We start from the raw sequence: 71,679 nt of genomic DNA, 5'->3' as shown, positions 1-71,679 counted from the left end.
ATCTTTCATTTCTGAAATGCCCACAGATGATGTCCCTCCCAGATGCCATGTGCTGTTTGTGTTATTTTTCCACTGCAGTCTTGTTCGATATATTTCCTGCTTCTGTTTTTGTCCGCTTGATCTTCAGTAAGAAGCAGTGGTATTCAAGACTTACTGTAAAGATTCTGCTAAATGCCCAGTGTTACTGAAGTGAGAAAAGGTTGAGTTTCCAGGCATGTTCTGTCATTAAGCACTATGTCTCAATATTCTAGTAAAAGTCCTCATAATGCAGTGCGTCATGTGAATGGTATCTTGCTTTTCCATCCCATGACAATATTTCTTGTCCATCAAAAAGCAGCAGCAACAACAACAACAAAACACAAAAGGAAATCAAAACCAGCTCACAGAGAGTTTAATGCAAGTTAGCAGTAGTCAGACTTCCCAGTGCAACAATCTGTAATGTCTGTTGTAGGCTATGAATTCTGCTTTGCAAGGGGGCTTTTCTTAAATTGAGTTAGGCAATAAAAAGAAAGTTGATAAATCCCTCATCCTGTTACAGTGAGTAGGTATCTGCAGGCTGGTACACTAAGTTTGCCTGCCAGGTTTCTAAAGGTTTGTTACAACTTCAAGACTTCAGAGTTTCGTTCCAAAATACCTCTGATGTGTGTCAGGACATAACTTACATGTATTGACAGGCTCCTCTGGGGTGAGCTGAGTAGGATTTGGAAGTGGCTTGCAAAAACAGGAGCAGTTTCTCCCAGCCACTCCCAGCCAGAGGAAGCACCAGCACCTGAGTAGCGCTGCCTGGTCCCGAACCAGCACACAGCTCTCCTCAGTCATTGCCATCCCTTCTTCCTAGATCAGCCTGGACTTTAAAGGAAAAATAATTTCATAAAAATTTAGAGGAACATCCAATTAATCAAAACGCAGCACGCTGCCAGCACAGCCTCACCAGAGCCCTGCTATCATACACGGTGGCACTTTCAATTCTGCTGCTTCATTCTCCTGACAGAGATATTAACAAAAAGAGGAAATGGGCTATTACTGTGACAAAGGCTTTGACAGCACAGGGAAAATGGCATATGAACTCATCAGCAGGGCAGGCAGGAGTTAGCTGGAAGTAACTATACACCCCACCTGAACAGCTCACAGCACTCAGCATCATCCTCCTTCTCCTGTGGTTTTGCCTGCTGAGGGACAGGGCACATCTTTTTGTGCGACAGATACCTCACCCGAGTACTTAGGCACACCAACAAATGGCCGCTCTTGCACAGGCTATTAAACACTCATCCTCAGTCTGCTTTGTTTCATTCACTGATATGCATAAGCTGGTGCTCTAAGAAATTCCTGTGAGAACAGTTGACAGGACAAGGGGAAATGGCCTCAAGTTGCGCCAGGGGAGGTTTAGGTTGGATATCAGGAAAACTTCTTTACAGAAAGCATTGTTAGGCACTGGAACAGGCTCCCCAGGGAGGTGGTTGAGTCACCATCTCTGAATGTGTTTAAAAACTGTTTGGATGTGGTGCTCAGGGACGTGATTTAGTGGTGGGTTGTTAGGGTAGTATGGTTAGGTTGTGGTTGGACTTGATGATCTTTCCAACCTGAGCAATTCTATGAACAGTTATTTCTCCATTCATTTCTCCCTGCTTGAGACCTGCTAATGGTTCGTATGTCAGAAGCTGCTATGGTTGCTCTCTGCCACTGCCTTCCCTTGGCTCATGTGCTGTGCTCAGCCCGAGGCAATAGTGAGTCCCAGCACAGTGCTTTAGCTAGTACTGCACTGGGTAGCATTTCCCTGCTCGTGATCAGCCTGTCAAACCTCTGTTGTTATAGCTAGCCAAAATGTGGGAAACGACCGCTTTGGACAAAACATTTGTTGGCCATCTTTCAGTTATGACTTCAATTGCTGTTGCTGTTCTCTGTGATCCAATATCCAAAATAATTTTCCTGATTTCATCTCTCACACTCTGTCTAGGCCCTGAATCCTTTAAGCCAGCAACTGCCTTTAAGCCAGCAACTGCCATACAGCCATAACTGGTCTTCTGTGTTCATCAGCGTGAATAATAACATTTAGCACTTTTGTAAGAATCATAGCATCATGTAATGGCTTAGGTTGGAGGGTACCTTAAATGTCATCTAGTGCCAACCCCATGCCATGGGCAAGGCTGACACCCACCAGATCAGGCTGCCCAAGATCCCATCCAGCCCGGCCTTAAACACCTCCGGGGATGGGATATCCACAGCTTCTCTGGGCAGCCTGTGCCAGTGCCTCACCACCCTCTGAGTAAAGAATTTCTGCCTAACATCTACCCCAAATCTCCTCTCTTTGATTTTAAAGCCATTCCCTCTTGTTCTGTCACTATCAGACCGTGTAAAAAAGCTGTCCTCCTCCTGCTTGTAAGCTCCCTTCAAGTAGTGGAAGGCTGCAATGAGGTTTCCCTGGAGCCTTCTCTTCTCCAAGCTCAACAAGCTCAACTCCCTCAACTTTTCTTCAAAGGTGAAGTGCTCCAGCCCTTAGATGTAGCCTCTTCTGTTACAGTGGGTGATGTAAATGGAAACGGTAGACAAGCCTTAGGGTCTTTATCAGGGCTGATAAAGCAATAGCAAATTACAATTAAGAATTTCATGTTCCTTGGAGAGTGTCCAGCTACCCAAACTTTTTATGTGATTTTTCTGGAAACTGGAGTAAATAAAAGCAAGTGGAAGGTCCCTTTTTTTGTAACTGAAGTTGGTCAATCCAAGCCCAGGCTGCTGGCCAGGCCCTCTTCCCCTTCCTGCCCTGCTCTAGAATCATTAAGGTTGGAAAAGACCACTAAGATCATCTAGTTCAACCATTAACTCATCACCACTATACCACTAACCACATCCCTCAATGCCACACACACACACAGCTCTGTCTCTGCTGCATAGATGGACATCTTGAGACCTGGTTCAAGGAGCTAGTATGTCTGCAGCACCTGCTCCCAGCTGCTTGTCCCTACCTTGGAGTAGCCCCTTGCTAAAGCTAGTGTATTTCTGTGGCCATCCAGTGAACCAAGCTGGGAAACGGATCCAGCTGAAAAGTAACCAGGAAAATGTAACATGTTTTTCTCCCAGCTAAACCAGTTTCCTAATCTGATGTGTGGAGCTGCTACAAAAATGCCGATACTGGCAGAGCACAGCGCAGGCGCAAGAGTGAGGTCATGAGAGAAAAGGACAAAGTGAACCTGAAGAAATGCAGGTCAAGCTGTGTCCTTGGAGCTAGAGGCAGATCTAGGCTGCGGCAGAAAGTAGGACATTGCAACAGCTCTGCCTCATTCTGGGACGAGAGGGGACTCTCCAGCAGCAGCTCTGAGGGAAGCAGGCCTCTGTGGGAGACCCAGTAATAGCTACACGCTCGGAGCAAGGCCTTCACAGTGGCTGTGGTCGGAAAAAGATGTTATATACTTTAAAAAAGAAAAGGAGCAGCCTTTGATACAGGTGAGAGCTTTGTTCTGGAGGGGAAATATCACAGTGCTGGACATAGGATCTCCTCTTATTGTGGTTGCCCAAAAGTTGCTCCCACGGTTTCCATCAGCCCTTGTGGGAACTTGTGCTTGTAGCATTTTTACTAAAGGAGCAAACTGCAAACTCAGTCCCGCCTTCTTTTGGCAGCTGTGCTGACTGCCAGTGCCGTCATCCCATTATTACCCTGCTCCACCCGGCACAATTTGCAGTTGAGGCCACATCTGACCTAACAATCAGAAAAGTCCAGCTCTACATTTTATAAAGAAAAACAGAAACAACTGAGCTCAACTTGACCTTTAGAAATTTTTTTGAATGTCACTCCTCAAAAAAAGAGAAAGTTTAACTCGAGGGTAAACAATGCTAAGGATTACACAATTACATGGATAGACAAAGGATAAGCCTTTTAAGACACATTGTAATGTGAATGTCTATCTGCAGGGAATTGAAGGCATATCAGGATCTCACAGGAAATCTGTATGAGACAGTATTTTCCCAGACCTGTACAATTCAAGAGATAGTCAATAGCTGGTGGGTTGTTGTGGTGGTTTTTGTTGGTTTGGTTTTTTTCATTTCTATCTGGGGTTTGGTCATCCCATGAAAATAAAATATGGCACAGACAGTATTGACTGTAAATTTACCTCCTCCTTTCTGGAGTGTGTGCTTTGACTGACTGCAAAACACTTGATGATGTTGACACTCAGATGGTCACAGTGCAGCTTCAGAGCAAATATCTTATGGAAATGAATGAAGCTGCTTGTGATCCTTGAATATTCTTTCAGCATATGATAGGTGCTATTTTCAGACACCACATCAATTACACCTCTTCTCACTTTAAAGATTTTCTTCACAAGCATAAGCATAGACACTACACAAACCAATCAACCAAGCAAAAAGCCCTTACATTCTGAGAAAGAAATGACAGTGTCAGATAAATAAATGTTTAAGGTCAGTTTACGGAGGACTTTTATTTTACTCTCAATGACAGTCGTGAGTGTTTCTATACTCTGCTACCAAGTATAGTCTCTCTGCTTTCCTGCTCACCTTGTGTTTTAGTTCTGTGACCTACAACATAAAAAGTTGTGTGAGTAGTTTTGCCATACTCTATATCTACTCCAGGTTGTTACTGAAACTGCCTAGTTAGTGATCCTGCGTAGTCTTCAGTGTGGGAAAATAGTCAAACTTTCATCTAATTTTTTTTTTTTGCATTTCTAATTGTTTCTTTACAAAAACAATTTGCATGTTAGTCAACTTAACTTACCTAAAGTTGTTGAAAGAAATTGCCTTGACAGCAGCACTTACATATTGTTTCATCCTCCTGACTCAGGGTTATTCACTGATGTCCTCAGAACTGCAGAGTTCTCAGACAAAAAGGGAAGAGCCGCCTGCTGCCTCCACCCTAGCAGCATCTGACAGATGGTTTTAAGATTTCCATTCTAGGCGTGGAGAAGAAAGTTAGACTCCTACCTGCTATTAAACATTGCAAATACAATGTGAATATTGCCCTGTGTCAGTGGGAAGGTATTTCTTCCCAGAATAGTTTTCCGTCGAGGAAAGCAATGTACAGAATTGCCAGAGTTTGCATTCACAAGGAATGTTGCTTTGAGGAATGCCATGAAAAGCTTTGCTGAGCAGCCAGCCTGTTTGCATATCAGGGAATAAACAAGGTGCATTTTGTTTTTATTTGACTTTTTCTAGATATTCTGCATTTTTTTATACAATTGGTGCATCTACAAGGGATTGTATACTGAGAGCTGATAAAGCTAAATTTACACGATTACTGAAATTACTTATTCAACAGGAAGGCAGCCTAACCAATTTATCATAGTTTAAATTTTAATCCAGTGAAAATGTAACCTCTGGAAAACACTGTTCACATCTATAATTAATAGATCATTATGCGCTGTAGTTTGCAATTTGATATACTTTCCTCAAACTCTACAAAGAAGTGTTTCATGTTATCTCTTTCTGAGTTCATAACAAATGAAAATGGCCTGCTTGGTTTCATACAAGGAGGTTCATTTGCAAGGAGATGCAGAACCAAATGCCATTTGCTGCCTAATACAATTTAGACAGAGCAGTGCAGCCTTCCCTTTTTCTCATGACAGTGATTTTCCTTCCAAGACGAGGTTCTGGCAGTCTGCTTTCGTATAAAGTAGACTCAAATATAATTATGCTGCTATGACAGCTTAGTCTTACAGCACTCACAGTCCCTTTTCTTCTATTTTTTTGTAGTGCTGCTGTGGGTAGAAACTGATTCTGTTTTTTCTTCTTCCAGTATAAATAGAAATCCACATCAATAAAATCTAAGTTGCACTTGTGCAAGATCAGGGTTGGACTCAGGATATTAACCACTTCTCTCTTAAAAATGAGGGAGCAAAAAGAAGGGAAAAATGTAAGGTCTTCCAGTCCTGACTTAATGTAAGTCAAATGTTAACAGCTAAAATGAGACCACCCCTATTTACACATTTATGTGTGGAAGGAAACCTGTGCTTGAAGTTCCACTCTCGTACGGGAAGATTGCAGCTAGGGCCACATCCATCCTCTTCTTGTCTTCCCGAAAGAATAAGCCATACCTTTTTTTCCAGAGTCCCTTTGTGCAGTTTTTAAGCTTTGCAAAGGTATCCGTGCATGTTCTCACCCACGCTGATTCTTGGGTTGAGGTGCCTTATGATATCAGGGCCTTATGATTGCCATTTGGTGAGGCCTCCATTCAAAGAAAAAAGGTAACTCTTTGTCCACTACAAGTACGTTCTGAAGGGAGGTAGGGTAAGGGGACAACCTATCAGAATAGTTGGTGAGGGCAAGCTGGTTTGAAGGAGTGTGCTGGCCACTCAGGTCCCTAGAGGAATTAGCTGCTCTGGTGGAAGAATATCATGGGAAGTTTCATATAATTGAGGAGTGTTTTACAGAGAATGGGTCACTCACCGTCTGTTCCCTGCTTGATGTGATGATTCCTTGTATGGGGTCTGAGCCTGCTATCTTGTGTTATGAAAGTAGTTCTTCTGAACCTGTTGCAGCAAGTTTCAGCTTCCTCTTTGGTCTTCTTGTCCAGTCTTTGAGGTAGGCTGTAGAAAGGAGAAAGTGTCTTTGGAGGGTGACTTCAAAGTTCAGAGCCTGATTCAGGCACTCAAATGCTGATCGCCTAGGGCCAGCCCTGTGATGATGTGGTTTCATGATCAAGATGCCTCCACTAATTGCTGCCAAAGTCAGAGGTTTTCTGTGGGTTTACCTTTGAAGAGTTATGATCAGCAAAATCTGCAAGTGTGGCCAATGTAACTTAATTCACATTGATACCCAGGGAGACATGGAGAGGTGTGATAGTGAGCGCTTTAGTTTCATGTGGCTTCCTGAGTTCCCCAAAGCACACTGAAAAGGGTCCAGACATTTTTTTCTTTTTATTTAAGGCAAGAAACAGTCCCTTTCCAGCTGTGAAAGCAGCAGCACAGGCCAGAACAGAAGGTGTCTGTGGTAAAAATACAGAAAGGCTCAGCCAGAATATATTCATCTTTTTTCCTCCCTATATTCTCCAGGGAGCCAGGATCAGATTGCACAAGAGACTTGGGACTTTTGCTCTGATCTGTGCCCTGGAAGCAGCAGGCACTTCAGTCAGTCCGGCTTGCTCTTTGTCATTTGCTGAGGCCTGAATTTACAGAAGGACTTTTCCTGCTCAGTGTGCCTGAGAGAGCTGCAATGGCCCTGAGCCTCTTCTGGCCTGGTCCCAGCTCTCCTGCTCTGTTCTGGGTGCTCCTGGGCACTGCTGCTGCTCTTGCCCCTGCCAGGCCTCCTTGCCTGGTGCCACCCTTCAGCAGATCTGTCAGCTGCGGTATCGCCTACTGCTGCGGGTGGCTTGAGGCCCTGTGTGTCAGGAAGCACCAGGCACAGAAAAACTGCTTTCTGCAGAGCATCCCGCAGCCCTTTTTCTTCCCTCTGCCCCTGCCTCAGAAGCAGAGAACAGACAACGCAGCAGGTGTTATTTTCTGTGGCACTTCAACAGCTTTGAAACAGCAGGTTCAGGGAGCCATCTTTTCTGTGAAGAAGCACCCCCTTTTCCTCTTGCTCTTTGACATTTCCATGGATAAACCAAGAAGGTTCCGACTATTTTGATCAAGTGTGCAGGCAGGATTTCGTGTGCAGGCTGGTTGCTGGAGCTCATAACAGTCTTGTCATGTTGGTGTCTCATTTGCTTTAATGGCAAACTTTCATTGATTTCAATACCATCAAGGCCTGGTCCATAAAGAGAAAAAAAAATATTATGTAGTTTTCAAAATAAATTGGAATACATAAATGTGCTGTTATCAAGCTCATTTGATTGTGTAGCCTGTAGACCAATACATAGTTCACACTTACTTCATGTGCCATAATTCCTACAGTTCTCATGTTATTAGTGCGTGTTGTGCTTCATAAGTTTCAGAAAAATAATTTTGCAGTTTAGGGAAGAGCTAGGGCCAGGGCAGAGTTGGGTGCAGGTGGGATTCTTGGGGTCCAGTGCTGGAGCCTCAGTGGCACCATGCCAAGATACTCATGTATGTGTGTCCCTGCTGGATAAAACCAAAATGTGGGATGAGCGGGTGCAGGAGCTGCTGTGTATTATGAATGAGGACAGTTGTGGGTGGAGTATAGTGACAGAGATTGCTAAGAGCAAGAGGCTGAGGTAGCTGTGTGCTTTCATCTTGTGTAAACAAGTTTTCCTGTGCAACACAGATTGGATATTAGGAAATTCTTTCTCAGCAAGAATGGTAATGCGTTGGAACAGGCTGCCAGGGAGGTGGTGGAGTCACCATACCTGGAGGTGTTCAAGAAACGTGTGGATGTGGCACTGAGGGACATGGTTAGTGGGCATGGTGGGGATGGTCTGGTAATTGGACTAGGTGATCCTCTTGGTCTTTTCCAACCTTAATGATTCTATAATATATGAGAGCTTTGATATCGGAAATAGAGCATTGACTTTACATCCTGTACTGACTCTCCCCATGTTTGCTTGCTCAAACATGTGTTTGTGTTTCTGGTCAGCAATGAAACTGTTTCCTCAGCACCTCAGGGCTGAGACCACATTTTTTTTTGGTGGGTGGCTCTTCTCTGGTGTTGCTGTTTAGACTTCTTGTGTTGCAGATTAAGAACGTGTCTGAGATTCTCATGAAAGCTGAGGCAGATCCCTGACAAAGTAATGTTGGCTGTGAGACTCATCTGTAGCTGAGTAAGATCTGGAAGGGGAACTCTGCTTCCATTAACCCAGTGGTAAAACTGCTGCCAGCCTACAGCCTTCCTGTGGTACAGATCCCCGTGAGACCTTCCCTGGGGGAAAACCTTACTTCATCTCCATATGGATAGCAGCTGTTGTCCTCGAGGCAAGTGGAGTATTCCCTCTGATTTTATATCATGTACATATTCTGCCCAATTTCTTTTCCCTACTGCACGCTCTCCTGCCCACACAGCCCTATTCCCAAAGCATGTCCTGCCAAATACCAGTGCGACTGAGCCTCTTCATCTGCCTGTTCTTTTCCTCAGAGGTAAAACCCCTGCTTCTGCTTCTCTCTGAGATGGAAATACCCGAGCATTTACTGTAAGGTGTGTTCACAAATTAAGAAGGTACACGATATCTTTATGTTCTCAGCCTTGATTCTTTCACAGTACGCTGTTTTGTGCCATTGTCTGTGTCTCTGCAGGGAGCGCAGTGGTGTATCTGCATTTACTTTGCAGGGATACCACTGACTATGGGAGCAAAATGAACCGTGTCTTCCCTTGGGAGGGAACACCATTTTGTTCTGACGGGCAGGTTGTAGTAGCTAAGCTATGTATGCACTTGCTTTCTTGGGCGTGCTTTTCTTTTCTTTCTTCCTGTTTCCATACAGAAGCGGAGTTAGGAGTCACTGATACCAATTGGTTGTTGTCAATAGAACAAGTATTTTCTGCTTTGAGGTTTCATAAAAAAAGAAATGGGATTTACGCTCTCCTTTTCTAGCTCACATTGCATTCTCTCGAAAAGTGGTGGCTTTCTTCCAGGTGATGGTCAAATTTAATATTAACAATAGCAATTTGTTATTGATAATTTAGAAGGTGAGTGATTCACCATAATAAAAAGGGCTTGGGGCTTATTGGGATTCTTGTTTCATTGTCTTTGTTGGGTTATAAAGCAGTTGGGCAAACATTGTTTCATGGTTCTGATTCTATATTAGATTCTATGGCTCTGTATTTCACAGCTACGATAAAACCAGATACAGCAGTGATGGGACCCATATAAGTACCTAGATAGATGATAAAATTATTGCTGTGGAGTCCTTCGGGGTGTGCTTTGTGAGACAAGGCACTTAATCTGAAGAATAAGGGATTGTTAACTTTTACTATATAGCATATGCAATACTGGAGTTTATTACCCTATTGTTCAATACAGTAACTGATGTGCTGTTTAAGTTTTTTTTTTTCTAAATCCATGAGATGAAAAAAGTTCCCAGACTTCCTGCCTCAGTTCTCTTATTTGCAATGTGTGAATATTGGTGTTACCAAGTGAAAGTGCACTAAATTAGGCACCAAATGCAGCACACAGGTGGAACGTGATTCACATCTGTACTTGAAAAACATTTGTGTTTTGTTGTTGTTGTTTTTTTTCCCCCAGATCAATAGAAACTGGATACCTAGATTAGGAACCATAAGGCAGCTGCATCAGTGCATACTGCTTGCAACGCTGTGTGATTGCTGCCTTGGAGATCTGTAGCAAATGATTAATAAACTGCTGTTGTGCTGATGTCTAGAGTTGTCACCAAGAAAAGACACTGCACGAAGGATTACCACAACCCCTTGCTGCATTCCCCCAGGCTCTGGGGCAGGCTCCACATTGCCAGGTGGGGTCACAGCTGTGCAGAGCAGTGCAAGGAGCAAGCAGGAAGAGAGGAAACATGAAAGCAGAGAAGGTGCTGCCACGAAGGCCATGCAGCAGGGCAGTCTCATGGAGCTGTGCTTTCATTACTTGTTACAGTTAGTGGTAATTAGTGGAAAGTATTACTGACTTTTCTTTTTTTTTGTCATCCAATACATTTTGTACTTTTGCATTTATATTCAGCTTCTTTTTAAGCTGAGCATGAAGTGACAGGTGTAGCCTGTAGCTGCTTTCAGCACGCTGGCAGGGAGAGTGCCCTTCTTTACCTTCCCGCAGTTTGAGGGGAAAGCAGTCATCCTTTATACGATGTCTGCGTCAACGGCAGCTTCTAAAGACTTCCTTGCTTGATGTCTGAATCTAGTTTTAAAAAATGTTGATGTGAGAGCTTTTTCTGCATGAAAGCTGCTTATCCCTCGACTGCAGGAGCTTCAAACCGTTTGCTGACAGCATCTGGACAGCCCCAGCTGAAATCGCCGGAGATGGTTATAGCTTCTCCTAGCAAGTGGGGGAGATTTAGAGCAAAATCCAACTGTGGTGAAGATGGTTACACTGAATTCCCTTTCTGCAGTTGATCTCTACACATCTTTAGGCACGATCACCGCTTGCCATGTTTCTCCTACTTCGCAGTAAACATCCATTGCCAATGTGCAGAATCATCTGTGGGAGCCGTCTGTCCCTCTGTGCTCTCTTGATGCTGCCTTAGCCGAGAGGCAGTCAGCGCTCTCCAGCAGTGCTTACACGGGGCTGGTGGTTGTCTCCCAGTGCTCCATGCAAGTCTGCAAAGCTGAAGTGACTACTTCCCCTATTTCAGTGGCTGACAGAAGTCTATCCCTGCTCCGTGACTCCGGAGTACTGGAGGAGCGCAGTGCACTTACACTTTGTTCAGGCGGCACATGACAAGCAGTGAGATGCATTTTAATTATTTTCATCTGGGTTTGTGCAGCACAGAGGGGCAGCGTGTCAATTTTCCTGTTCATTTTTCCATCTCTGAATGAATGAATGTTTACTGCCCAGCAGCTGTAGGCTCATAAGCTCAGGCTCACAGGTATTTGCCTTTTCAGCTGGCTCTTCTCTCTTATCTGTTGCATTCCTGGGCAATCTACCTTTACTCTGCATGGGATTCAGAGGCATAAAATTAAGATGTGTTGGCACTACCCCCTGATTTGCTGTGAGCTGAAAGGAGAAAGCCACTAGTGGAGGACAGCCCCTGTGGCTGCAGAGTGAAATTAAATACCTTTGGGAATATGAACCCTGGTGAATGACAGTGTCTGTGTGAATGCTCTGGTGGGTGCAACACCAGTGTCAGGCTCTGTGGCGTCTCTGTTTATTAGTGCCCAGCTTCTGCTGGAATAAGCAGAGTCTACCAAGATCAGAGGATCTAAGATTTTGGAGGTAGCTTTTGGATACAAAGCTTCACATATTAGAAAAGAACAGGGCTTAAAGTGACATAACACAGCTTCAAATGTCTGCTGTTGGTAAATACTGTGATCCTTCTCTGTCTTCTCATCCCTTGTAGTGGCTCAGCCCCATGTGCACATACAGGCAGTGGCTATTGAACAAGCACTGCAGATTTGTGGCAAGCTTTTCATCTTTTTAACTAAGCCACATCTTAATACTGTGCATCTAAGGAAATGGAAACTCCTTTCTCATAACTGGGTCACTCTCCAAATACTGTCTGTATGGGTCCACATTTCAGGAACTGTGTTTTTCCTCTGGCTCCCAGCACTCTTGTCATTACCCCTTGCAGGTGGAACCTAGATGGGCAGCACCACAAATCTTATAAAGGTGTTAGCCCACACAGTGACTATCACTGAATGCTTTCAGGCTACTGTGCCAGCTCCAGCAGCCTTGCTGTGTCTGTTTCTTTAAAGCCAGAGGAAATGAGCACCTACAGCCTCTCTGGGCACCTTTATAAGGGCTGCTGGGGTGGGGAGGAGAGGGGTGGTTTGCTTTCTTACTTATTTGCAGGTACTTGAGCACTTTTTTCTTTCCCAGTGCTTCTCTTTGTGGAAGTGTGCTGGGAGATCTTTAGAAGCCCTTTAGCCTCCTTAAAAGGTAAATATTTGTGAAGTTCCAAATCCTGCCCTGGTTCTCTGCTTTATCTTCCTCTAGCCTACATGCACTGTGGTTCATTGGTGGGACCATGAAGAAGGGCTCCTTCCTTTTCTCCCTTCCTTGCTGGCAGCCCTGTGTGCAGGCATTCCTGCGTGCATCTGTGCCAGTGCTGCCACAGGGGAAATCTCTGTACTCGCATAAGATGGTGCAGCAGTGGTTTTTCCTGCCAAGTCCCAGAGCTTGCCAGTCATTGTTGGAAGCTAGGTTTTGATTTGCTTTTCCCCTCTTTCTGCCAACTCAACATACTGGCGTACTTTGTGATATTTTGGTAGTTAACAAACATTATGTGCATGCTGTGAGAAACATCCTACAGTGAGATGCTGCAGATGAGTGTGTAACGTATGTCTTCCTTTATATAGCACCTTTTAAATGTTTGTTTGTTTTTAAGAACAATGGAACAGGATGATGAAAGACGAAAAAGGACAAACTGAGAAGAAACAGCAGCAACTCTTCAAGTTGGTGGCTACTAGAGCAGAAGACACGAAGGTAGGATAGTGTCTTTGTGGTTGTGAACCCTTCACTCACTCAGACTGGCTGTAGAATTGCTGTTGGCTGAGGATGTGCTGTTGTTCAAATACTGTCCTATATCCCCTTCCATACATCCTTGGGAGTGAGCGTCACCAGAAAGCTCCAGATCATAGGGATGAAAGTTAGGGGAACCAGACTTGTCCTCCAAATGGCTTGGCTCCAGGCAACTTAGAGGATGTACAGAGTGCCACTGCCTTCTTGAGACCAGCCCAATTTCACCATCACCTCACATACAAATATGTGAAAGAGATGAACCCTGATTTTCTATGCTGAAACAGCTACCTGCTTAGTGTTTAAAACTGTGGTTTCATTTCCATAGCATTTTATGGCAGTATCGTAACCTTTAACAGTCTGTGAATCAAAGGTGTCAGCTTTTCCACTTTTGTCATGAGCCTTGTGATTCTTGCTGTGTGTTTTAGCTTCTTGTGGTTAGCTGAAGCTTACTTGCAAATTTTTCCAGTTTAGAAATGGCCATCGTTTCCTGTTCTTTTTAACAATAGAGGAATATGTGCCAAGGCAGGCAGCCTTGCCATGCAGCTCCTCACTTGTACAAACTGAGGGTGCTGTCAGTAACTGTGGTCGCTGGCTCTCTGTGTTTTGAAGTGGGCTGCAGTGAGACTCTGCTTCATGCCTCTTTCCTGGTGGCTCTGGGGAGGTGAGGGATTGGGAGAACAGAGGAGAAAGCTGGCATGGAAAGGCAAAAAACAAAACAACAACAAAAAAAAAACCACCCAAACCAAACAAACTCAAACAACCAAACAGAACCTGCAACCTTTTCTCTAGATGCTGAATAAAAAGCCTTATATACTTATGTGGAAATGTTCCTATTATTATTATTATTTCAGCTTTTAGTTGACCATTTCCAAGGAAACCAACACTCTGGGAAGCCTTTTGTTTTTCAGAAAGGCTGTTAGTGAAAGGCAATTAACATAAACACATTAAAATTGACCAACTTCATAGACAAAAGAATGGAGGAAGGGAATGTGAGTGTGTGTGTGAAGTGAGAATATGGCATGCCAAGGTAACGCAAGAGGCAGAAAGGAGATGTCATGAGGACTTGGGTCAGCATGCAGATGGGTGCAGAGGATGGCTGGGGCAGGGAGGGGATCTGTTCAGGTGATACAGGAGCAGGGAGGATGGCTGGAGCCTACTCTGTAGGGCTAAGACAAGCCAAGGAGACAGAGTCGAGAGGAGAGCTGTGGAACAGTGGGGCAGCAAGGAGTCCCAGGAGTGAGAGTGGAGATGGCCAAGTGTCTCACTGTTCTTCAGGTCAGGTATGAGTTTTGTTTTGTATGTTTGGCCAATTCTGAATGCCTGTTGTCATCAGCTGTGAAAACGTGCAGCTTTTACTGTGGTTTCAAGATCGAGCTTGTATTCTGTCAGCCTGAGAATACAAGACAATGCTCCTGAGTCATCTTGCTTCTCACCACAAGTGCTGGGTGAAGGCACTGGCAGCCGTGGTTTTGGTGTTTTTATTTTACATAAGGTGTGGTGCAACTTTTCTCTACCATTTCTCCAGTGGGTTTTGTACCAGCTTATTTCAGCCTCAGTTGAGGATGCAGAGGTACAGAACATCTCTTTAGCCCTTCAACCTTTCTATAGTTCTTTCCTCCTGCAATTTTATTTCTTACTGTATTCGTGTCCACACAAATCACTTTTAGCCAGTTGGAAATGTGAAACAGATCTCAGTTGTACTCAGGGAGGGTCTGGGTGTCTCAGGAGGGAGCCAGAGGTGATATTGCAGGCAGGAGTCCTGTGGAAAGGAGAAGTAACAGTAAATCCTGGGAAGGCTGGTGTTGCAGCACATGGGAGAGATTGTGGAATTTGGTTAGAAAATCACCAGCAAGCCAGGATTTGAGTTCAGCAATGCTCAGAATGTATCTGCATCTCAGAAACATGTTTGAAATAGAAATACACAAACACCATTGATTCAATAGATGTGAAATGGGAAAGCTTGTTCCAAGCTGGGCGATGGTCTTTCACTCTTAAACAAACAAAAAAAATCACATGAAAAGACAGAAGAAGTGGGAGTAGCAGGGCAAGTAGATTTGGAACTGTTTGAAAAAAGACAAAAACTTGGGAGCTTCATACAGATGAACAGTCCTTGCCAGCTTCTCCCATGCCAGCTGTCCTACTCCTGCTGTAGAAGGAGACTTTCCAGCTTTTCAGGCTAGTGAAAGTGCAGCCTACACTTCAATAGATTGTTGGTACCCTGTTCCATGGGGTCCCCCCCAATTTCATCCTTCTGCGTTGTTTCAAGATCAAATTTTAATTGAAGCAAGATGTGGCAGACAGGATGAGTTTCTATAAATAGGTTATAAAATATCATCTTAACAGGAATATATGTGATTGAGTTCAAATACCAGTATGAAGTGTTAAACACATTCCCCCATTAGACATAGTAATGTCTCCATGTAACTTGTTTTATTCTTTGGCAGATATTTATGTTATCGTTTGCTGAAATACGCCAAAATATTTTCTGTTTTGGTGCCAAGTAAATGTATTTTGCTGATAGTTTCTGCAGATGTTACACTTTGAATTATCATTGAATTTGCTGCACATTATATGGAATTTTTCTAGGTTTTTTCATAATTTTTAAAAGAGTTTCACTTATGTCATCTGTTGCCTGGTATGCAGAATAGATTTTGTTTGCTTGCTTAACTGAATCCTCATTTAAAATGTTATTTTTCAAGATGCAGTCTTTAATGATGACATATGATTTATCTGAGAAATCACGTTGACTACTGTAGAGGTTGTGTTGGAGTTGAGAGCCACGTTCAGCTTCTGCTTGCATTTGTGTAACACAGTATTTAAGTTGTCTCAGCCTCCTGAGATTACCTGTATAAGTATCAGAGGAGTCAGTATTCATTTTTTGTTATTCAGTCTTTTATACATGCGCAATGCTGTCAAACAGCTGGTTACATAAGCAGGGGTTTGGCAAGGCTCTAATTTTCATTACTCGACTCTCAGCACTTCATATTTCCTCATGTTTTTTTGCTGTGCTTTCTTAGAGGTTGTGTGTATCGCTCTTATTGATCTGCAGCAGCATGCACATTTTCAGAAAAAATACATGTTAAAGTGTAAATACACTTTCACTATTGAAAACCTAAAGTTAGTGTTGGCTAAAAGAGACCAATGTACATTTTCTAATCATGCTCATGTGAGCTTAAATAAATGAAATGTAGACTTCTAAACCTTATCCAGATTCCCTGAGCTTGACACATTCTTGCTGTGGATAGTAAGCAGTCAGAGCCAACTGCCATTGAAAGACCAGCAACAACAGTACCGCATTTCTATATTGTATTAGAATAAACTACTCCTTATTAACAAGGCCAAGTGCAAGGTCCTGCACCTGGGTTGGGGCAATCCCAAGCACAAATACAGTTTGGGAGGAGAATGGCATGAGAGCAGCCCTGAGGAGAAGGATTTGGGAATGTTGGTTGATGAAAGACTGAACGTGAGCCAACAAAGTGTGCTTGCAGCCCAGAAGGCCAACCATACCCTGGGTTGTATCAAGAGAAATGTGACCAGCAGGTCGAGGGAGGTGATTCTGCCCCTCTACTCTGCTCTTGTGGGACCCCACCTGGAGTACTGCGTCCAGTTCTGAGGCCTCCAACATACTGAAGTGCTGGAGCAGGTCCAGAGGAGAGCTATGAAGATGATCAGAGGGTGGGAGCACCTCCCCTACGAGGACAGGCTGAGAGAGCTGGGGCTCTTCAGCCTGAAGAAGAGAAGGCTCTGGGGGGACTTTATAGAGGCCTTCCAGTACCTGAAGGGGCCTACAGGAAATCTGGGGAGGGACTTTTTATAAGGGCATGTAGTGACAGGATGAGGGGAGATGGCTTTAAACTGGAAGAGGGTAGTTTTAGACTAGGTATCAGGAAGAAATTCTTTACTGCGAGGGTGGTGAGACACTGGAACAGGTTGCCCAGTGAGGCTGTGAATGCCCTCACCCTGGAAGCATTCAAGGCCAGGCTGGATGGGGCTGTGAGCAACCTGGTCTAGAGGGAGGTGTCCCTGCCTACAGCAGGGGGGTTGGAGCTACATGATCATAAAGGGTCCCTTCCAGCCCAAACCATTCTGTGGTTCTTACCTGTTTTGTGAAGTTACTGAAGTCTTTACAATGTACTGCAGTGCTAGCTGTCCATGTCCAGGATGCGTAACTGCTCAAATATTTTGGAACTGGTATTATATCTGTATGAAAGCCAAGTATTTATGTTACATCAAGGCTAAGAAACAATATATTCACCAGTCAAAAATGCAGAATGCAGACCTTAACTTGAAAAGTTGATTGGTGGACTTGAACATAACATAACCTAATAACCTAAAAAGTGGAGTTTAAATATCCTACACTGCCTCTAGCATGGAAAGTTGCAGAGCTTGGATTACCGAATAAAATACAGAGGTGTCTCAATCCACAGATAGAAGAGTTTTGCTAAGGTTTTTGGGATGGTCACATCTGGCAGTGCTGACACTCAGCTCATTATGACATTCCGATTGCAATTATCCCTGCTATCTGGTGCGTGCATCTTAAAATGCTTTTTAAAATGTGTAAGCTTGAGTTTTAGGGCATAGGAAAACAAGGGATCGTGGTTCTCAAAATGCAAAGGAGCGATCCTTTGGCTACAAGCACACATTGCTTCTGCCTTATCATCATTCTTCCTAGTGACTGAGTGGATGACAAAGGTGGACTGTTAGCTCAATGAGGTGCAAAATTACAGGAGCCAAGGAGACTCACAACCTTCTGGGCAGTCCTGTACCCTCTGCACACCTGGGGTGCTCCACTTAGCTGGCCTCAGCATGATGTAAAGCAGGGATGGCCCATTCATAGAGCTAGTAAATAGGTGAAATAATGAGAGACGTGCCATACAAAAGCAAGCATCTCTGGGAACCTTCAGGTTGGCATTTAGATTTGAAAGCAGTAAATTAAGCCAAATTGAGACCAGTCAACACCTTCTGCAACAAAAACTCAAAGCATGTGTGCACAGGGCAGGGCTCTGAGTAGATGTGCTGAGTGAAGCACCATCTAGATAGGTCTATCTGCAAGTGGAGAAAAAATAGGTGCACTGAAGGCCAAACTGCACGTGTACAGCCTTACATAAGGTACTTCCTTTTGCAAGAGGAGTGGTGGTTGCTGAATTTTTAAAATTTGTCTACCTCACTATATCCCTTTTCAATGCTTTTTTTTTTTTTTTTTTTTTTTTTTTACAGATAGCCTTGGCCTTTGTTGGAATCTGGTTGGGGAATAGAAACCATATTGTTTAACATGGGTGACCAATCACACAGTGTATTTGATTCCTGAACAAAAATTACTTTGAGGTATTGGTGTAGCGCTCAGCAACCCATAGGCAAAAATTGTTCTTATTGAACCTCTTCACTGCGTGGTTATAAGAAAAGCCTGTAACAAACGTTACCCACTTGTGGTCAGGAGAAGCATGAAGTACAATAAATTAGTTTTACCAAGCACTTCAGTTACTGTAGCTGGCAGTAAACTTGTTTTAACTCCAGAATAGAGTTGTGGATAAAATCTTTAGCAGAGATTTTTTTTTTTTTGTGCAATATTGGGCTTTCAGTTCCTCATGCTCTGGTCTTGCTGACAATCACAGACTTGCTATGCCTACCAAGAAATGTACTCTATTGGGGCAGCAGAAATTTTCAGCAGCTCCTAAATGCAGAAGCCAGCATAGCTGAGCTATTTGGGATGAGAGCACCATGACACAACTGCAGTTCCAGCAGGGTTTGGCACAAAGATCGTGTGGGAAGCATTTCCTTTGCCAGACCAGTGATGAAAAGGAGAGAGGGGCTGAGAGTGGTAGGAGCTCCAAGTCCTGACTCACTGCTCATGGTGGCCAAAGGAGGCCTCAGTTCCACAGACAGCAGCAGCAGGAGGGAAGTATCCACTGAAGCAGAGTTCTGTGAGCTTGTCTTCCTCTTCCTCATTAAGAAGAGTTGTACTTTTCTTCTGAGATACACCTTCTCATGCAGCATTCACCATCATCATCTGGAGAATCTCTTTCTGCATCCTAACCAAGTGGTCCTCTCATGGTGCAGTCTGTTAGAAGCAGCTTCAGCATACTGATCAAGGCAGCCTGTGGGCTGTTTGCCTTCACCTGGTGGAGATAGGCTTCCATCTGATTTTATTCAGAATAAAATGATTAATTGCAATGAAACATGTGCAGACCAGCAAGAAAATGAAGGAGCCTCTAATGTGAAGAGTGGGAATCTTTGTTTTTCTTTGTCTGTTATATAAATTCATTTGATATGTTGATGTTTTCTCCCAGTGGAGCAAAGTACCACTGGGTAAAAGGTAAAAGATGGCAGTGAACACACTGAAAAGATGGGGGGGGGGGGGAAGACATTAAAAAGAGAGGAAGAAAAAAAAACAAGCTGAAGAAGAGTTTTAAATCAAAACTGTATGGACCCTGAGGTTACTGTCGCTTCAGTGAATAAATCTTTCAGCTTTGGAGGCAGCTTCCATGGCAGAGGAGAGTTCCCTCCTGCAGCGGGGTCAGCTGGACGTGGGACCTTGGCTGAGAATACGGAGGAAATAATGTGTCCGCCGCCATGTGGCTTCCCAGTAGGGGTCATAATTTTCCCCAAATGTGCTGCAGAAGTGAGATCTCACCTCTTCCTGTTGTTGGAGCCTGTGCTGGTTTATCAAGAAAACCCAGCGAGTTGCACAGGTACTTAGGCCATGAACTCAAATAAGTTTACTCCTGAATTGCAGTGAGGGGGCTGTTCTCACCTGCTTCTTGGTGCCCGGGGTCACTGTTGGGGAGGGCAGGAGGACTGCTGGCAGTGGGCCCAACCGTGTGCCAAATGGACAGAGCCACCTGTGTCTGTGTCACTGTGCCTCCGTCCAAGCCAAACAGCCACTTCCTGGAGTCCCTGCTTGCGGAGGAATGTCACTGTGCGTCACTGCTTGGAGCGGAAATTGGATAACACTGCTGAGAGAGAGCACAGGCCATGGCCAGCCCAGCTGTAGGCATTGCTGCTGTGATCTCATGACAGCGCATGGCTCTTTCTTGCAGGTGACAGCAGGAGGGAGAAGGGAACCTTTCCAGGAAATCAGCCCGTCAGAGCCAAGCATCTGCATGTCCTAGGAAGCCTGGACAGATGCATTGCACTGCTGGTGTGGCCCCAGAGCTCCTCAGCTGCACGATTCAGAAAGTTTTCTTAGCTCTTCCCTGCCATCAAGCAACTACTGATTTCCCAAACTTCTCATTCCTTTCCCAAACACCAACTAAACTTTGCTCCACTGAAGCCTAAACACTAAGAAAATAGAGATGAAGATACAATGGTCAATATAGAATGGCTAATTTTTACAGAAATATGCTGCGGATTGGACAAAAGTCATATTTCTTTCCTCTTTTTGCAGTTCTCCTTTTGGCAGCACATGCGTTTCCTGTGTTGTGAAGTTCACATCCCTGCAGTTTTGAGCAGCCTCAGTCACTCAGCACAGGGCTGGGGCTGTACTCAGTGGTGAGGCTGCTCTCCTGGCTTCTGCCTAATGCAGCGTGTAGGTAGGGATAGGGTTAGTGAGGTGGTGAGGCTCACTGGAGAAGCTGACGAGTCTTTTCATTGAAGATCATCTCTGTGGCAAGTGTTAATGAGCTACACTGGCTCTGGGATGGCGGGAAAAGATTTTGAGATACTTCTGCTGACACCGTGTTCACTTGCATGTATGAATGGAGATGCCTCTGCCTTCCCCTTTCCTCTAAAGCTCAGTAGCTGGCTGATTTCTTTTTTAACTTGAGTGTTCAGAAAAACACTGTTGAACTGTGATGTCTCCAGAGGTTTGTAGTAAGAAAACAATGATGTTAATTTGTCCAGTCTAGAAGCAGAAAGTTGAAAAAAAAAAAAAAAGAAAAAAATAATCAAATACACTGTGTTCTTTGTTCTAAATACCTGGATTTGAGGGCCCTTGTTGAAAATAAGTGCCATAGATGGCTTTAATGTTTTTTTCCCCCCTCTTATTTATGGAGTAGTGTAGGATTGCTGCCATAGCACTCACCATTTCACTGCACAGCACAGTTCAACTATTTTCACTTTTTAATGAGCAATGGCTCTAATTACCGTTGATATCCCGTTGGGTGTGCACCCATGCTTTATTGCATTTTCCAAAGGTTGTTGTGTCATATCGGCTTCTAGAAAAGTTCAAGATAGCTGCCTGTGTCATGGAAAAATAAGGCTTGATTAACAGAGGATGTGAGAAGCCAAAGAAAACACTAGAAATGTGTAAGGCAGTTAAGGCGGTGCAGATTAGTACATATGAAAGGGTGTGTAAATCTGAACATTTGACATGATTCATTTTTTATCAAGAGGGAAGTCGTTGTTACTTGGAGATCCCTGCTTACAGAGGTAGTTGCTTCAATGTCTTACTCAACTCAATCTCAATATTATGAAGATTGAGGCCTGCTCTTGCCTCTTTACTGACTTTGAAATATGGAAGTAACAGGAATGAGAGAGAAAAGTGGAACTTTTAAAAGGTGTACCTATCAGCAAACCCTGCTGGTACATACACGGATGGCCAGGAGGTGCTGAGGCTGTTGGGTATCACATCCTAAGTTTCCTCCTTCTGGGTTTGTGCTCAGCAACTGCTCAGTGCTGCTTGAACTGCTTGTTTTGTGGTTGCAATTGGGCTGACATGAGCAGCTGCCATAGATGCATTGCAGACAAAGAAGCAGGTGGAAAGCTGCAGTTATTTAAATTCACCATTGAGGTGCATCTAGTAACTCGGTTATGAAGAAAGCATGAATTATCATGTTCTTACCCTGTCATTTGAAAACAAATGTCTAGCAGAGCAAACCCCATCATTACAAGTACATACAAGAGAAAGAGTTTTTTATGGCAATCATAAGACTTTTAGACTTGCGAAAAGGTGGGTCCAACTTGTGGTTAAGTCCTGCGGACGATAGTCTTGCTGACCTCAGGATTTTCCAAAGATTAAAATGCAGATGTCTGGATTTCTCAAAACCTCTTGAAACTTCAAAAACACCAGAGCCATTTTCCTCTTCCCCAGATACCCGAGATGGCCATAAACCACTTTAGCATCCTGGCAAAATTTCCTGTAATAGACAATCTATTGAATAGCTCTTAGTGGCTCATCAGCAACTTTATATTTTAGCAAATGAAAACAAAGTTTACCCCTTAATTTTTGCTTAACTACCATAAACTACTTAAAAGGTGCATCCCCTTGTGTGTGCTCATACAATCCTTTCCCCAGTTGTGCTATTTTTATAACAGACTGTGTGTATGTGTGGGAGGTGTCTTGTATATGTGTATGTAAAGTCTGGGCCAAGAAAAAGAAAAGAATGTCCAAGTAAAACCAAGTAGTCTTGTGGTGGTGACCATCCCCAGCACTGCTCATGGTCTTGGTTCTTCCAAGAGCCCAAGGACGATATTTGCCTTCTGTGTCGCCCTGTACATGGGCTCATCTAGATGAGAATTTGTGTCAGCCAAATTAAATGGAAGCCACTTAATAGGTGGCCAGAGAAAAGCCCATAGTATCATAGTATCATAGAATCATAGAATCATAGAATGGTGCTGGGTTGAAAAAGACCTCAAAGATCGAGTTTCATCCCCCCTGCTGAGTGCGGGGTCGCCAACCACTAGACCAGGCTGCCCAGAGCCACATCCAGCCTGGCCTTGAACACCTCCAGGGACGAGGCATCCACAACCTCTCTGGGCAACCTGTTCCAGTGCATCACCACCCTCTGTGTGAAAAACTTCCTCCTAATATCCAACCTACATCTCCCCTGTCTCAGTTTAAAACCATTCCCCCTTGTCCTATCGCTATCCACCCTCGTGAACAATCGTTCCCCCTCCTGTTTATACGCTTCCTTCAAGTATTGGAAGGCCACAGTGAGGTCTCCCCAGAGCCTTCTCTTCTCCAAACTAAACGAGCCCAGTTCCCTCTGATCATCTTAGTCACCCTCCTCTGAACCCTTTCCAAGAGCTCCACGTCTTTCTTGTGCTGGGGGCCCCAGGCCTGGACACATTACTCCAGCTGGGGCCTCACAAGAGCTGAGTAGAGGGGGACAATCACCTCCCTCTCCCTGCTGGTCACTCCTCTTTTAATGCAGCCCAGAACATAGTTGGCCCACTTCTCCAGCCTGTCCAGGTCCCTCTGGATGGCTTCCCTTCCTTCCAATGTATTGACTGCACCGCTCAGCTTGGTGTCATCTGCAAACAAACTCATAAATAGCAAAAAGCAAACAAACTCAAATAGTACTCATGAACCTCAAGCTCCTAACAAAACATTTGCAATGCACGTGTTTACATTAAGGGTTTGTACACGGAGTTACAGCACAGGGCAAATATCCCTATCTAGACAAGCTGGCTGAAAGAAGTGGTGGTAGGAACAGAGGAAGTGCCAGAGTGCTGGTCAGAGCAAAATCTGGAATGTCTGCCTGTATGTGGATGTGTCATTTCTTCATTTGCTTAAGTTCTTTGAAGTTTTTCAGGTGGCGACTGCACAGCCTTGGGTAGCCATACAGTTTGAGAAACTAAGTGTGCTCGCTGATGGAAAACACTTTGTATATTAGCCAAGTTATTTTTCATTTTCTGGTGAACTCATTCCCTTTTAGGCTTTGCTTCAATGGTCCTTTTGACAGAGGGATTGTTGTAGGAGATGCTTCTGGTTTGGCTTGCCTTGGGGTTTCAATTACCATTTGCAGGCTGTTTTCTTGGCAGTGCATGCCCTCAGCTTTCCTGTTGTGGTTTCAGTTTTTCCTTCTGGCTTGGAATTTTCTTCTTGCTTGAAATCCATTTGGATTTTTCTTCTTCTGGTGCTTCTTTTCTGTTTTCAGTAAGTACATTCTGTAGATCTCCAAGTGAAAGTTTCCTTTGAATAACTTGGTGTTCATTGATTTTTCGGTCCTCATTTTTAAGCTAAATACCCCAGGTCTGTGCTGGTCTGAGGTTTCCGTTGTTGTTGGCTGGTTGTTGTTTTTTTTTTTTTTGAGTGGGAGGCAGAGGGAATCACATCCCCTTCCAGGGAAGATGGTATTACTGATTATGCCATGAGGATTATCTCTTAGTGGCTCGTATTCTTGGTCAAACTTATGTGTGTTTCTTAAGACAAAATCAAGCCTCCCATTCTGTATTACCCCCAGAATGAGCTGTTATTTCAAATATTCATTTTTAAGAGGCTGGTAAACTACATCTGTTATTCTTATGCATCCTACAGTGCCAACTTCACCGTACACAGGCCACCCTTGCAGTCCTCCCCTCCCCAAACCTTGCCACCCACTGCCATTACAGGAATGAAAAGGAGGAATTTAAGGATACTTGTACTTCTGGATTTGGGTGTTTTTAGTGTTTTTTTTTTTTTTTTTTTTGAGAAATGCTTAGAAATGTATGGCATAGGACAGGATTTTTAACCTTGTCCAATCATAGAATCATCATAGAATCACTGAGTGGCTTAGGTTGGAGGAGACCTTAAAGATCATGTAGTTCCACCCCACCATGCCCACGAGTGGAGTTGCCACCCACTAGATCAGAGTACCCAGGATCCCATCCAAGCTGGCCTTGAACATCTCCACGGATGGGGCATCCACAACCTCAGCCAGTGCCTCACCACCCTCTGAGTAAAAAATTTCTTCCTAATGTCTAACGTGAATTTCCTCTCTTTGAGTTTAAAGCCATTCCCCTTTGTCCTATCACTATCAAACCGTGTAAAAAAGCTGTCCTCCTCCTGCTTGTAAGATCCCTTCAAGTAGTGGAAGGGTGCAGTGAGGTCTCCCTGGTGCCTTCTCCTGGCTGAACAAGCTCAACTCCCTCAACTGTTCTTCAAAGGAGAGGTGCTTCAGCACTCTGACGATCTTCATGACCCTCTTCTGGACACTTTCCAGCAGCTCCATGTCTTTCTTGTGCTGGGAACTCCAGACTTGCACAGTATTCCAGATAGGACCTCACGAGAGTGGAGTGGAGGGGAAAATGACCTCCCTCTCCCTGCTGGCTACTCCTCTTCTGATGCAGCCCAGGATACTGTTGTTCTTCTGTTGCAGGACTACTCTCAGTGAGTTCTTCCCCCAGTCTGTACTTGTGTCTGGGATTGCCTCCACCCAAGTGCAACACCTTGTGCTTGGCCTTGTTAAACCTCTTCAGATTCTCACGTGCCCACTTTTTGAGCATGTCCAAGTACCTCTGTGTAGCATCCCTCTTTTCTATTGTGTCAACTGCACCACTCAGCTTGGTGTCATCAGCAAATTTGCTGAGGGTACACTCAATTCCAGTGTCTATGTCATTGATAAAGATGTTGCAAAGCACCGGTCCAGAAACAGACCCGTGGGGAACACCACTCATGACCAGCCTCCACATGGACATAGAGCCATTGACAATAACCTTCTGGCTACAACCATCCAACCTAATAGTCTGCCTTCAAATCCGTATCTCTCCATTTGTGATGCAGGACCATGTCAAAGGCCTTGCACAAGTCCAAGTAGAAGACATCAATTGCTCTTCCTTTGTCCACAGATGCCATCACTCCATCATAGAAGTCCACCAGATTGGTCAGACACACTCTTCTTTACTCGTCTCTTCTGCCCAGTGTATCTAAAGAATTCCTTCTCGTTGTTCTTCACATCCCTTGCCAAGTTCAATTCCATCTGTGCCTTGACTTTCCTGCCTCCATTCCTCTCTCGTCAAATGTATTGGCTTGAGTTTGTGATGTAAATTTGGAAAAGCTGGGAGTGTATTGATAAATAGGTCATGGAGATAGTAGATTAATGGCCTGATGGCAGAAAGGATCTAAGATAAGGATCAGGGCCCTGCTTGCCCTTGATTTGTTTTTTTCCCCTCCTCTACTACTCATTCTTTCATCCTTTCTGATCCAGCACTCGTAGCAGTACTGGGAACCTTTCATTAACAAGAAGCATGTGCTGCTTGAGTTGGCCAGGGTGTTGAGTAAAAATCCACCAAGTTGGTAAAGCATGTTCCTAAGTCTTCAGGGAGGAGCAGTTCCTCAAAAGGGATGCGGGCTGAGCTTAGTCAGTTGTGTCCAAACCTGCAGTGCTCTGTAACCTCACACGGCTGATGGCTGAATCCTGGATGACTGCCCTGACATCTGAAGCCCTGCCTTTGAGTGTGCCCAGAGACGACAGCCTTGACAGAGCCAAGCAGCTCAGTGTCAGCCAGTTGCCCACAGTCTCTTTTCCAGCAGCAGATGCAGCACTTGTGTTTGCACTGTTGTTCCAGATCATTCTGCAAAAAGGCAGTTGTGGGCTATTGCTTTCGTTTGCAATACGGTCAGGACAGGGATGCTGCTGCTGCAGTTTCTGCTCTCCTTATCCAGTAGCCCAGAGGAGAGGATATTTCCCTGGACTCTCTGATATGGACTCATTCTCTTCTTCTACCTAACAGATTAAAGGACATTTCCATTCTCCAGTGAGCATCCAAACCACCAGAGTTGTGTGCAGTCCCCACTCATTCTGTTGTCATAATTCATAAGAGGATTAGCTGAGAAACTGCTAAGTGCAGTGAATAGAGTATGTACATGAAGAGTGAAAGAGCAGGGTTCCATTGCTTTTTCCAGAAATCATCCATGTGGCTTATTTTTTCTAGGAGCTATAAACAGTCCTTGTGGGGGTCACTGCCTCAGGGCTTCAGAGAGTTCTGCATGTCCCACTGGCGTTGCATCCAGGAAATAGACAGGAAAGATGGTTTTTGCATCCTCTGTCTCAACGTGGTACTTCAGAAGGACACATCAGGGCCCATGGAAAATTTGGCTTTCAATTCATCCTAATTTAAATTAGAAGAATGTGGAGACAGCTGCTGAAATAAACTGTTTGCAGATGAGATTTCCCCGAAACCAGCAGCGTTTGACGTGCCATTTCCCAAGGGTTATGAAAGCATGGGGCCAAACCAGCATACTTCCATGGAACATTTCTTATGTCACTGAAAGGGTAGTAATAAGTAACTCTCAGTTTACAAAGCACATGGGAAGGGGAGGAAATTGCTTGTATTTGTTTCTTAGCACTGGTGTTTTGTACAGCCTGGTACAAGAGATGGAGGATAACAAATATTTGGCTGCTTGTGCTTTGCCACTGGCTTCAATAACAGAAGGCTGTTTGACAGGAGAACAAGGCTCGTGCCTATGAGCCGCTCTCTGCTTCATTTGTGCACATGAGAATGATGGCAGCCACTGGCTCTACATCTCCCACTATGACATACCTTCCAGAAGGGCACAAGTGAAGTAGTGAGTTATGGTCTACTTATGTTCTCTATTCCAAATATAAAGCCACTGTAATGCCCTATTTGTGTTTCACAGAATTAACAATCACCCACAGAGTATTTTATAAATTTATTTTATAGTATTTTATAAACTTTATATATTTTATACATTTTTCTCTTTGACATAGCCTTATATTGCCAGAGCAGTTTGTTTTACAATCCCAATTCATGTCCACTTAACGTTACTCTAAGTCCAGCATTTCGTGAAATTGCTGACATTTCCTCTTTATTAATGCTATTATCAGACCCCACGCTGCCTCTGTTGTCCCCCAGGAAAGAAGTGCTGTTCAGAGATGCTCCTCGAGACTGACAGCTTTTTTTCAGCTGAGAGCATTTTTGCCTGAAGCTGGAAGGCAGACTCCCATCATGAGACTGCCTGCATGTATTGAGTCCCACTGGGTTAGGAAAAGGTTCTTCACCAGAGGGTGGTTGGACACTGGAACAGGCTCCTCTGGGCAGTGGTCATGGCACTGAGCTGCTGGAGTTCAAGAATCATCTGGATAGCGCTCTCAAACATACGGTTTGATTGTTTGATTTTTGGGTGGTCCTATGTGGAACCAGGAGTTGGACTTGATCCTTGTGGGTCCCTTCCAGCTTGGGGTACTCTGTGTTCTTTGTTGGCTTAGCCACCTGGTGAGGGATGCAGCTGTAGTCACAGGGCAGGGGAAGTGCACGCTGTACAGCTCTCCTTGACTCTCTGTAAGCAGCAGTGGCCTGAAGGCATCACACAATTAACCAGTCTAATTGTTTGAGTGGGTTTCAGACCAGAGACAAACTCTTCTTTGTGGATGGGGCCCCTCCTTCCCTCTCTTTTGTGAGCATGTGGGGGTTACCAGCAACTGGGTTAGCTAGGCTGGAAGATGCGAGAGGATTTGGGACAACAGAGCAGTATATTAAAAGATCCTTAATTCTGTCCCCTCTGCCTTCTCAATGCACATAGTGAGATGACATGGAGTACGCAGGCAGCGTGTGTGCGTGATGACCTCCTAGAGCCATCTCTGCCTCCTGGGAGAAGTGAATCAAGAGTGCAGGAAAGCTGATGTCCCTTAGAATATCGATGGGATCATAGGCAAAATTCAGACATTCCCTGTTTCTCATTGTTCCCATTAAAAGCCAGGAAACAGTCTTGAAGAGTTCCAAAATTTTGTTAAGAACTTTTGTGTGTGATCTATGTTGAAACATTAATTCAGAGTACTTTTCTGCTTTTACGCAAACTCTGCTTTGGAGCCAAAAGTTGCAGAGAAAAGGGACACCGTTCACACGTGCTACGCATGGGTAGCAGCTTGTAAACAATTTCTTCACTTGAGATAAGAGTAATTTTTGCATGTGAGATTCAGGACATTGGAGAAGACTTCAGATAGCCCATGAACGTGGTGCAGCTGGCTGTGGTGCTATGCTGAGTATACCGCAGCCAAGTGACAGGCAGAGCACTCACAAGCAGCTGGCAGGAGATAATGCCCAGAGAATGTGTTTGCAAACAGTAAACACATCCAGTGCCCAAAGCAACTTATTATCTAGTCTGCTGTTACTACAGGTTTTATGTACCGATTATTGATTTTAGGTTATAGTGTCAGAGAAAATGCTGTTCTGTACTTAACATGTGTGACCTCAGAGGTCTTAAACCATATGCAGCTATACAAGCCATACTTAGCAGTAGTTTAAACAGTTAGCTATTATTATTAGGTCTCCCGAGAGATTATTGTTATTGCTGTCTGTAGGCTGTGATTTACAATAGTGTAATCAACTGAAAAGACTGCATTCAGTACAGCTTCTCAGATAATAGAAAACCAAGGCAAGCAACACTTAGAGATACCAAACGGACTTCAGTGTTTTATTACATGAAGATGTATTACGCTGTTAAAGCCCACCCACCCAGCAGAGAAAAAAGTGGTTTGTAATTGCGACACGCACACTAAAATGAGGAAAATAATGGATTTCTGCGAATTCCAATAATAGCTGTATCATCATCCTAGGGCAACTGAACTGTTCAGTAGTAACGCAGAATACCGCTCGACTGTTCTTGGTTAACAGAGCACAAAGTCAGCTGTCAGTTGTTTTTTTTTTTCCTGGAACCTAACATCGTCTGTGAAAGTCTTCCCTGAAGTGCTTCAGAATGAAAAAGCTATGTGCTATTTTGTCTGGGTATGTAAGCCACGTACGTTAGAGGCAATTTTAAGTTTTCTAGTAATAAATTATTGCTGGATTAATTTATGAGCTTACATCTTCAGGAAAAAAAATTGTAATTATGGAGGGAGTTTGAGCCTTTTTCTTAATAGAAGGGATTTACTAAAGCTTTTTTAACCTTATGCTAGTTCATTCTTACTTTGGTATTCTTCACTACTAAGAAGTCATGGAATCATTAAAGTTGGAAAGGACCACTGAGATCACCTAGTCCAACCACCAACCCACCCCTAACATGCCCACTGACCATGCCCCTCAGTGCCACATCCACACGGTTCTTGAACACCTCCAGGGACAGTGACTCCACCACCTCCCTGGGCAGCTTGTTCCAATGCCTCACTGCTCTTTTGGAGAAGAAATTTTTCCTAATATCCAGCCTGAACCTCCCCTGGCACAACTGAAGGCCATTACCTCTCATCCTATCACTGCTACCTTGGAGAAGACGGTAAAACTGCCCCTCGGCACAACCTCCTTTCAGACAGTTGTAGAGAGCAATGTGGTCTCCCCAGAGCCTCCTCTTCTTCAGACTGAACAATCCCAGTTCCCTCAGCCCCTCTGCATATGACTTGTGCTCCAGACCCCTCACAGCTTCATTGCCCTTCTCTGGACACACTCCACGGCTTCAACGTCTTTCTTGTAGTGAGGGGCCCAAAACTGAACACAGCACTCGAGGTACAGCCTCACCAGTGCAGAGTCCTCTCCTTTGCACTTACTTTAGTCTGCTTGTGCTGTAAGGGCTTTGACACTTACTGCCCTCTGTCAAAGGAGATGAAGGCACATTTCCCTGCACATGCCTGCTACTCTTCTCCTCTGTGGAAGACCATATATAGCAATTCCTCCGGGATCCAAAATGCTGGCCAAGGAGAAAACAGGGGAATATAGGACAGTGAAACACAGGGCTCCAAAATGAGCAGGGCCTCTCTAAATTACACTTTGCTGATCTCTAGGATGTGGGGCCAAGGCAGAGGAAAAGGCAGAGGCAGGGAGCTTTCAAGGAGCACAGAACTGATGTACAAGCTAGTGGGGAAGCAGCAAGGAAGGAGCCAAGGCAATCCTGCTCTCCCATCTGGAAGGGGATGAGAAGGGTGGAGGCAGCAGCCACAGCTGCTGGGAGAGCTCTGTTGCTCTCAGCTGTCCACAGCACACGCCTTTCCTCTGGAAATGTTGCCACCAGCATCACTGCCCCAACCAGCTTGAGGCTGAGCCATCTATGTCTGTGGGATGTAGCATACCCAGGTGATACGTTGTAGGCAGTAACATCTGTACATCAACAGATTGGTCATTGCTGTGATTGCTGGCTTTTTCACTTCACATATGTGACAGCACTATTCATCAAAACATATTTTCCCAAAGTCTGAAATGGTATTTGTCACTGCTTGTCTTTTTAAATGCCTTTCTTTAATCTGCTCTGCAATTTAAATTCAGCTTCTTTTATTTATTTTCTGGAATTACTTTTAAATATAAATGCACTTCTCCATCTTCAGTTCTCCTGAGGCTGACAATAATACATACTTTAAAAATACTCTGCAGCACAGAGTAGCTTTTCACTTATCCATGTTTTCTGCTCTATACTGCGACGCTGCTGTTGCTCAGTTCTCTCACAGAAGCCACTAATGAGAGAGGCAGCCCAAAAATTGTTCCCAAAAAGAGCTTAGTTGGACTGATCAACACATTGGCTACTGGATCTTTTCTGTTTTCAGTTTCCTGCCAAAACAAATAACGTTTTAACTGTTGCACGTAGTAAACTGCTGTTGATCAGTGTAAAATTGCGTGATTTCAGTGGCTGACTTTCATTGAATACTGCACAGCCTAGTAAATGGAGTACTGCATACCAAGAAAAAAGGGCCTGTAGCAAACAAAGGAAAAAACAAGGTATGAGAAGGGAATCCAGTAGCCATGGCATGGCTAGAAAGCACTGAGAAGTCATTAATGTTTTTGCCAAACCTAAGCCATATGTACTTTTCTAGTGCTGATTCATGAAGGCACTTAGGTTTTGAAAACAGAATGTATAAAAACTGTTAAGTAGAAATTAGCTGAGAAAAGTAACACTTCTGCATACAGTGCAGGAGTGCCTGGAACACTTCTGATAGGGAGGGAGCCTGTGCTCCTAAACAGTCATTCCCAAAGAATGCTGAAGATACTTTCTGGGAGAGAGCAAGCTGGTGAAATCTCATTGTCTAAGGTAGTGTCTGTTTACTTAAAGTAAAAGTGATCTTAGAGCAGTTCTACATTTGCTTTTCATATCAATGTTAAGCTTATCTTACAAACTTATCTTCTGTTAAAATAGCCATTCCAAAACTCAGCAAAGAGAATGTGGCTTGGATGCCTACTGGCATGAAGAGAGATATCCTGTCCTATTATTTTTTGTTCTGTGATACAGTTGTAGCATTATCTGATATCCAGATCTTTGATGGATCTATTGTAAGCATGTCAAAGACTTTTCAAATTACTTTGTTTTTGTAAATATTAGATCACAAAAAAAAAGGAGTTGAGTCCCACACACATTCATTGAACAATGCATCCCATTGTTAAGCGATTTTTCCTGTTTTAGAGTTGAGATTAAACTCGTGTGATTTATTCTTTCAGTGAGAAAACGTCTGTTCCAATAATTACCATTGCTATAGAAATGTGCATTCAAGATGCAGTTTAGACATTAACTAGTCCCCACTGTGTGCTCCTTGTGCCCTCAAAGAGGGGACCTGCACAAGGTCATGATGGAGCTTGGATGAGGTGAGGACTGCTCTCACAGCCCACTTCCCCCCACTAAGCTTAGTTTCAGAAAATCACGATTGATTCTGATGTCAGCAAGTACTTGTCAACCCCCAGCAAGAGTCTGAGCTCTCCTTCGTTCTCCTTTCTCTAAAGGGAGACAACCTTCAGTTGCTCTCACATACTCTCCTGGTACTTCAGAGTGCAAAGGTCAGTGCCCTCATCTAGGAGGTCCTTCCTTGCTGAAGACCATCTGAGTGCCAAAATGCCACTGGTCAGAGGAATTCCTGCTCTTACAGCATCCTTTCCTAAAAAGTCTGGGAAATAAGTACTTTTTTTTATACTAATTAGTAATAATAATGAACCAACTAGCAGAGGCAGAAGAACAGTTGAGTTGTGGAAGGAAGCACTCAAAAAATGCAAAGTGTCACAATGAAGAGTTGCCTGGTGATGTGGCTTGAGTCCATTATACATACTCATTAAGATAATTTAAAATGAGTTTGAGTCCACCTTTACGTACGCTGACTGTTCTTCAGTGCAAATATTTGTGAGAAGCTGTTCACGGTACTCAGTACCGTAAGCATTCATCACAACAGCAGCATTTACCTGGTATTTTAACTTGATTTTTACAGGTGGGATAAGCTTCTTCATAGTCAAGTGGAAAGCACATCTGCAAGGCAGGTCTGGAAGCTGGGACGTCTTGGAACGTTTTCCTTTCTTTAACTGGCTGTTTATTCTTCTGAGCCAGAGCAGTACATAAAATATATAGAGTGGGAATGAAATCCTGTCTCTAAAGAAATTAATATAACTTGGACATTATGGTGCCGATCCATGTCCTTAAGGCCTTAAGTTATCTTGGCCACCAAAACCAAATTGCTTACAAATTGGCAAAATAACAAGTATAAGTATTTGTCAGAATTAAATCCACATGTTCATTCAAATCCATGTGTCATCAACAACTTCCAGATGTAAATATCAGTGGAGAGTTTGAAGGAACCTCAATCCTGCAAGCAGTCTCTCCCACAATTCTTAAACCTAGCACCATTCAGGAGTGACACACAACAGTACTTGGTCTTTTCAGGAAACAATGCTTGTTGCTTTCCTTAGAGCCAGGTATCCTGTAACCACATCTGAAGGGAGCATCCGAATATAGGCAAATTCTTCAATAGTACTAAATCTCAGCTTGCTCTGGGGATCTGTGTAATTTGCCTGAAAAAGAAACAATGGAGAAGATACCATTCAAATAAAATCTCAAAACAGAATACAAACAAAGCACGTAATTATGAGACCAGAAACCATTTTCATTTTTTACTAACAGCACTGCTATTCTAGCATGTGACCAAAAGTTTGTACGCTTTTTCCTACTCATGTCAAAACTTACGAGGAGTTAACAAACCCCTACGAAATCATGTTAGAAATGCATTAAACATCATAGAGGGCTAGAATAGTCTCATCCAAAACACTGCAAAAGAAATTCCCCAACTCTCTAAACTCACCCTAGCAACTCTGCGCCTTGTGCAGTCTCTCCCAAGGCAGCTCTCCAAACAGTCAGGCTGCTGCCAACAAATTACCCATCGAAGAGGCTGAATTATGGGTGCTTGGATAGCTTTGGACTGATTTTTCTCTTCCTCCATACAATTTAGCTTTTAATTTACTTTAAAGTGGTTGCTAAAGCAAGGGAGTCTCAGCTTATGGTGCTGTGACTGAACTGATAAGAAATTTGAACTCCACACTTAGCTTTGCTGCAGATGTCTGCTTTCAGGCTAGAGCCTGGCCAGATAGCCCTGTGCTAGGCTCACATCCTCTGCTGCATTTGGGTCTCGGGCGCCTGGGAGCGGTGCCAATCTCATTCCATCCTCTCCCCTCCCCTGTCGCTGCAGAAACCCTGAGCTCCTACGAGCTCAGAGCAGCACGGGAGGCCGGGCTGGAGGATGGCAGGCTTCAGGGTAGCCTCCTCTCCACCTTCAGCCTTCAAGACAGCGGCAACACATTACCATCGTGTTCCAGGGTGCCTGCCAAGGCCCTGAAAGTGTCCTGTGCACCTTTCCTCAACGGGAGTTGAGGGTAAGGCACAGGCAGCTAAATCTATTGAGATGCTGCTACTAAAGTAGAAAAGGCCAGGAAGACACAAAGCGTCATAGTGTTAAAGCACAGAGCCTTCCACCAGTTTTAGGTTGGAAAAGATACGTTGAGCATGGAACAATCCACGTAATCGTCTGGCCTGATAAGGCTTGGCAGAAAATGAGGTGTTATTTGTAGCATGTCTCTTTACAAAGAAATGCTACAAGGTTAATTAAATGTAGGCAGCTAGCAGGCAAGCCATCAATTCATTTTCAGACAAATGGCAAAGTTAAGACACTAGGAGTAAATTTATCCCTGGTGGTAACTTTATGGCTATACCAGGTCTTAATTTACTTTTATTTCACATTTTAAATTTGGCCTTAGGTATCTAAAGAAAGGCTAAGCAAGCAGACTGCTTCTCAAATGTGCAAGTCCCTGTAATAAACTGGCCAAACAATATCTGCAAATCGTGTTTCACATCAACCAATGTTACAATTATGGCAGTTCTTCACTGTTCTTATACTTCATATTGGGCTGTACTGCTTGCGCATGTTAACATATGGTGTGTGTGGTATGGCAACTAACAAGTGTCAGTAACCTAAGCTAGTGATTCAGCAAGAACTACAAGATATTAGAAAAGTGAAGTAAGGTGATTTTGCAAAGAAAGAACTCCGCTGTACTTCAAATGTAAGTCAAAGACCCTAATACATGCTCTTCAAATACAATATATTATCTCGATCTGGTTCTATAGTAGAAAGGAAGAGACATTCAAATATTTGAAGTTTTTGAAAATCTGCTTCACATTAAATTACTTTGTTTTGCACGTTAATATATCTAAATACTGATCTTGCAACTTTGGAAATAGAAGTTTTATTTTGCAATGTCAATATAGTAGATAATAGCTTTTGAGTTCTAGGCTGCTTTACAAAGATAAATTGGCTGCTCTGCTTAGACCAATGGTAAATTTAATTCCATTTGTGTTACACTGAGAAAGAGAAGAGAATCAATAGAATTTAATTGTGGCAGTTAATATAACTGCAGATATACTGATGAGAGTGTTTTAATGCACTTCTCTTTTTTTTTTTTTTTTGTACCTGCTAGACCATTTAATTCTTCCCTAAATGAGTAATGCTAAGGAATTTATTTTACTTTTTTTTTTCTCCACGGGGAATCCAGCATTCCCATACAAAATACATTCTTACACAAAGGCTTTCAGATTTTAAATAGAAAATACAGGGACATTTTTCTTTTACTAGATTTCTAAGATATTCTGTTTCTCCACATATCTTCCTAGTAGGAATCTTTAAAATAAATTTAGTGCTTCTTAGGCAACGTTTCTGGCTCAGCAATTTAGAGGACACACTGTCTCAGTTATCTTTCTCAATACAAAAGACTTTTTTTAAACATGGTATTTTTATCAGAGTCTGGAGTAACCTCACAGGCCGCATAAAATAGGAAATGAGCCACAGTGCGATTCGAGGGTGGAAATTTTTTTTTAAAAAGTGGCAAGACCAGGAAAAAAAAAGAAAGAAAAGCAGCACTAATGGAATCTTAGTGAATGGAGATTATTTATACTAAGCTGGAACAGCTGATATAGAGTAGTGTATAAATCACTTATGGAAAGGAAGAGCTAGTAAAGAAAAGCTGGGGAGTAGAAGTCTGCTTCCAGTGGCCAGCCTGCCCCTTAGCTGGTAGGGACAGTCTTCGCTTACATCTGCACCATCATTTCGCTGTAGTTGCAATGACTGACTGGTTTTGCAACACATCAAAAGCTGGTGCTGGAAAGAACTGGTTGGTTCCTTGGAGATGGGGCAGACAGACTTAATCCTTTATGCCTTCTGCCCCATTTAAGGCCAGCAGAGGTGCTGCTGCAGCTTTAACAGCACCTGTTGTGAACACCACTTGGAAAGCAACTCTAAAGGGAGAGCAGAGGAAAGAGAGGGAGATCTTCCTTTCCCATTCCCTCTTGAACACTGGGTTACCAGCCTCAATCCAAGCAACTCCTTTCACTTCCAAATCAAGCTTGGAGGCACAGCTGAGAACACGCCACCTCCTAGGAGCCTTTTCTAAATGTGTTACTTGAAAAAGTCAAAGGCAATAGATGTCGTCAAATCAAAAACTCAAACATTAGGATGTGCAGGATTACCACTGGCTCTACAGGTGTTCTTTGCTCCCCTGCGCTCTGTATCCATTCTCAGGCAGTTCTTAATTAGTGCTTATCATCTGTTTTCCCAACAGGGACTTTCAACTTATTGGTACACAGAATGCAAGGTGCTCACTTAGTGAGAATGTGTTTAATCCTTTGTTTTATCTGCACTGATGCTATACGGTGAATATTCCTAGCTGAGGCACATTGCTCAAGTCTCACTCTGAAGACAGTATTATTAATTTTCTGAGGAGCTTTTCATGTTAACCTGCATCAACATACAGGCATCCCTATGAGGTAACATCATCTCTGTGAGGTGGGATAGTGCCCTATGGATTCAACTGAGGGAAGGGACCCAGAAAATCTAAGGCTATTTGAAGTGACAGAGTTCTCCTTGTTGTAGCTATTTAGTATAACCACTACTTAACACTTCCTATAGTCCAAAATGCAACTTTCCTATTCATTTCAGTCGTAGTAAATGCATAGGCTTCTGCATAATCAATCACTGAAGAGGTCTGAACCTGAGCATTCGCAAAGTGAAAAGTTACGGTGCTATTAACACCTGTTTTAATTAAATTGCACACAGGAACAGTGTCAGCAGCAGATACGAAACGTTTGTTGGGCAGAATTCAGTGACTTGACTCATGTTTTGTACCAACAGAATCTTTGGAGAATTTAGGTGCCAAATTGTAACTCCCTTGGCTTTTTGGAGCATGTGCAAGCCATAACTGAAGTCAAATATGGGGGATTTTTGGTTTCTTTTTTTTGTTTTGTGTTTTTTTTTTAAATTAACAAAACCTTGTGAAGGAGCCTATCTGTGACACACAGGCTATACACATCTGCCAAACTCCAAGCTCCAGTGCTGCAGCATGGGGGTATTCAAAATGCTTGAAAATCCGTGCCCACGTCTCAGGCTGATATGTTTGAAAGAAAGTTAGTGAGTAATGGTAACATTTTTTTTTTTAACCTGGGAAAACCAATATAGTTTTGCATAATCTTGTTCTTGGAAGTTGCTTAACCATCTTTCTAAAACTTTCCCAAAAAGATACAGTGAAAAAATCCAGCCTCAGGGAAACACTGAGCATGGAAAGTTTCAGACTGTGTGCTTAAAGCTTGGCAAAGTTAAAGTCATGGAGACTATGAACCACCAGCTTTCACTGTAACAAAGCAGAGTTGAGAGTAATGGGGACCAGTGCAGACTCCACAGCTGGGAAGTGGTGTGATAGGAGCCAGCTGGCAGGACAAGGTATTTAAGCTGTCCTGGCATCTGTTAGGATCCTGAGGACTTAGAGATGTAGGGATAGTATTTGGGGTTTGGCCCTAAATCACAGGACAATTATTAAGCAGAAGACTGAACAACAGCCTCAGCATGTACATTTCTTGCAAAGGCATGTACCAGTTTATTTAGTTGTGGAAAGTGAAATGCCAATTTTGAAGAGAAAAAAGAAAATACTTACTGGAAGTCCTGAGATGTCTGAATATTTCTTTGCAGGCTTAAAGGATGGAGGAGCGTCGATATTAAAATCTAGGAAGAAACAAAAGGATAAGTTCAGTATACTACATAAATTTTAAAAAGAAAACCCAAAATGTAAAGAGGTGACAAATATTTAAAACATTGGGTTTAATCTGAGGTCTCTATTAAAGCAGCAGTAAGGCAAAGAACTATGAAGCAGAATCACCTCTGAAAACATTCAGTCTGCTACCGCTGTAAGAAACAGCCTGATTCTGCTCACCTCACTAAACCAAGAATTCAGTAAACAGAACTCCATTCTGTCCCATTTTTCCTTTTTTCTGCAGAAGGAAAAATGCAGTACAGCTATTTAAAATGTGCTGATTTCCTCCAAGTCTTAATGAATTCCCTTGCAGTCAGTTAGTTGCAGAGAATAGCAGATAGCCATTACAGCACACATGCTGTATGTTAAGACCATGAAACATTGCTCAAGATTGTAGCTTTGAAATGCTATAATCCAGAAAAGCAACGTAATCTTTTAAATCAGCTAAATCTTTAAGCATGTACCACTTTAAGCCCAGTCAATGACCTAGAAAATTGTCTGAATGTTTAAATTAACTGATGGAAATTGCTGTTCTTTGATGCCCTTTAGATACCAAGTCTCATTCACTTATGAGATATGACTGTTTAAGATATGACTGGCATGGCTAAGTAGTTAAATCGCTGATTTTCAACGTTTACAAAACTAGCTTGTACCTGGCTCATTTCTCTACTCCTTCTTGAACTCCTTTGCATCTCATTCAGCTGCTATGATAAATTGAAACGCTCCGTCCATATCAAATCATAGTCCCATAATTCAAAAGATACTAACGCTGCAGACAGCTGTTCTTAAATATGCAAGTGAATCTCTTTTGCCACCCTCTTAAAAAAGCCTTTAAATTTACTGTTGCAAATAAAAACTAATAGAAATCAGCAGTTTGCGGGTTACAGGAGGCAGGCACACACAGTAGCCTAGGCTCTTCTGTAACAGCTGCATGTAAAACACTTAAAAAAAATGGCAAGTTTTTTTTTAGTTAAAGCACGGAGTCTGACAAAACGTATATGCACCTGCCCAATTCTGAGATGCCTCCAGTTGCTTAAATGAAATCTGAGGAACAAATTCTACCTCCAACTAAGTTCAACATTATCCTACTTTACAACTTGACTGGAAGTATATTGAGATTAAAAGCAGTGCTTTAATTCTGCTCCTTTGGTTTTGCGCAAGCTAGCTGTAATCTGGAGCGCTAATAGCGCAGTCTGAACTGTGCTGAACTAAGTAGGGGATGTAGGACTTACGTCTCCCAAGAATCTGGATAAGGAGCTGGATAGAAAGCTTGGGCTGAGGACTCAGCTACCACGGGTACGTGGCTAGCAGCATCTCACTAGAAAATAGTTCTGACAGAGCTAAGGAAGCGGCAGCTACCACTGTGCAGATATACCTTCAGGAGACCAGCGGGCAGCTCCTCAGCAGTGAAGCGGTGACAAAAACCCAACGGGAAGAAGTTGTTTCTAGGTTGGCTCTGATAAATGCACTCCCCTCATAGAACTTTCTCCCCAGATGTATCCAGACTTTTTCACAACACTCCATTTCTGTCCCCTTACTTTTCCCTTGGTGCTGGTGTGATCGGGCTAGTCTGAAATGGACCCCATTCAAGCAGGATACTGCATTCACTGATGAAATAGTTTAGGTTCATTTTAAAAAAGTTATTTGTGTGGATTTTATTATTTATAAATACATGCAAAGCATCTAAGCAGCTTACAGCTAGGATCATTTAGTTGCCATGGCAATGCCCTTTCAGAAGCAAGAATTTGTTTTAGGTTCTTCCAAGTTCTGTTCTTCTTGCCAGCTGCTGCTCCACCAATGCTGGAGTGCTAGAATTAAAAATACGATGTTCAGAGAAAAAAATAAAGAATACCATTTCAGAGCATGATACTTCTACTTCATAGTCTTTTAGATACATCTCGTCACGAACCATTTGTTATCCTCACTTATTTCATCAGCAGACTAATATACTGTACCCTTTAATCTTAGTTGCAAGAAAAACAAAGACTTTTTGGACCGTGTCAAAGCTACTATATGTTTAGGATTAACTGAAGGAAATGAAAATCTGCTTTTTACGTGGAAAGAGAAAATCAGTGTGGTAAGGTTTAGCCCGAGATTACAGGATTCTGTATGCAATTCCCATCATACTAGAACTCATACTATGAAGTTGTGTCTGAAATAGCGATTATACGGCTAAATTGTCTCTCTCTTCTTTATGGCATAGTACAGGTGCAGCTCTAGCTCGTTTAAGTAATCCGTGACTGCAGAAAACATAACTGAGCTTGCAAAATGTAATGAATGCTATGAGAAGCTTTCTGGAAGTTTTATTTTTCTTTCAAATGATAGAGGGATAGAAAAGGAGTAATAAATGGAATACTGGCTGCCGAGACAATTTTGCATTTTGAAAGCTATGCTCACAGAAGGCGTGCTGCCGGTGCTATAGTGCTGGTTTCACTTATTAAACGGGATACGAGGTAATTTATTTATGCCCCTCCAGAGACAGGAGATGCACAATATACTGTACTTCTTCTAAATGATCAAAGGACACAGATTTACAGCTTTACTTCAGAACAGAAACTGTTCTCAGAATTGGGGAGTTGTAGTTATCGCAGTTAATAATTACTACCTGCCACCTCAGTCTCATCAAAACTCAGCAAAGTTCTTTCTGCTAACGCGCTTCTGCTGTGATTAGTTTATAAATTAGGCTGCTGAATTGCTGAGAATGATAGCAGAAAGGATTCAGTGAAAAAGCTGTTTTCCACAGACGTAAGATATATTCAGAAAAAAATGCTCACGAGCTGCTAATGTATCTGTTTTTGGCAATGCACATCCACTATAGAAAGTACATGCAAACATTTGCTCTGGGAGTAACACCTTTAGTAGCAAGCACTGAAAATAGAGACTGCTGCAATATGAGGTGGGAACAGATACAGCAGCACATTCCTAATTCAAGTTCATTACCTGAAATTTCCCTCCAAATCATTGCGTAACCATTATTTTTCAGTAACCTGGTTTATCCAAAGCTGGCCCTGAGGGGCTGCTCTGAAGCCCAGTGAAGCTGAGAGGAAGCGTCCATCCAGCCTCAGCAGGCCTCAGTCAGACACCAAGTTTTGCTAGTGGTTTGAGTCTGTCTTTTCCATAATGAAAAAAAAAAAAAGGAGGCATTGTCCTCTGAACAGTTAACCAGAAGATCAATGTTTACAGAGTAATCTCTGTCAGGTTTCTATGTAACACCTGTTTAGGAGTATGGGTGAGGCCAATAAAAAGCAAGCACATTAAGAGATGCATGCTATTTCACCCATTTTCTTCCATTTAAGGTAAACTGGGCTGGAAGAAAGTCATCCAAATTGTCATTACCAGTTCATGCAGACAAAATGCTAGTTAAACCTCAATACTTCTCAAATTATTGACTGTATTCAGGATAATACCATTTTTATTGTAACAGCCTGTCATTGCTCCAGCAGTTGTTAAAGGCCCCGTACGTTCATTAGTTTCAAGCATGTAAAGTTCGGTATTGCCTCTTTGGAAATGGGGGATGTCCCTCTAAGAAATGAAGGCTCAGCAGGCCTTGAGGCAATTTAAATCCTATAGGGAAGCTGCGTGGAGTGCCTCTGGGCACAAATGGAGCTTTTCCACTACACCTAGTTTCCCAGAGATGCTGGTGCTCACTGAAGAATTAGCATGAGCCAAGTATGCAGTTGTTTCTTTGACTGCTCTTCTTGTGACAGAAGTCTATAAAGCAGGCACACAGCAACTTGCAAGTCAGAGATGAATTTTACACCCCCTGCCAAACCCTTGCTTAGTGAGCAGCGTGAAGCCTGATTACTCAGGTTTTATGCTGAGGGATATTGCCTCTTATTCATACAAAATTAAATCTGGGATAAAATCCTACTTTCGAAGTACTGGCTTAAGATCAGCAGTCTGAGAAGTTTGCTTGCCTAGAAAGCATTTGTACAGTGTGCCAATGAGTTGGCCCTGGCAGAGCAAGATATTAAAAACAAACCCAGCAGTGATAGCATGACTAGCTCTAGGCTTCCTTCAACTTCTCCTCCAGTTTAAATCTCACATTATTTTAGCAGGCTGTATTTCGTCAGCTCTCAGGGTTCACACGACTTCTCAACACTGGAAGGCGAGGCTTCTGGGGAGCACACAGCGTTTGCTTCTAAATCTAGCAATTAAATGCAAGCGCAGACACCACAGGTCTGTCATAGTTTCAGGGACTAGGAGAGGAGCAAAATGCCAGTAGCTAATGACTATGTGGCTGATTTTTAGTTCAATTATTTTGCAGCTTCCCCTGGTTAGGAACTAGGGAGGTGGGATTTCTACATGTACATGTACATAAATAGCGCCTTCTAGTTCTGCTAGTTTGTGAGATACTGCACCATAAGACTTCTGCACCGCTAGTTTGTGAGATACTGCACCATAAGACTTCTGCACCTACCTTGATCTAGCAAGTTCTGTTCCAGAATTTAATACAGTAGTTCTCCCTCTAAAAGAGTGCCACTTTCATGTTTTAATATAATGTGCACTTCAGACCACAGTGTGGCGTGGACTGGAGGTGAGTTACTAAAGAACTGCCCATCTTTTATTTGGCTGTTAAGCTGACTTTCTTAATATTTACATTAGCAATATGGTTAAACAGAAACCTAGGCAGGGTTTTATTTGAAGAGTTTAGAATTTCAAACTGTTAATATACTTACAATGAAGTTTGGATCTTTAAATGGTAATGGCTTGACGGCTGTTTCCACTGATCCTGTGCTGGAGTCCGTGTTCAGAAATTTATTTTCGTTCATGACCTCTCCACCTGCACTCTGAAAAAAGAACTCAGGCTTACTGCTTGTTACTGCAAGCAAGTTCAACCAGAGACTGCACAAATGCTTTATTACCTACCTGTTGCTGTTCAGCCTTTCTGTCTCTTTTGAATCTTTTAAAGATGCTGCATGGCAATGATAGCAGTGGGGAAGCACGACACAGCATTTGTCGGGCAGTTTACAATGGCATACAAAGGGGAGAAAAGGAATAGAGTGGCCAAAAGCTACTGACTGAAAACAGCATTGGTTTGATTTCAGTATTAATGAAAGCCATCTCCATGAAGTGCAAGACAGGATGTGAAACCAAAAATAGCCCAGGTGTGTGTTGGATGTTTCAGAGTGTTTGGTATTAAAGCACTGATAGAAACAATGACTATAAAGTGTATAAAAAGTTCTCTTCAACGTTCTAAAGAATAACTGAGGAAACAGTTTATTCTGCACCCTTGACTTCGGTCATGCTTGAGCAAGGATTGAAGGGAAAAAAAGATATTTGATTATATGTATTATTTTTATAAGCAAACCTCCCAAAAGCTACATGGATAGTGAGAGGTGTTCTCTAGGCTATTCTCTATGGTTTTTTTATTCAGCAGGAAGAGCAGTGAGAGAATGTGATTGGAAAGCTAAGAAAGTGGTGTGACAGTCCAACCGATTTCTGATATTTCTGCATGGCTGATTCTGTGTTGTTCTTTTATGAGCTCCTACATGTCTATGCTAGCCAGAACGAGCTCACTCTACATACGTAAGTGTGCCTAGTGAAATCCTGATCTATACTGAAGCCAGTGAGAATTTTGCCATGGAGTCAGTAGTTCAACCAATAGATTTCATACTTTGATTCTTTTTTTCTTGTAAAACAAAAAGCTTCATTAAAAGCTAAATCAAGATTTACTGAATGGATGGTTAAAATGTTTCTCTACCTTTAGATAGATAATGCTTATAACTAAAAAAAAAGTTTTCCTTTGAAAACCTACACTGCAAGACTTTCTCTGTTGATACGCACTCTTAAGTAGGAGAAAAAAAGGATCACTGTTATTACTGAATATGAGAGTATCCCTAGAATTTGGGACTACGTAGCAAGGTCCTTGAGCCAGCATAAATTCACAGAATGGCTTGGTTTGGAAGGGACCTCAAGGATTGTCAGGTTCCAATCCCCTGCCACAGGCAGGGTTGCCAGCCTCTAGATCAAGCACTAGATCAGATTGCCCAGGGCCCCATCCAATCTGGCCTTAAACACATCCAGGGATGGGGCACCATTCCTCTCTCAGTAAAAAACTTCCCCCTGACATCGAATGTAAATCTCCCTTCCTTTAGTTTAAAACCATTCCCCCTTGTCCTATCACTATCTACCCTTGTAAAAAGTTGATCTCCCTTATGTTTATAAACTACTTTATAAGCTAAGCATGTCCTTCTCCTTGTGATTACAAAGGAAGTGTTTGTATTCATAACTACATGCATAAGTACAGGATTAGAAACTATTGCAAGCTGAACTCTAGTTTGGAGAAATACATTAGTTCCTAAACATACTTCAACACAGCGAAGAGAGGTCTTACATATTCAAAGAAAAGCTTTCAGGTAAAATACTCGTGTTTCTAACATCTTATTAAAATAAAATATATGAATAGGGATGATCTGTTTTCAAAACTATAGTTGGTACTCTGTAAGCCCATAATACAGGGGATACTGTCATAGTAACGAAGCAACACTGAAGCCTGTAGCTAAAACCTGATTATTCCCTTGCTAAGGACAATATCAAAAGGCAGTGACTGTCACAGAAACAAAAGAAATGCAAACGGATGTTTAGAAACATGTGTTACGTGAGTGAGCAGAGAAAATACTGTCTTAAGCAATCCTGAACAGAGTGACTTTATACAACGTGTTGCTAGGCTTCTGTGTTCTTGCAAATGCAGGCTTCTAGCACTTTGGATATCAGCAGCGAATGTTACTCTACTGTTAATCTTGAGAAAGACAAGGCTTGAGATACAAGATTATTTTGATGAATAAATTACCTCCGATACTGTTCGTGTAACTGGAGGAATCAGCACTCACAGCTGCTCTTCAAAGTCTTCTTTCCTTTAATTTGGTACCCTTCGGTCTGTCTTAAATCCAGTCCTACAGTTTCTGATTAATTACTTCATCACTTTTGCCCCTTCAATGATCAACTCCTAAATATTCCATTATTTATGAAACAGGTTTCAAGCAGCATTTGAACAACGTCTCATAACAATATCTAGCATTCTGAGACAGAGTAAACAGAAATGGATAAACAGTAAGGGGCAGGAAGCGTCCTTGTACACTCAGTGCTTAATTTCTATGTACACATTACACTTGCTGTCCTCATTGGGTTTTTCTCTGTGGGTACAGTGCTGGCATGCTGGGCAGGAAAGCAAGGAACTGTTCCTGGCAGGACAGCTCACAAATATAAAGTCTACATGTCGTTTCTTTTCCAGACCGCCTCCTGAGGGATTTCAGGTATTAGTGCTACTAACAGTCACGATAACTCACGCTAACATTGTGAATTTTGCTTGTGCACAGTGGCAGAGGCAGCAGGCTCTGGAGCAGCAGGTGCTGCCTTCCTGGGCCCCATGAGCATCCATGTCATCCCCCAGTCCCACTGGGGCAGAAGGAGAGCAGTAGCTTTGGGATCTCTCCTAGGCAACTGGAGAGAGGTGGTTCCCTCTCCAATTCCTCTCCAGGGTAAAGGGACAGGCTGGTGTGCAGGACTGCAAAGCGGTCTGCAATTGACAGCACAATTTGGGAGCCTTGTACAGACTGGGAAGCAAATAAGACTGAGTACTGTGATCGCGGTTAAAACGCAGGGAATGGAGATAAAAGACAAACTGTAGAGGCATGCCAGTTCACTCAGTCAGCATTGCTCTGATTTATAACAGTAGCACTGTGGAGGATTGATACTCAGCAAATGTGCTTTTCTTTCTGGAAGAGCATTAAAGAGTTCAACAGGAGCACTGCTTCCAGAACAACGTACTGCTGCTGCACAGAGGACTGTGCTCCTGCAAGTGCAGGGCTCCGAAAGACTCTGTCATGCAGCCTACAACTTCCCAGCTGATACCCTCAGCAGGTTTTCAGCCTCAAACTGGAAGTGTATGAACAACCTACAAACTGTTGTCCAGCCTGTTTTAAAACGCCAGGATATAAAGCTTAAGAAACATCATTACAGAAACATCATCAGTTTCAGGTTTTTAGTGTTTTTTTTAAAGCTTTTAAAATGCCAAGTGAATTTTAACCAGTACGGATCTATCTTTGCACTGCAAAACCCATCCTTCGTTAAATTAACTAATACATTGACAAGTGCAACACATTATTTAGAGCCTGAAAGAAGATTCCTCAGTAAACAATTCCTGTAAAGTAATTGTAATCTTTATCTTTTAACATTAGTTGAACAAAACTCTCAGCTGTGCTTTTTTGCTTGGTCATTTTGTTTGTAAGATACCATGCATTCTTCACTGTCATACGCTGGGGAAAAAAACAGGCATGAATTCAGATTCCCTTTGTAGTTCTATCAAGGGATCGCGGTCTCATCAGCGCCATGAGGAAGTGCATGTCACTGGGGAACACGTACTGCTCAATGTGTGCTGTAACCCTCTGTCACGTGCAGGGGAACTTCCCCTTCCTGTGAAATTCACAGCTGTTCTTCAGCACATTTTCACTACCCAGCCAGTCCTGTCTGCTACCCACCGTCCTACAATCATCCCAAATGCTTTGCAGTGAGGCTGGAAAGAAAGAAAGTGTAACCACAGGCTGAAACTCTTGATAGCGTTTTTAAACTTTCTTTTTAACTGAAAAAAAAAGTGAAGGTGTGATTTCAGTACAGCTAAAGACACTTACATTAGTTTTACTCCCAATAAACAATGCAAAATGCCGTCAGTAACCACATTCAGTCATTTATCCCTTCTCCTCGACCCCTCCCCTGACTGTCAGCCTCCATGGACATCCGTGCTGCCACCACTTCCCATGTCACCTCCCTCTGTCCTCCTCTGCCTCCTCTTTACAGCATCCTCCTTAGCCAGGCACAGAGCAACCTCAACTGGAATTGCATGCTTTGAAAGGCGGTGGACAGCAGGTCAAAGGCTCCTTATGGGACCACTTTTACAGTTTTATTCCTCCTATAAAGTTGTGTTTATGTGCTTTACTGAATTTTAACCACAACCACAGTGTGATAGGTTGGCAGCATATTTCACTATTAATAGATGTTACCCTCCTGGGATAGAGTGGAGCAATAGTGGAAGTGTTCCTTCTGTTTTGCAATTCTTTTCCTAAGACTGTCGAGTTTTAAGTGCATGCCAGCCGGGTGGGACGCAGTCCTCTCTCTCTTCCATTACAGATGTGGACTGGATGATGGCCACTCACTGAGGCTCAGCGCTTCACGTGGCTATGAGACAGCAAAGGGTCTAGAGAGCAAAGACCTGTGGCAAACACTCAAGTCCTAGGAGTTTGTTACAGTCTGGAGAAGAGACCTGTGCTAAGCTTTGCTACCTTAGCACTGATTTCTTTTGAGTAAAGCCAAACCCCAGGAATGAGTCTAGCTTGAACCCTACTGCATATGCTGTCTGTACTGGGAGAAAACTCACGCTGGGAGGCTGCCTGTTCACATACTAGTTTCAATCTTAGGTTTTGGTAGATCTACTAATTTTTTTTTCAATATATTCTGTTCCAAATTCCCTACCGCATATGTATTGGTTTTTACATGATTTCCAAAGCTTGCTCCATCTGTCTGGTTTTAGTTAGGGAGAGGACAAGCACAACTTGTAGACCATGGAAGCTGAATTCTTTGTTTTGGCTATTTCCAGCACCATGGGATTTGGGATGGGTGTCTCTGAGGGGTCTGAATACCAGGTAGAATGAGCTTATTATGAAAGTGCTTGTCTGAATCGTTACTTTTCTTTTTTTCCCAAAGATGAAAACTGTATAACAGAACCTATAAAGAACATATAAGATACAAAACATAAGAGCCAGATTTTGAAGACCTCAATTTGTGCATTTCTGGCATCCTGTCGTTGCATACCATGCATGTCATGCCCCAGAAAGAAACAGGATTTGCACATTACTGAAAGTACAATATGATTTCCGTGGCCATTTTTTGCTAGATGTCACAGTTTCACACAGCAACATTTAAAAATAGAATTTTAAAACAGAAAGTAAATTGTATAATGTGTTGGCAAAACAAAACTTAAGTGCATAAATAAATTCTGTAAGAAGTGGAAAGGGAGTTTCTAGTTTAACGGAACTAAACCAGTATGGTAAATGTTGATTATCTGTCTTTGGCAAATCATTCTTTAGTTAATTTTAACAGTACACTGGGCAGAGCAATTGAAGTTGAAGGTGATCGTCTGCATAGCTTTCTGGTTCGGTTTTACCTTGAAATCAATTTTTTCTGTGTTCAATGTTTCTAATTCTCTGACGCTGTCTTACAGTGATGTGTAGGGGGCTGTAGGTCGCTACTGAAAAATAAGTGATAAGAGCAGTCTGGTTCTAAATGAAGCCCTCAAACTCAGTGATAATTGTGCCCTAGGAACCTAGTTTGGGTTGCTGAGGAACTCACTCATCTCCAACATTTGTATGTGAAGCTCAAGAAATTGTTAAAATGATTTTTACTTAGTTACTTTCAGCAGCTGATTTTCATAATCATAACACTGAAAAGACATTCTTTGTTTCATTGACACAGTTGTGTTAACTCAGCCTCAATACTGGTATTTGTCTATTTATTATTTTTTAATAGGTTACTTTTAAAGCAGCATTATTCAACTTGTAGCAACTGACTGAACTTGAAGCTTTGCTTAAGTTCTGTGACATCCTGATGAAGCTGTGGCATGCAGCCAGGGAAGAAAATGGTAATTTCTAGAACAGATAGATAATACCTGTATTTTCCCTAGTAGCCAATTACAGTGAGTGAATTGCCATGCAGAAACGGAGTACAGATGTCACCAGATCACAGCAGCACTGATAGAAGCAGACTTTCCAAAACTGGGAGAAGATTTTGAATGTCAGCTATTTAACAGAATCCCAGCTAAGACTGCACCTAATGGAACACTGAAATGAAGCCTGATAGAATTTCCCCTGCCTTTTCTGTGGTGCATGGTAGTGTTTTAGGAACATTCTCCCTTCAAAATGATGAAATGATTTCGTCTGCTTATTTTGGGGTAGGACAAAAAAGATTTCAGCTTGGAACTCTCTGAATGCCAGAAAGGAAAAAAATCTTGCGTATTCACAGCAGATTTTGTTCCCAGTACCATAGGGTACTGAGAAACTCGGTTTACTAAACACAAGAGAACCACAGTGCAGGTCAGTGTTCTTGATTTCAGCTGGCTACTAGAGTGGGCACTGTGTTCAGTCAGTCAACACACACAGCCTAGTTTGGAAGAAAATCCACTGAAGTCAATAGGTTTCATCGTTGCCAACTCTTCCTAATGGAAAAGACAAGGCTCCTGGTGCAGGTTTCTACTCTTAAACATCAAAAGAAAAACCCCAAAGGCTTGACAACAAAACCATTTTTGTTTAAATTAGCACACTCTAAAGGAGATTTTTGAATTGTTGTAATAGTAATAGTTCACCATTCCAAGTGTATATGACCAAATGACACCCAAGGCCCTGTCCAGCAGCTTGTCTGCATGAGCCACAAAACCTGCCCACTGCCCACCTGCAGCACTTCTTCCTTTCTAACCTGCTGAGTATTTCCACTAAACATCGAGAGTTAATGAACTACACAAATTAATTCCAAACACACAGCTGAAATGCAGAAATAATCCACCCTGTTTGGTGTATGAAAATGAGGGTGGGGGTGTTGGGAGTGGGACATGGAAAAAGTTTCAGTTGCACTCTAAATCAATAAAGATGCTAAATAAAGACATACACACCATCCAGAAAGCAATCTTCACATTATGCTTCCACACTGCTGTTTGGAGATGAGTTAAAACATCTTATGTTCCAACTGCCTTAGAAAGGCTGAATAAAATTTTACTCATGTGCTAAAAGATTGGACTGTCACAAGGTGATGGATGGCCTCTCTATGTTCTCTGTAGGGCATTTCAATACCATAGACTCCAAGTGCTCTTGATTAAAAGGCGACATTCCCATTTAGGGTCCCGTCACTGCCTGAGCTTCAAACCATTATCATTCACCTGCACTGGTGCTTCCAGTGACAAAATGCTTACCAAAATGCATAAAATACTAATTACTTTAGTCACTTTGATAGAGGTATAAAACACCCCGAAGCAAAGCTCTATTACGCTGTGTGAGGGTTTGAATGCAGAATTAAAAATGCAGCCAAAGGGAGGGTAAGATTTTAATTACATTCCTACCTCTCAAACATCGCTTGGAAAACCAGAAGAAAAAGGCCTAGCCATTTCATGACACAAGAGCTGCCTTTTACTGGTGCTGCTCGCTTAAGAAAAAAAAAATCCAGGAAAACTCGCTTCAAAATTACTGAACTTTCAACCATAGACTAATAGTCTTCAATAAAAGCTTTGATTTCTCCTCAAGAGATTTCAGATGCCAAACATATTTTTCCACTTCAAAACTTCCAAACTTGGACAAACTTTTGTAACTCGCAGATAGTTTAAGGTAAAAAGAATATCACTATTTTCTATGGAGAAAAGCCTCAAATAAAACGTAATTGGGACACAACTGTGAATAGCTGCACACTATCCCAGAAAAGTGTGGTTTAATTTGCATTTGCCACAAAGCTCCCTTCGGCTTAAATAACTGCAAAGGAACTCTCACTTTCAGATTTCACTTTGTGGACTGAAACTGTTCCTTGTTTGTAATGTTTGACAGTTTTCTTTATTAAGAAAAATGTAACTTGGGCAAAATCGTGAGCTGAATGACATGCTGAAGCAGCTCTGCAGCTAAAATTTTAGTATATAGAGAGTGAAAAAGCACATTAGTTCATGCTTTCTCCAAGAGTAAATAAAACTGAGCCCAGCTAACAGAACGTTTTGGTTGCTCACGAGAAAGAAATCTGAACTGATGATTGGCCTCATGACTGAAAATGTATGGAAATACAGTAGCAAGAAAGACTAGAGTAATTCACAATTGATTTTTCTATAAAAACTGCAGGTACCTTCCCTTCTCTATCAGAAAAAATAAAATGTTCGGTCAACGACTTTGGCTCAACTGCATGCTACAAGGTTTCAAATACTTCATTTGATACAGAACAGCTAAGGTCAAAGAATTTCAGGGAAAAAAAAAAAAACGGAGGATTACAATATGCTGATACGCTTTTCTCACTGTAATGCTGCTCAGGGAGCACATCAAAATCCCTCTGTCATATAACAGACTTCGGGCAAGTTGGGAATAGAATCCAAGCCTATGCACCCACCTGCACCTGAATCAGAGACAAGGAAAGCAAAGAGATTCCAGTTCCTATGGCTGACAAGAAAACAATCACGTCCTGCAGAAAATACTCACTTCCCTGATTTTAGTTTATTCTGTAAAACATTATCCAATTTGATAAGAAACAAAGCTGGAGTATTCTCTTCAAGGAAGGGCATTAATTAGTTTCAAGTAAAGACAGGTGTATCCATCTTCCAGAGCTCTTACCTATTTTTCTTAGGAAAAATATATAGATGTCAATTAGAATACTCTATTTTTATATCTAGATGTTGTGGACTAACTGGTAAACTGATAACAAAACTTTACTTTTTTTTCCTGTTTTTGGCAACTTTTAGGCCCTGGCTGTGTCTGTCTTAATTGTCATGTGTATGTCTTGTCACTTGAAGCATATAAACATTCTCATTTTATTTCTATTACATTTCTGCTAACTATACTTCCTGCTGCCACAATGTATGAGTAAATCTCACCAATCTTACTGCAAAGACTTCAGTCTAAAGTTACTTGAATAAGTTTTCATCTATGTCTAGCTATTTAAGACTGTGATACTGAAACATGATGTCAGAAAGGCAAACGTTAGGTAGAATCAAACAATCATTAAGGTTGGAAAAGACCATTAAGATCGTCTAGACCAACTATAAAGGTACAGTGGCATACGAAATAGGCATACGAAATAATCCACTTGTAAAGCAATTTAGAATAAAAATGTTTTTTCTATAAACTTCAAAAAGTTACATGGTATCAGAGAGCAGTAACCATGTCACATGTTCCAAAGGTCCTTAAAAGAGAACAAGAAACGAAACTATCTTAGTATTGAAAAATCTTCAGACTAGAACTGTCATCCTTAGTGTCTGTCCCATATTATGTGACAAAATAAATATCTTCCCGGACATGCCCTGAATACTACATTTAAGTCCCTTGATCTAACAAACTCAACACCATGCAGTCTCGCTTTGATTAGCAGTTTCCCATACTTAAGCAAAACCGTAGATGCATTATCCTATGAATACCTACATTTAACTGGATAATGACAAAAATAGTGATGACTGCACTGAAACAGATGGCATATGGCAGATTTTAACTCAGATGAAAATAAGGCGATACAGGTGTCTATTGTACGCTATTCTGAGACTACTCAGGGAAAAGGGAGGAGAGAGCTGCACAGCAATGCTAGTTACAAGGCAAATTTCTGTAACACTTCTGCAGAAATATTTGTACAAGCCAGTGGTTGTTTACTCAGTTGTGTAATTTTGTGGCAGTACAATTCACCTTGATGTTATATATTGAAGTTGAGGAACTGTGGTACATCCTGGAAAGGGCCAGACAGCTGAATGTTTTGCATATAAACTGGTATTCTGACTGCCTATTTTGCTGGACTTAAAGCAAAACAGAACTGTTTACAAGACTTAACTTTCCCACTCCATCAGAATTAGTGAAGTTTGGTATCACATCCATTATCACGGGTGGGTAAGAAACACAGTATTTAATATTTTCTGATGGGTTTAACAGGGTTTTTTAATAAGTTTTCCACAATCAATTATCTAGCAAATGAAAAAAATACCTTTTGGACAGTCAGAAAGGAGGATAAAAGGACATTTCTGTGGCTCAAACAAAAACCAATTCTGGCTGCTACAAATTGGACTTAGCAAAAATTAAAGGAAAACTTCTGACCTACGGAGAATATTAAAGGATGATAATTTGAGACTCAAATGAACACTGCTAGTTCTAGACTAAGTAAACAAAGGTAATTAACTTAAGGAATAAGGACTTTCCCAGCTGACAACCTCAGACCAGGGTTGAGGGGCCTGAACATGCTGTAAGCACGTCAAGGTGTAATGATGTTCTCCTGTTTTGGTTTCTTGATTGTTAGAGCTAACTTAAGTGTAAGAACATTGTGCTGTTCCTCAGAGGGAAAAGCAGTTCTAGAAAAATGTAAGTATTGTTACGGTGAAGGGAGAATAATAATAATAAAACAGAGTCATTGAGTCTGGGGCTTCATTAAGACACTGTGGGGAAAGCTGCAGTACAGTTACAGCACCCAGAGCAAACTATTGAAGGAGTGTAGGACTGTATGTTCAGGGAGAGGAAGGACTACCATCTTTACCACATAAACCAGGTATCTGAAAGGAGATACTCAATGAATCACAGCACGATGAGGCTGGAGGGGACCTTGGGAGGCAGCCAGTCCACTTCCTCCTCCAGGCAGGGTCAGAAATGAGCTTGGGCCAGGCAGCGTGAGCACCTCCGAGTACAGTGATAGCACAGCTCTCTGGGCTGCCTTCCATGTCTCTAGTAAAAAAACAGAATCCTATAAAATAGAAAATGCTGTTTTTATTAGCAAAAAGCTCTTTTGGTCATGAGCAGTCATATAACTCATGTTAATTACTGCCCTAATTTCTGCATGTTCCATTTTGGCAGTATTTCGCTGTAGTCCTGATGGTTTCAGGGCATAAAGTTTCTAGGCAGAGGGGCCATCTTTTATTAAATACACCTGTTTACCTGGAAAATTTAGACAAGCTTCTGGATGGGCTGCATAAGAACTCAAAAGAAAGATTTTTTTAGGGCACATAACTTACAAACAGTTTTCTGCGGGGTTTTAACTCCCTCCTTTCTCACAGATGACAAGTATTTTCCTAACCCTCTCTCCCTTCCCTGATTAACATCCCCTGTGCTCCTGGGATGCCACTAACCTTCACTGCCAAGGTGGTCTAACTGACTACCTAACTAAACTCTAAACCATTGTTCTCAGAGTGTAATTAGATTTGGAAGCTGCTGAATCGTTGTATGCTTGGAAGCTTTTGATTTTACCACCTATACCACTTAGTTGACGACATCCATAACTGTAAACTTTCTCAAACTTATACAGAAACTATTATAGGCCTTTCGTACCCTTCTTCTCACTCTTTCACTACCTTGGAAAAGCATAAATCTGTGGAAGCAGCAAATAAGGCTGTAGTGATAAAGCACACAGCACCCTTACAAAGCCAGGGGCTCCATGTAAGTCCATGCTATGGTTTAATTACATATTACTCACAAAACGATTTCCTTCTTATCCATTTCAAATTTGTTTCTTGGAATAACAGTCATACATTTTTATTACAACATACATACTTGTTCTTAGATGGCGTATCTACCTAGCTTTTTTCTGGGCTAGAATTTTGGAAAGAAAAGGATTTCTGATCCCTGATTGAACAACGGTGTATTTTGTGTTAAAATATCATTATATGAAATACGTAAACAGAAAAAAAAAGTACATAAAAGAGAGGCCATTCTGACAACTGTCCTCAATACCAGACTATGCAGTCATTCTCTTTGGAACAGACAAAATGTCCATCCTCAGCTGCAGAGGAGGAAACATTTCCATGCCTCTTCCACTGCACCAGACTGGCTCCCAGCCTCGCGGTTAGGGTGTGTGTGCGGAAAAAGGGGCTCTGAGTCCCCTGGGGCTGAGGCAGGAACAGAACTAACTTCACGTGGGGGATCCGGCAAGCAGCTGGAAGGACACCTCATAGAAAAAAAAAAAAGTATCAGTGCCCTAAGTGTGAATCCTGCTCTGCTTTTGAAAGAAAGGACTCCATACTGGCCTTTGCAAAGGCAGATGTTCATGGTTCTGAATCCAAGTGGAAAGAGTTGCCTACATCTTCAGGGAGAACCAGCATCAGGACCCGGCCCTAGCATTTCCTTCTAGCATATGTTGGTGGCATCCCACATTGCTTGCTGGGTGGCACAGAATCACCCCTAAGGGGCTGACAAGCAAGCAGTAAGGCAGCTGAAGCTTTACCCTCCCTGCCCCTCCATAGGCAAGGGCACGGGATCTGCTAATGAGTCAGATCTTGAACCGCTGCAGTTTCCTCTTAGTTTGTTAAGGTAAACTAGTGAAACCTGCAGTTGAGAATCTCTAAGCTCAGGAAGCAGCTCACTTGTAATGGAAAAGTGGGTTTCTCTGCTGCTTGGTCCAACTTCTTCCCTGTGCTAGATCCCCTGTGAATTAGCCCAGCTCACCAAGGCAGCAGAGACACAGAGCATCGTCTAGGAGAGGGGAAGGTCTGCTTTGCGCTGCTGAGCCTGGGCAGGCCTGTGTGAAGCTGGCAAGGCTGTGGGGGCAGGGAGAAGTGAAGGAGGTGGTAGGAGACTGGGCTTCTCTCCTTTATATCAATATAAATTACTAGGGTGGTTAACTGTGCCTCCCAAAATTGTAGGTGTACTTTCCAGGGAGACAAGACATGATGTTGATGGATATGAACGCTGCTGTGAGGGCAATGTATATTTTGCAATGCAGTGTCACAATTTTTATGGCTTTCTACAGCTCTAAGCCAAAATAAACAGCCAATGCCTCAATTCTGTGTTCTTGGAATGCTTAAAAATGTGTTCAAAACACTGCTACGCTACCAAATTAATATCTCTATTAGCCTTTCTAATAAAAAATTAATACATTTATGTAGCTGCATTGCTATTTATGTAACTGCATTGCCAATTCGCTGCTAAAGCAAGAACTGAAATATTATCTAACAGAAGCATTACACTTTACAAAAACGTGAAAAACAGGCTGACAGCTATTCAAATCTGCACAACTTAAGTTAATCCAAGTTTTCTTCGGTTAACCTGAACCTTTTAATGCGCTAACTGGCCCCTTAAATTGCCTTTTAGGAGCACTACCTCTCAGACAAAATGTCACGCTAAAGTACACGTGTGAAACGTTTTATAGATTGTTCTTTCTCTTTCAGAAAAAAAAAAAATCCATTCTGTTTTATCTCCTTGTGATAGAAGCAATGAACCATATTTATTATTTCTTTTAACCTTCTTGTATGTTTATTATGAATCCTGACACTGAGTGCAATCACCGTAAGACTCTCCATTATCTTCTGGCTAAAGGAAAAACTAAAGTTCTCTTGCCAGGATAAGGGGAGACAGGTAAATAACATGACACCAGCATACTGATGCCTATAGTACAAGTCAATGCACATATGCTTTTACCTTTCTACAAAAAACCACATCTGTGTTTACTCTAAATCTCAAAATTAATCCCATTTGTTAGGAGGACCAGCAGTTCTCAGAGACTGGCACAGACTGGTTTGGAAATTCACATGCTGCTATGATTACAGATCTTTTAAACTCTTCAGTATATAACAAACATCAAGCGAAGTCAATGCTCAGCTCTCAGCTTTGACAGTCTTCCTTTTAATCCAGATTGATATATAAATCAATTCCTTCTTTTTCTTAATATGAAGCTACACTTAAAACACACAAATCTTTAGACACATTTCCCTACAAAATACGCTAATTGTTTTTAATTATTGTTTTTCCCCTTGGGGGACTGCAGGGATTCTGCTTTTTTAACAGATTTGACTTTAGATGTGCAACTGACAGAAACCAGTACCTCAGGAGAATCCTGGCTCTCATTAGTGGACAGCCTGAAAACGAGCTGTTTCTTGCAAGAGCACAAAAAACCTCCTCCAGGAGATGCTTCATATTCCAGCTTTTCACCGTCTGCTTTATCACAGAAAGTATCTTTGTGGTCACACGTGTTTAAAGGGGATTAATCTAAGTGATGACCCTACCTGCTTCATTCAGAGAACTGCCATTTCCCAGAATTTTCCATGCTCTGCAGTCTGGTCGGCTATCACAACCTGCCCACTGCTGTTTGAACTCGTTAGGACAAGGCAGTATGGTTTCAACTGGATGAGTTCATTTTCTAAGAGCCAGCACTCTTGGGTAGGAACGTGAACAAGAGTGCAAGCGGCTCAGCCTCAACAGCTCACCTCAGGAATTCTTATCAGTAACTAGCAATTGGCTGCAGTGTACCATGATAGCTACTCTTTATCCAATTTAAAGCATTCTTTATCCATTTAAATCAATTTAATTAGGTTTGTGTTGACATCCCCTGAGAGCAGATTATGTCTTTGTTTGAAGCAAGCAGTAGCTTCAGATTGGGTCCAGTTCATTGGTTAAATTCATGTTTTTTCAGTTACTGTCATAACCTTAAGGGGTGAGAGATGTTTTAAAAAAAAAAAACGAAACCAAAAAACTTTAGAGCGTAATGAAAAAATACTTTTTTAATAAACTGGCATGTGTATATGTACTCACAGCTCTCAACTACTGTGTTGTGTCAGGGTCCTGCTGTCTCTAGGCAAGGGGGTCAGTGAGAAACACAACTTGTTTTTTAAATTTCCAGCTACAAAGGCAAATCATGCTTTTCTGTTACAGAAAGTCTCATGGGGAATAGTATTACGAAAGTAAGTTTAGTGTTACACTGGTTAGGCCTGTAAACAAGGTCTGTATTCATAAGCAATTCATTTTTCCTGTCAAACCAGAAAATCATTATTACACTGTGCCATACTGCAGAAGGTACTTGTCCCGAAACACAGTGAAAGCAGCAGTTCGGTGCGGTAGTTGCAGTCGCACTCTCTGATTCCGTGGTTAAACTCATCCTTCCCTAACCTCATTTTTCAGGAAATTAGAGCCAGATCAAATGGACTCTTTAAAACAAAGTTATTTTTAAATTGATTTGATGGCTTCCTACTTACAGTGATAGGCTTGGTAAAACAGCAGAACAGGAGAACTGATTAAATTTACTGATGGTTTGGAGTCCAATTCCACGCTATTTATATCCCCGGGTAAGCTCTCTGTTGTTAGCTTCTGAATACATAACAGCAGCCATGCTAATATGTACATAGCTAAGACTTGTTGAGGGTGCAGCTCCTAATCAGGGATCTTCAGGTGACAATGTAAAATACCACAACTCAGTTACATTTTAAATAAAAAACGGAGTTCTAAGCTTATCTTAAAGTCATTCATTTTATTTTAAGGTTGTGCATTAGAGGAGCTTACTTAAGAGAACCTTACACCATTCTGACTTTCCTATTTTCTATTAGCCTTGCACAATTAAGTTGTAGAGCTCCTGTTTTTGAGCACAGAATGAGAAAAAAGGAAGACAGTGTGAAATATACATATGAGAAATAGTTACGTAAAATGGTTTCCGGTAGCACTGCTGCAATATTCACAGAGATAAAATCAATGTATTTAATCATGTAAGTAACTTGGAAATACCACTCAAGTCTTGCAGAGGAGGAATTTCAATCATTCTTTTCTAAATTGTACCAAAATTTGCTACAGAGTTGGAGAGAGAGGAAGAAGGAGCATTCTTTGTGTACTTCTGTAGTTTACAAAGCGGCTGACATCCATTCAAAATGTAAGACAAAATTTTGTATCATTCTCCAAGTGAGGCATTTACTGAAGTTGTTTCACAAACACATAAGGAAATATTCATTTACTCCATATTTAGCACATTTTCCTCTCTTTGTCCTCTGACAAATTTATTTCCAAGCCCCTCTCTTATCTTACTGCAAGTTTTGTCTTTGAAGCTTGTTAGCTGTCAGGTGCAAGCATTTTGCTCCACCGGTCACATCTTAATGTAGAGTACACTCTTTTAGATGCTTCCTGTTGCTCTAATCATCTGTAAAAATACTGGTGTGAACATTAAGGTAGAGGAACTAGGAGCATTTTTAGATCAGTATTGAAGATACTCATTCTACCCCAGGTTAAGTGATAGTAATTAAAAGGACAAGAGACCTGGAGACAAGTCTGCCCAAGAGCTTCTGTTACCTCTGTCAGCACTGGAGCTAAACCAACACAGAAGCTACTGGAAATCATTGGGCAAAGACATCTACCTGAACGGTGCTATGTAAGCCAAAAAACAGCACTGGTTTTCACACCTGACGTTAACATTTTAATATACATAATAATCCTCAACATTAAAAATCATTTGCTGCAGCGAAGACTGAGGTATTTTTCAGTGGCACAGCCGCATGCAGGAATAATTGTGCAAGGCTAATAGAAATGATGTAATCAATCTGCAATCGTGCTTTCCTGTAAACTCATTTTTAATGTTACGTTTGGTAAATACAGGCATTGTATCCAAAAAGCATGTGTCTCCTTCTGTAGACATGACTGACAAGCCCTATGGGCAATGTTCTTCCAAAGCAAACATGACTCAATACCTTTGGGTCAGTAAGTCATACAAACTCCAAAGAATGTTATTTGCTAATGCCTTAGAAGTGTATCTTAGAGAAAGTAGTAACTCGTATTCTAGACCATGTGTCAGAGAAACGTAATCAAAATTGGGTTTAAAAGATCTGTACACTGTGTGATCCTTGTGCATTCTTACATAGTACACGCACAATTACTCAAACGTGCTGATTACAATGCTATACTCCAGCAAAATTGTTTTATTAAAAATATACCACATTTTCGGTGATTCTCTGAAATCTACAGTTTTGTCATACCAGCACATCTTTCAGCAAGAGCACTATGCTGATAGCTACTTGTAACATAAAGCTTACCAAAGAAAAGCAAGCTAATGTGACTTCCAGAAGTCACACTGCAACAAAACGTTTTTGTTTTATTTCACAGTGACGGAACCACAGATGTGAGGAAACTCAAAATTGGTGGCAGCGTGAAGTGTATTTTGAAGTAGGCTCTGCAGAAGTTACCAGTTAATGTAACAGTCAAAAGCATACAGTGTACTTTAGAGTACATTAGGAGAGTCCTCAGACCCAAAGCTGACCCTGCAGGTAGTTAAAGACCTCTCGGTAGGGATCCTCCTACCTATAGTCTGCTAATTAACCAAGGAAATAATTCACTATTTTCCCATTTGTTTCACAATGTCAGTTTGTTTAAAATAGAAACCATACCATGCTGAGCTAAAGACACGATATATTTGGCACCTGAAAGGCTGAAATGAGGCTGTATAAAGCTGTTAAAAATATCAAAGAGGTTACTTAGGAAAATGAACAGCCTGAAGAGTACCAACTACTACATCCAAACTTGTGCTGCAAGTAGTGTGTATTAAGGGTGTGTACTTATCAGACAGCTGAATAAAGGATGTTATTCATGTGGCATTAAACTAACAATTAAGTAAAGGCCCACAATGACTGGATACTCGGTAGTTAATATATTCAGAAAGCATATTTAAAATTCACTGATGGCCTAGTCTCTGACTGGCTGATCCACTTAAAAATTGGATAATTTATAAAATGGAGCATTAAGTGCTTGTTGACAGGCTGTATTCTGACGAGCTCAGCAGGCTAGAATTACTGTTTCCTTGTGTCACAGGTTTCCTTATCCAGAAAAAGTACACTACTCAGCAATTAACTATGGGCTATGTAAAGCTTCTGGAGAGCACAGATTAAATGAGGTAGTGAAGAAGAATGTGCTCAGTGATCAATGTTTCTAACTCAAAAAATGCAAAGCCCCCATTTTCCATTTCATTTCTGTTCAAACTGGCTCACTCCAGAGCTAGTCAGCAACACTGAATGTGATAGCAAGAAGATCAACGAGCTGTTTCTTGTCCCATTTCTGAGGTTAGGCACTTTCTGAGCCTCATTTTTTTTCTTTCCCTTACGGGATTGATCTGAATTGCTCAAGTCAGTGATTGTGTATGCTGACTTGAATGAGAAATTACTCCTTTCTCCACTGAAATCTCTTGTGAGAAGAACTGCAAAAACTTTATCACAATACTATCAAAACTCAGTCTGGGTAAGAGATCATGGGTTGTCTCATAATACTAGACGCTACCTCTGGGCTTAAGTTTGATGTGAACTTCAGAAAACAGTTTTAGAGGTTGAAGTGCTGGAGAAGATTGTTAAGTGTAAATGATTTTATATATGCATACAAACACAGAGCAGTCTTTTCCATGTTGGAAATCCAGATTCTTATTGCTAATAGACCTTGAAAAAAGTTGTCAAACACAATCATGCCAGGCAGTAACTCTTCATGGTTGCAGTGCAGTTTGTTAGCTACATTAATCACCGTGGTTCATACTGCCTCTCATGGGGATAAGAGCACCAGAAAAGGAAAATAAACCATTTAAATGCCACAGGGAGAAAACAAGAGTTACAAGAGCATCATTCAGAACACAGAAAGGTTTCTGACTGCGCCTTGGCACGTGCACAATGGCTTTCAATCGTCTGGAGAGAAAATCTGCTGGAAAATGCATACATGGTTCCCTGATCTGATGGCTCATGTGAAAATAAGCAACCTAACGGGCTGTGCATACTTTGCAGCTACACTACTATTACAGCCTGTGAAATATTACTGACAAGAATCATCTATGGGATGAAATATAAAAAGGCAACCATTTTTTTTCCAGCCGTTTTTTTTTTGACGTTAGCTAACATAATCCTTCTAAAAGAAGTAATCCAGACATAACGTTTGAGAGATAGATGTTAGGGAGAAATTCTTTACTCAGAGCGGTGAGGGGCTGGCACAGGCCGCCCGGAGAAGCTGTGGTGCCCCATCCCTGGAGGCGCTCAAGGCCAGGTTGGATGGGGCCCTGGGCAGCCTAAGCTGGTGGAGGGCAGCCCTGCCCACTGCAAGCGTTCAACTGGATGGGCTTTACGCTGACGATAAAGCGATTTTATAAACACTGCTTTTCCTAAGCCGAGGCAAAGCTTCGCCTGTTAGTTACACAGCCAACAACGTAGCCGGTACGCACAGAAGGTACACAGCCCCAGCGCTACAAACGAATAGGCAGCGTCAAGGCGCGAGGCGCAGACGCTCGGACAGACCCCGCCGGCAGCAGGGCACGCCCCAACCGCTCTCCCTACGCGCGCATGCGCGGTGCGTGGGGGAGCGCGGAAACCGCCGTGGCACATGCGCGCTGCCTGCCCGCGAGCATTACCTGCGAGCCGCTCGACGCTGCCACTTTCTTTTTCTTAGCCGGACCGCTGCCGGTGCCCGGGCTTGCCGGGCGCTTCTTGCTACGGGAAGGAGCGCCGGCGGGTGATGAGGTCGCCGCGGGAATCAGGCTCGCCATTTTCCCCCCGGGCCGAGCACGGGGCAAGAACGGGAGCGCGCGGTCCCCTCCCCCTCTGTTGGCGAGGCCGCGCAGGCGCAATGAGGTCGCTGTTGCTCGGCATGCGCAGGCGCAGCGCACTCCCCACCTCAGGCGGGCGCTATGGGGGAGAGCGTTAGTGGAGGAGGGGCGGGAGGTTCCGGCTTTAACTGCCGCCACCGCGGGTGTGTGAGCCCCTGTGATTCGGCAGCTGGAGAGAGGCTCGCAGCCCCCTGTTCCTCGTCCAGGTCCTGCTGAGAGGCACTGCTGTGGCAGATCCCCTCCCCCCCGGCGCTGCCTCGTCACCTGCAGACAGGACTGTCTCTGAGCCTCCGTACGCCGGGAAGGATGCAGTCAGTGGTTTTTGGGAAGTGCCGTATCACAAAAGGCCGTGCTAGACTTGGATGAATGCGAGCTGTAGTGTGGGGGACTGAGGAACCGTGTGTGCCCAGCGTGTAGGGTACGACGCTGTCTGCGCAAGCTGTCTGTGTCTTAAGTCTGCCCTAAATGACGCAAGGTTATGCAAAGCGCTTTCAGACCAGGAGGAGGGTTATTTGAGTCTTTAAAATACGTCATTTTTTTTTTCTAGTTGCCCTGATAAGCAGGTAGTTTTACTTGTTCCCTTCAATTCTAAAATGATGAGCTCCAAGAAACCTTCTGATAAACACTCTGTGTTATTGTCCACGTTTAACTGTATAATCCGTTAATGCAAGTTGCAGATAACTATGGCGGTTGTTACATTTTTCACTTTATGACCGTCAATAACAGATAGTGAATGTCTCTGAGTAATTCATACTGCTAAGAATGTGGTTGCTCCCAAGCAGGCAGACATGCAGCACAACGCCCTGTTGTGATGTGGAGAGTGACTCAGTCCAGTAACTTTTCCTCTCCTTTGGAATCTGGAGTGACTTTGCACTGGAGCAGTGCATCAGAACAGTTGTGTGGAGCTTAGGAGTGTGTTCCCAAGGACTCAAGGAGCCCTCTTATTTCCTATGCTGTTTCATTCCGTACCTCAGAGAAGCGGTTGGTGGCAATAGGTTGCAAACAGCTCTCAAGCTGCTTGGCAGCTGATAAAGTGATTTTTAGCTTCTTTATGCATTCATGCACCTGCATTCAAGGTGCTGTTCAACTTACAACTTTATTTATTTATTTATTTAGCTGCCTCTGTGCAACACCCAACCTTTAGATTTGTAGTGGCAGCCGTGTGAGACCCTGACCCAGTGCATGCCCCCTGGAGAGGCAGAGGTCCAAGATGTTGACACTCAAACATAAGAAATAGGTCACGTTTATAGTCGGTGCTGTAATGAGCGTTGAGCTTGGTCACAGTAGGGGTGCCAGGCCACGCTGTGTAAAACAAAAGCTATGGAGGTGGCCTGAGAGAGTTGAGGACAAAAGCCTGGGCTTTTAGGCTGCTCTCCAGGCACCTGTGTATACAACATAAAAGCAGGGCAAGATTTGCTTTCCAGGAGCATAATCAAGGCTGCGTACAAGCTCCAAGACCCCTTATTCTCAGATGTAGTTTCTGTCTTTCTGTCTGAGGCTGTCAGCAGCACTGCAGAGCAGACTGATGGACATCATCACATTTGTCTTTATTGTTAATGATTATTCTAGGCTGATGTGTGCTACATGGTTTGCATTTCTTCCTCCTTCAAATGACAGACCCTTGTCACGAGATGGTGATCTGAGTTTGAAGTTAGCAGGAGCTCTGGGAATTGCAAGGGAGTTGTATCCCCTGACAAAGCCGTATTGCTCAGCTGTGTGCTCAGTGTTGGTCTTGTCTTAGTCAGCCTTTTTTTGACTCCCAGGGCTGGCTCCCTTCTTTTTCCCATGCACGTGTTGTGTACTCAGCGCCTGGGCATGCCCTTTTTAAAAGAAAGCATCATAGGAATGCTTTTACTGAGAGGAGCATTAATGCTGCTGTAGAGTAGTTGTTGCATGTGAATCATGCAGAGAATTAATGTGCTGCATCAGTGGAAGTTTTTAAATAGTATGCAGTCAAGCACTTTCTTATCTGTGCCCATTTTTATCAATCAATTTACTAAAAATGAAATTGGAAAGCCCATGGGAATTGCAGCAGTACTGAGTGCAGTGCAATTTTACAAGGTACATGCTGTAAAATCCCAGCAGGTCCATAGCTCATTGGAAGATAATAATAATGGCAGTGTCATTGTTGAGAATGTCTGCAGGGTATGAGTGGTGGATTGGGGGTGCCATCAGGGCTCTGACATTGTGAGGCTCCCTTCTGCTCAGGCCTTGAGTTCCTGCCTGCACCTGGCCCTGTGGAAAATGAAGGGTTGCTGTTCTGTGAAGATGTGCAATGTGTAGCTGGTGTTCCTACTGCACACTTCAGTGGGTAGTTGCTTTGTCCTGCAGGTGAGGGCTCGCCTGCAGAAGTGCAAATTGCAGTTGCTGGTTTGGCAGTGTGACGTGGCTCTTCCTGCTGCTTGCTTTGAGCCTGGCTCAAAGCGAGCACCATCTCCTGCACTCACACTGCAAGATCTATTTTTTGTTGTTGTTTGCTGCCTCGCTAATAAGAAAATCAAATCCAGCTCAGCAATAACCCTGCATGCTCTTTAATGTGAGCAGTTCCCACCTGCCTGTTAGTAATAACTTCAGTGAAGTGGAAAGTTTTATTGTACTTTTCTCAATAATGTTTGACAAAAAAGGACTCTGGAGTCTTTGGAATTAGGGAAGAAACTCTCAGGCTTTGGGAATCTTTTTTTTTTTTCTATGTAAGTTTTTATCCTCTTTTTTTTTTTTTTTGTTTTTTTTTCCCCCTGCCCTTTGACTTAATGAAAATTGACCACAGCCAGCTATCTCATCATGGCCAGGGGATAACTTCCAGTAGTGTTGAGGCTGTTGAGGTTATTGAGGCACAGGAAGGATGGTGGTGCCTCAGGATTGGACAGCTTAAAAATTTGTTCTTAATGGGAGGAAGAAAGCGATGAGAGCAAAAGCTTTAAGAAAACCTACAGAAGAATCTCTAATGTGAGTTGGAGCAGCCCAGGAGATGAGTGGAGGGCATGCATGTCGTGGCATAACGTCCTCAGATGGCCACGTTCAGGTTGCACAGGAGCAAATGCCTTTGGTGCCTTCGAATTAAACATGTTGGTACTCTTCTGCTCTACCAAAGGGAGAAGGCCACTTTCTGCAACTGTTAATTTATTCTATTCCAAGCTTTAAAATTAAATCTCTTTCAGTAATTAATTTATATCCCACTTGATTGTTTGGCTTGTGACATTCCTACTAGTCTTACTTCTGCACTGCTAGAAAGATGAGAGGTTTGAAAGGAACTCATCTGCAGCTTCACTGGTTGAGCCTTCTACATTACATTATGTTATTTTGTAACCTGCATTTCAGTTTGTAAATTTACTAGGTATCTAAAATGGTGATAGAGTGTACATAATCCCTTTGTACACTATTGAATTAAAATGAATGTTTTAAAAATTCTTATATAACCTCCTTCTGCATGTAATTTTGTATCAACAGAATAGGGATAACTTTTTGCTAGATGGGAGGTGTTATTTAAGGTTGAATTCACTGTAGGAAGTTGTGGCAGTTGAGAATTATCAGGTGATTATAGTTTTTTCTTACCATTAATGTCTTCTGGCAACAGCATCACAAAACTTTTCTGTTAATTTATCCATCTTCAGTGGCATGGCAGAGATGCAATTTGTGATATAATCTCTAAGTTAAGCTTTATTTAAACTTTTAGAAGATATATATTTTTTCTTTTAATGGCGTATACGTCTACTGGGTGCTTATTTGCATTTTCATAGAGGCTCTGGAAAAAGAAAGGATTGAAGTTCTTAGCTTCACCGCTCTATCGGGTAAAAAGCGACGGATTCCTGCAGGGTTGCTTGTGAGGTCTTGTGGCATTTTATATGTTATTCTTTAAAAGTACTTGGAGGCTTTGATGACTTTTCAGAGCTTGCAGTGTGAACTCTTGTGATTTGCATTTGTTCCCTGCAATTTGCAGCTGCAGGGACTGCACTAGCTTTGTTTAAATATAATGCCAAATGCCTTTAAAATAGGCATTTGAACCTTGGATTAAGGAGTCTACTTTTGTAATATTAAAGGCCTTTTTCAGCACACATCAAATATCTAACATTCAGTGTAATCTTCCCGTTAGAAGCTTTCAGAAAGCCATTTCTATATTTGTAGTAACACAAAAAGAGAAACAAGTTCTTTAGAAATACCTTTTGTGCCATTTATCCAAGTACCCCGTCCTTCCTAAGATTACTTTTAAATCTGATGAATTTGGCGCATCAGAAATGAGCAGTAAGAGAAGAGATTCACTATGCCTTTCTGCATAGATTTTAGTTGTACTTTATTTGATTATTTTTTTTCCTGCTAACTTAGTAAAGTTATTCTGGCAGCACATTTGCCATTGACTGGTGGTGCTACATGAAGTGTGGAATTCTGACCAAAAATTGTATGCATGCCAGCTCTGGTAAGCTTAACCAAAATACTATGTAGGCAAGATGCTTCTAAACCAAGAGATTACATTAAATGTAGATTTCACAATGGCAGAGTAGAATGCAACAATGGAAAAAATTGATGACGTAGTGTTTGATTTGAAACACAATTCTATTTGCTTAGACTGTGCAATAAGGAAACCTGCCATTGTGTAGTTACTGGAACCCTGTATCCTGTACATCTGAGATAATTATTTATTATGTGATATTTAGCATATTTGCGCTCTGCCTCAAAGAATTTATGAATTCATTTATCAGATTGGATTAAATCTCATCTTTCTGAAAGTAAAAATTGGTTAGGTATTTCCTTATTTAGATTGCAATCAGAAAACATGGTGAGTGTTTTCTGTAGTTAATGCATGTGAACAAGTTCCTGATTTCTGAAATACTCAGCTGAGCAAGATAAAAATGGCATGATGCTCATTTGCATAATCTTTAATGCAGGAGCTTGAAAATGTTGCAGGTTTGTAAACTAAAAAAAATGTGGATTAACTAAGTAATCTGATTTGTGAACATAAGATCTTGATAAGATGGCAAATAGTTTGCAAGCAATCTGGAGACTAAGTAGGGTCATATAACAAATTTATTAATATTTCTAAATAATGGATAAATTTACAGCAATATAAATGTCCTCTGAAATTCATTAACAGAACTGGAGTTGAAGTCCCTGAATAAATTACTCACAGGAATTAGCTCACACATCTCTGCTTGTTAGAGCAAGCCTTCTAGTGTTCTACCACTTATACTTAATGAGTAGTGTTGCACTTGCTTGTGTACCAACCTGGTTGCTCGTATTTATATTTAAGTAAATGAGTATTTCTGACAGTATCTCTAAATGTTAGTGAGGAATCTGTGAATGTTTCTTGCTTTGTTCACTTACTGTTATTTTTGTAATACAAAAAAAAAAAAAACCCACAAAAAAAACCCAACAACTGAAAGCTGACATACGCTTGATAACATCTTGTTTTGGAGGTTATTTGCTATTCTCGCTTTTAGCTTTTTTTTTTTTCCAAATGCAAACTAAGAATTCAGGTGCTAGATAAGCTACTGTCTGGCGTGTGCAAAACTGATGAAATTGCACCCAAGGTCTCAGCCAAGGTCTGAGAGAGTCTGCTGAGTGCTGCTGTGCAAACCAGATGATAGGATAGAAAAATAACAAAAAGAAAATCCAAACCTCTTAATTTGCAGATGATACCAAGCCTAGAGAAGGCTGCAGCTAGAGCATAGGATTAGAATTCATAGAAAATTTAGTTTGTTTTTGACAAGCATATATTCATACTTTATTTTTACTGTCAGTGGTTTACAAATCTAATCTGTTGATCCTGGGAAATCTGTAAGGTCCGTGTGGGAGGTTAGCAAGAGAAGCGTGCTTTTACTGCTTGGCATTGGTATACTTTTTGTGATATGCCTATTGGGAGAAAAAAATAAAGTGTTCTACTAGACAAAAAATTATTGGAACTATGTAAATCGTGGGCTGGGGGTAAAAATGAGTGGATAAGAGTTGCAGTAGAAGGCATCAGAGAGCCTGAGTGAACAGAGCCTGAGCCGAATATGAATCACCAATACTGCAGTGCCTGGAGACATGCACGTGGCACCAACAGGAAGCCTGCAAGGCACATGCTGTAATCCTTTCACTTGTCAAAGCTTTGGTTAGGCTCAATTTGAATGTTGTGTCTAGCTTTCGGCATTACACAGCTGGACTGTCTCCAAACCTTTCATATCTTTCTTGAAGCGAAGAAGAGCTGAGCTCTAGGAAGCTTGATCTGTGAGCAGTGATTGAGAATTTGGGGTATGTATGTGGCATAAGGAGGAAATGGAGACTGGGGGAGATTTCTGCAGAAGAACAAGGAGTAAACTGTTCTCTGTGCCCACTGTAGATGATCTCAATTTACTAAGCTATATGGGCTGTTCTTTATAGACTAGCTGCACTCTACATATAATTTTTACTGGTAATGATCACACTAGAAGAATCTGTTTTGATACTTTCTGTGATGCAATCAAGTTGGTGGGGGAATATTGTTATTTGTTTTATTTTCTTTCAGTGAGTGACTGACTGCACTGTGAAAGAGCTTGAGTTTGGTGGTTTTTTTTCTCCAGGGTTTGGTAGGTAAAATGAAACAGAATAGTTCCGTTGGAAGGGACCTTCAAAGATCATCTAGTTTACTGCCTGACCACGTCAGGGCTAAACAAAAGTGAAAGCATATTAATATGGGTGTTGTCCAAGTGCCTATTGAACGTGGCACCAGCCAGCTCTCCAGGAAGCCTGCTCCAGTGTTTGGCCACCTTCATGGTGAAGAAACTTTTCCTAATGCACAGCCTGACCCTCCCCTGGCAGCTTTGTGCCATTCCTGTCCTGCCATCAGTGACCAGGTCAGTGCCTGGCACCTCATCCTGCTTCCCTTCAGGGAGCTGCAGAGACTGATGAGGTCCCCTCTCGGCCTCCTCTCCAGAATCGGCAGTCTGAGTGCCGTCAGTCTCTCCTCACAGAACATGTCTTCCATGTTGTTGTTCTCATCTGCATGCTTTCAAGAACCTTAATATCCCTTTCAAATTGTGGAACTCAGAACTGCACACCGTAATCCCGGTTGGCTATGCAATTCTAAATACAGTGGGAAAATCCCCTGTTTGACCAGCTGGTTTTGCTGTGTTTAATGCACCCCAAAATGTGGTTTGTCAGGGCATGCTGCTGGCTCATGTGGAGCCTGCTGTCACCAGCACCCACCTCCAGATCTCTTTCTGTTGACTTGTTTCAGCTGTTTTGTTTTGTTGAATTTCATGCCGATGCTAATTGCCCAATGCTCCAGTCTATCCAGATCACTCTGCAAGGCCTCTCCTCCCTCCAGAGAGTCTACAACACCTCTCAGTTTAGTATCAAAAGCAAACTTGTTGAGGATGCATTCCAAGCCTGCACCCGCATATTGATAAAAATGTGGAGCATAACTGGACCTAAGAATGAGCCCTGGGGAACACGGTTGGTGACTGGCCAGCAGCCAGCTGCAGCCTCGTTCACTACAGCCCTTTGAGCTCTGCTGTTGAGCCAGTTTATCACCTAGAATAGTGGGAACCCGTTCATCTCATAGTTGGATCATTTGCCCAGAAGACCCAAGACATACTCCTGGATAAGGTTAAGTCCAAGGATGTAAAAAGCCGTTGTGAGGGGGAGATGGTCCAAGGGGAACCATCTCTCTGTGTCTGCGTAATGAAGAAATAAAGAGAAATAAAGGGATTGACTTTGCAGCATTCAGGTTGTTTTACAAAAAGGTTTTTTTTTTCAGAGAAGGCCAATTTCGCAGTAGAATAGCTTACTTTTGAACATTTTGGAAAAAAAAAAAAAAGTAGGACATCTACCACAAAAGATCAAGCACAACCGATTCTGCCAGGAGACAGGAGAGTTGATGAGATGACCTCTCAAGAATTTTTCCGGTTCTGGTTTCTGTGATACTGTCAATTCCATCATTACTCATAAAAGCACGTGCTTTCCCACAAAGAAGAAAGAATGTAAGGCTGGCTGTATGAGGTCAGGCTGTTTAACCCAATGCTCCATCCTCAGTGGGAGCTGAAAGCAGATGCGAGGGAAGGCTGTGAACAGGGGAACTACACAGGATGGTGCTTCTTGGTATTCTCCCAATCCACGTCCACCTGTGAGTCCAGCACTTGGTGATCCAAAGATGATTTCTTGTGCGTTAAGTAGGTGTTGGTAGGTTCTGTGCATTTGCCTCTGCTGACCCTTAAACAAGTTATGGCATCCCCCAGCCAGAACTTCTTTGAGCTGAATCATGCATGTGAAGACACACCTCTTTATCCTTGCTTTCAGCCTGACTCCCTTCTAGCTCTTATCTGATGCTTTTTGGTTCTTGTGTTTTGGAGAGACATTGAAGACCCACCCTTTCCATTCAGTCTTAAATATTTCTGTTTCTAGACTCAAGAACTCTAGCTTACTTAAATATTTCCTGTATGGAAGATGATACTTGGATTCTCTTTTTGGTGCTGTTTGGAACATTTTCAGCTCTTCAGTACCTTCTTTGAGTGAGAGGGCAAAAAATGCACACAATACATAACATGCAGGCACTCCATAGGTTGGAAAGTTGCAAATGTTCTCTGTTGTATTCTCTATTCCTTTTCCAATAATTGATTTTCTGTTTTTGACTGCTTTTGAGCACTTAGTGTATGTTTCCATAATCTGTCTGTCATGACCTCAAGGTCTCTTTTCCTGAATAATAATGGTCAACTTGCACATTTGTGATTTAAATAGCTTTATTCTCCTGTGTATATTTTTATGTTTATAATGAATTTCCTCTGCTGGTTTATTGCCTAATTACTAAGTCACATAAGGTCTGTATGTAGTTCTGCATTATGAGCCCTCACCTTCACCACTCTAACTAATCAGATAGCATCAGCAACTTTTGTCACCTTTACTTGCGTATAGATCCAGTGAACAGCACTAGTCCTAGCCCAGTGCTCTCCAAGGACTTTTTTTTTTTTTTGACAAATTAGTAGGCTTTGTGAGAACCTTCATTATTCTTTGGAGGTGCTTAGTTTCCTTAAGGCTTCTGGAGTTCCAGATATATATTATCAATTTGATGTCCACTGTCCGTATGCTTGTGGACATCTCCAAAAAATATGGCAGCAGTAGTGAACATGATTCTCTTTGACATGAGAAGCTCTATCCCTTTCACCCTTTCACCAAATACAATTTTTTAAATTTAATCACAGTGGTACTTTCCTAGTTCTGACCCATAGCTTTACTCTGCTTTTCAGTGTTCAAAATACGATGATTTCATCATTGGTGTCTTCAGTTTTGGAATACTGAAGTGAATGCATTTTACCACTTGAAGAAAGATTTCAAGGAAGAACCTTGTTAACAGTGCGCTGTTGAGTATGCCATGTTAGAAAGAAAAAAGATTTGCAAATGCATTTGAAGCTTTTCAGTAGGCTTGGTTAGTTTTTAAACAAACTAGGTTCTTTTTTCAGCACTGTTTAGTGTTACATTATTGCTGAGATTATTGTAAAAAAAAAAAAAAGGTTATGTCAGCCTGTTGTAGTGTCTTTTTTATCTTCTAATTTGTAGTTGAATATGGCTCAGCAAACTTGAGCGAGAGGAAAGAGTTTACAGTCAGAGTCATGCTCTCCTTATCATGTCAAAAAAGGTCTGAATTCTCTTGTCTACCTTACATGGATATATACAGCCCTTGGCAAATAGGGAATTTTGCAAATGATTTCACAGCATGAGCAAGCTAAGATCTCTTCTCCTGTAATGAAGAGGAGCCCATCACTAAAAATGTAATGCACATTATTGTGTAATTAAAAATGATGTGTCTGGGTTCTTCTCAAGGTTTTCCCCTTCCCCCAGTTCCTTCCTTCCTCCAACAAACATTT

General features: G+C 42.2%; 1 protein-coding gene and 2 long non-coding RNA genes across 4 annotated transcripts; 1 reads left to right on the top strand and 2 right to left on the bottom strand.

The window, feature by feature from the left end:
* LOC110394904 lies at positions 12,008 to 20,931 on the top strand. The gene is made up of 3 exons (XR_002436017.1): positions 12,008 to 12,391; positions 12,840 to 12,937; positions 18,191 to 20,931. It is a non-coding gene; the product is annotated as an uncharacterized LOC110394904 (long non-coding RNA).
* On the bottom strand, positions 14,438 to 19,862 carry LOC110394905. Its single transcript, XR_002436018.1, has 3 exons — positions 19,725 to 19,862; positions 17,073 to 17,173; positions 14,438 to 14,732 (listed from the first exon to the last, which is right to left on the bottom strand). It is a non-coding gene; the product is annotated as an uncharacterized LOC110394905 (long non-coding RNA).
* INO80C (INO80 complex subunit C) lies at positions 30,810 to 64,540 on the bottom strand. Of its 2 annotated transcripts, none has more exons than XM_021388967.1 (5): positions 61,673 to 64,540; positions 42,544 to 42,654; positions 39,561 to 39,672; positions 37,769 to 37,836; positions 30,810 to 33,313 (listed from the first exon to the last, which is right to left on the bottom strand). In XM_021388967.1, exons 1-5 carry the CDS (start codon positions 61,805 to 61,807, stop codon positions 33,182 to 33,184), a joined length of 558 nt encoding a protein of 185 aa, XP_021244642.1. In that variant the 5' UTR covers positions 61,808 to 64,540; the 3' UTR covers positions 30,810 to 33,181. The 2 variants fall into 2 exon arrangements, with proteins under 2 accessions (XP_021244642.1, XP_021244644.1); XM_021388969.1 differs by lacking the exon at positions 61,673 to 64,540 and adding an exon at positions 44,658 to 46,023.

Source organism: Numida meleagris, chromosome 2, assembly GCF_002078875.1.
Source record: "Numida meleagris isolate 19003 breed g44 Domestic line chromosome 2, NumMel1.0, whole genome shotgun sequence".
In the NCBI taxonomy this organism is placed as follows: Eukaryota; Metazoa; Chordata; class Aves; order Galliformes; family Numididae; genus Numida; species Numida meleagris.
This window is presented reverse-complemented; position numbering and strand designations above follow the sequence as displayed.

Excerpts from the sequence above, each read along its gene's own strand:
- INO80C (XM_021388967.1), bottom strand. The coding sequence starts at position 61,807 with ATGGCGAGCCTGATTCCCGCGGCGACCTCATCACCCGCCGGCGCTCCT. Across the intron at positions 39,673-42,543 it reads TTAAAGATCCAAACTTCATT|CACTCCAGCATTGGTGGAGC; the intron begins GTAAGTATATTA and ends TTTTAATTCTAG. Across the intron at positions 33,314-37,768 it reads CAGACATCTCAGGACTTCCA|GCAAATTACACAGATCCCCA; the intron begins GTAAGTATTTTC and ends TTTCTTTTTCAG.